The sequence below is a fragment of the Mustelus asterias genome, chromosome 2 (genome assembly GCF_964213995.1).
Source record: "Mustelus asterias chromosome 2, sMusAst1.hap1.1, whole genome shotgun sequence".
Classification (NCBI taxonomy): Eukaryota; Metazoa; Chordata; class Chondrichthyes; order Carcharhiniformes; family Triakidae; genus Mustelus; species Mustelus asterias.
The window spans coordinates 145,371,693-145,427,957 of record NC_135802.1 but is presented as its reverse complement, the minus strand read 5'-3'; the positions used below and the strand labels follow the sequence as shown (position 1 = coordinate 145,427,957).

Genomic DNA, 56,265 nt, shown 5'->3' with positions numbered 1-56,265 from the left:
GGTGGGATACAGTCAGTACAGACTCGATGGGCCGAATGGCCTCCTGTACTGTATGGATTCTATGAGTCTGGAAGTAGATTTTCCCTGTGTTTTGGAGTAAGCCTTCACAAAAGTAGGTGTGAAATTCCACAGAATCATGCTGTTTCTGCATGTCCATTAAAGGAAGATCCCTGTCTATTATAATCCAGTTTAGAACTTTCCATATAGCCTGCTAAGTGATTGAAGTTGCCGTCTTACAGTTCATCAGGGTTCATGCCTGCACTTGAATAGCAATATATATTATGTATGAATCCTTCTTATCGCCTTTTAGTACACAAATGGAAACAGCCAACGTTCCAAGTCAGGATGACCCTTCTGACTCAAAACGTTGGCTCTATTCTTGCTCCACAGATGCTGTCAGACCTGCTGAGATTTTCCAGCATTTTCTGTTTTTGTTTCAGATTCCAGCATCCAGAGTATTTTGCCTTTAACTTAAAGCTTTAATGTTATGACAGCAACATTGCAGACAAATAAACAACATATTTTACCGAGTGGTTAAATTTAAGTCACTTATGTAGTCATATCAGCCTGAGCTGATATTAGAATTTGTTAGAACTTGTTGCTAACAGCATCCCATTGACTGGATATTTTCAGTGATCAGTCCATTACCATCTCCAAACCATCTACTTTTCCCATCTCAAACACCTTTGCCTCTGTGAATGCTCCAGAAATTCTCTGGGCTGCGATCCCAGCAAGTGATGCAGGATGGTGTCTGTTTGCAACCTCACTAGGGGAGCATGTCCTGCACCAGGCTTCTGTAGGAGATCAGGAAATGTAGCCCTGGGACCCTGACTGATGAGGGGAGTTGGTGGGGGGAAAGAGGCCAACAGAAGGAAACTAAACACATGTAAACACATTAACACAAAAGTGAGTTACTTTTGTCCAGGCTGTGATTCTTGACCTGATCCGCCATCATCCTTGGCCTTAACCCACATCGGCTTCAACCTCCTCATCCATCGCAAAACTGCATGGAAGAGACCAGTACTCTAGTCTATTAATGAGCTGACCTCCAAGAGATGCTCTCAGTTTCTGAAAGATCGCTGGTTTAAAGAATTTCCACCCTCACCCTGTCAATAGTGTTAGGGTGCTGGAGCTGAACCCCAAGGTATATTATGAAGTCAGATTATACTCCAACAATCTTTTTTTCAGCATGAGTGTGAGGATAGGATGCTTCACTCCAACTGTGATTCTCCTGACACATCAAGGTTCTTTTTATCAAAACAAGTACAATTTGCATATATCAAACAAAATGTAATAGCTTAACTTTTAACAGTTGAACAATGCTTAAAACGAAAGGAAACAATTCTAATTTCTAACTTATCACTATTTCAGTTCCAATTAAGCAATATTTCTCTTCCAGACTTAATACACACTTTAAATATAGTTAAGGATCGCAGTGTGTACTATATACAAGATGCACTGCTGCAATTCACCAAAGATCCTGAGATAGAACTTCCAAACACACAACCACTTCCATCTAGAAGTTCAAGGACAGTAGATACATGGGAACACCACAGGCTGCAAGTTCCCCTCCAAGCCACTCACCATTCTAACTTGGAAATATATCACCACTCTTTCACAGTCACTGGATCAAAATCCTGGAATTCCCTCCCTAATGGCATTGTGGGTCAACCCACAGCCTGTGGACTGCAGCAATCCAAGAAGGCAGCTCACCACCACCATCTCAAGGATAACTAGGGATGGACAATAAGTGCTGGCCAACCAGCGATGCCCATGTCCCACGAATGAATAAAAACATACTTGCTCTGACTTGGGTAACAGCTCTGGAGGTTCCAGAGATACATTGCAGAGAGAGGCTTTTCAGAGAGCGAGAGCAACTTGTAGCCATCTTTCTTTTAACAGCCTCTGTGGGAACTGAACACACAAAGCTGTTTTTCTCAGTTGCAAATCAAGCTACTCCTATTTCTAGTATCACATTATCTTATGACCCTTTCAAACCTAACTCGCCTTCCATTACATTAATTTAAAAAAACAGGAATCTTTTCTCATTTATAAACAAAACACAATTAGCTTCATTCTAAGTAAAGGCTATAGGGTTAAAATGAGTAATTATCCTGCTTTCCAGCATCTGCTGCATTCCCTCCAAACATACTGACTACTTTGAGAATAAAAATTCTTAACTTTAAGCATTCTACAGAAACATAAAATACATCAACAGCACAGTATCATGACACTAGGATAGACAAAGGCTCCTCCATCAAATAAAAGCTCCAATAATCATCTAAATATTTCCTATATTACAACAGTGACCATATTTGTCTTTGGAATAGCACAGGTAATCATAGAATCATGCAATCCCTACAGTGCAGAAGGAGACCATTTGGCCCATCAAACGTACACCGACTCTTCAGCAAAACATCTTATGCAGGCCCTATTATCCCCATAACCCAAAATATCTGCGTCGCTAATTCCCCTAACCTGCATTGCTGCCTCACAGCGCCAGGGACCCAGGTTCAGTTCTGGGTATTTCAGTTCCCAACTCGGGTCACTGTCTGTGTGGAGTTTGCACATTCTCCCCGTGTCTGCATGGATTTCCTCCGGGTGCTCCGGTTTCCTCCCACTGTCCAAAAATATGCAGGTTAGGTTGATTAGAAATGCTACATTGATCCCAGTGTCAGGGAATTAGTGGGGTAAATATGTGGGGTTACGGGAATAGGGCCTGGGTGGGTGCAGACTCGATGGGCCGAACGGCCTCCTTCTGCAATGTAGGGATTCTATGAACCTATACATCTTGGGACACTAAGGGACAATTTAGCATGGTAAATCTACCTAACCTGCACATCTTTGGATTTCTTACCTGAGAGGGCAAGATGGCATCTCTGACAGTGCAACACTCCTTCGCTATAGTGCTGACTGTCAATCTAGATTGCGGTCCTTAACACAGTAAATTAACAAACAGTGCCGGAAGTGAGTCTACCCATTGAGGAAGTGTGTGAACCCATATAATGAGCTGTGAAGCATTCTTCTTAGACAGAAACATAGCTGTTTAGTGGAGGTTTGGTTTGAGGTTTCAGCACCCCTTATGGGGTCCCTTCAAAAACCAGCTCTGAAAAACCTAAAGGGTTTAAAATCTGTTTAAAATACCAGTGAAGAAGGAAAAATAACAATTTCTGCAGTTACAATGGAAGGAACAGCAGCCGATGAACAGCATGTTGCCTCTTACCTAGATCTCCTCACAGTGCATCGAGTGGAATTGGTGAATGGAATTAAAAACACTGAGTGCATCCTGGATAACCTGCTGCAGTCTGGATACTTCACCTCGGAGGATAAGGAACTTGTGCAGAGGAACAGAATTCGACACGACAAGGTACAAATGGATGGGTAAATCACGACTCTCCATCAGAACAGGGAAGTTTCCTATTAAGTGCCAGTGTAGAGCCAGCCAAAACGCAGCAACCGTCCCTTTATACACAGCTTTGTTATATACGGACATGGTCAGCCCCCCTCAGGAGTACTGAGCACCGCACCTCAGGAAGAATATATTCGCTGCAGAGTGTGTGCAATGGGCAGCACGCATTGTGGCACAGTGGTTAGCACTGCTGCCTCACAGCGCCAGGGACCCGGGTTCGATTCCCTGGCTTGGGTCACTGTCTGTGCCGAGTCTGCACGTTCTCCCTGTATCTGCGTGGGTTTCCTCCGGGTGCTCCAGTTTCCTCCCACAGTCCAAAAAGACATGCTGGTTAGATGCATTGGCCATGCTAAATTCCCCCTCAGTGTACCCGAACAGGCGCCCGAGTGTGGCAACTAGGGGATTTTACAAAAGTCTGAGGTTACGTACCAACCGACTCACAAACAGCTTCTTCCCTGCTGCCGTCAGACTTTTGAATGGACCTTCCTCGCATTAAGGTTGATCTTTCTCTACACCCTAGCTATGACTGTAACACTACATTCTGCACGCTCTCCTTCTCTATGAACGGTATGCTTTGTCTGTATAGCACGCAAGAAACAATACTTTTCACTGTATACTAATACATGTGACAAGAATAAATCAAATCAAATTTTCACAGTAACATTGCAGTGTTAATGTAAGCCTATTTGTGACACTAATAAATAAACTTAAAAAAAACTTAAGTAGCACCACAATGTTGAACTTAAATGGTTAAATTATTCATGCACTTGTTTTCCATTGAGTTTAGAAGATAGAGGGATGATCTGATTGAGATATTTAAAATGTAAAAAGGATGCGATTGATTTAATACAGCAAAACGATTTCTCCTGGTGGGACAATTAAGAATGAGGAGGAGTAATTTAACAATTAGAACTCAACCGTTCAGAAGTGAAACCAAGAATAATTGTTTTTTCACACAAATGGAAGTGGAAATCTGTCATTCGCTCGCAAAGAAAGATGTGGGCGCAGACTGTCAATTAGAACGTTTGAGGTTGAAAACGACACGGGTGAGATCCTCCCGGCCGCGCTCGTCTGGAAACCGAAGATTCCCGCTCGACTTCAATGGACCTTTACATGGTCCGGCCCCTGCCCACTAGAATTCCAGTGGCGGGCAGGATGGGAGAATTCCAGCCAACATCTTTGGTGAGGGTGTGAAGAGATGTGGTGGAAAAGTAGGAAAATGGAGTTGAATTAAACTTATTTATTAGTATCACAAGTAGGCTTATATTAATATTGCAGTGAAAACCCCCGAGTCGCCACATTCTGGCGCCTGTTTGGGTACACTGAGGGAGAATTTAGCATGGTCAATGCATCTAACCAGCACGTCTTTCAGACTGTGGGAGGAAACTGGAGCACCCGGAGGAAACCCACACATACACGGGGAGAATGTGCAAACTCCACACAGACAGACAGTCACCCAAGCCGGGAATCAAACCCGGGTCCCTGGCGCTGTGAGGCAACAGTGCTAACCACTGTGCCACCGTGCCGCCCCAGCTCAGGCAATGATCTAACTGCATGGTGGTGATGCTCAAGGGCATGAAAAACCTACTCTTTTCTCATGTGCTCCTGTCTCTCCCCACATTAATGACACTGAAACCTGGGGCTCGGCCTAATCAACCTGAATCCCTGCAATGGGCAACACTTGATACTCATCTTCTCAGGCTTGGTTTTGCATTTTCAAGAGCCCCCAAGGGGGTCATTGTATTTCATTCCCCTTTTTACTAATGGTAATCAGTAAGTCAGGGGAGACCATGGTGTAGTGGTATTGTCACTGGACTAGTAATCCAGAAACCCAGGGTAATGCTCTGGGGACCCGGGTTCAAATCCCACCATGGCAGAGGGTGAAATTTGAATTCAATAAAAATCTGGAATGAGACATCTAATGATGACCATGAAACCATTGTTGATTGTCGTAAAATTCCATCTGGTTCACTAATGCCCTTTAGGGAAGGAAATCTGCTGTCTTTATCTGGTCTGGCCTACATATGACTCCAGACACAGCAATGTGGTTGACTCTGATGAGTAGTAAATGTTGGCTCAGCCAGCGATGCCCACATCCCGCAAAAGAATTAATAAAAACTAAAATTAGTCCCATGGCCCAGGACATCCAGTCTCCTGAACAGATGATGAGTAGTGGCAGAGTAATTCTTGACAACTAGGGCACATTTTTAACACATGTATATGTAATGTAATGAGTGGAATTTCAGCCCCCAGAAAATGGGTGGGTTTGGGTGGGGTGAGAGATTAAAATGTTAAAAATCTAAATCTTGACCCCAGCCTGTCATTCGGGTTTCAATGGTGACAGTGTAGAGGTGGGCAATGAACCCACTCCCAGGAGGTAGGTTGGCAATTTAAATATCATACTAAGGCTGTGTATATCAAAGTTATCTAACATCTCAAATTTAACTCTGTCTGCCCCGAATTCCCAAGCCTCAGGAAACCTGTTGGCAAAGGAGTGGGAAGTACTGGTGGGAGAGTTCAACTGCCTTTCTTTCCTATTGGATCCACCTTCTCTACTCCACTAGTCCTATGTGATTGGACAACCAACCTTGATCTCTGGCCCTTGTGATCAGTCCCTTTGAGGTTTGGCATCCTATCCCTTCTGCAAGGTCTCTGATCCCATCGTCACTCCCACCCCACTCAACCCTGCCCCCGAAGCTTTGAATTCTCCGTTTGTTTAGAATTATAGAATCCTACAGTGCAGAAGGAGGTCATTTGGCCCATCGAGTCTGCACTGACCACAATCCCACCCAGGCCCTATCCCTATAACCCCATGCATTTGCCCTAGCTAGTCCCCCTGACACTAAGGAGCAATTTAGCATAGCCAATCCCCCTTTGAGTTCTCTGGTGTCATCAGCCTGTGCTCTTGAATCTCCCCATGCCCTCTAATTGCCCTCAAGGCTTCCAATTTCCCTGTGAGGTGTCCCATCCAAGCCCCTGAGGCCTCCAATCATTCCCACCACCAAGCTCCGTCTGCTCGAGGCTACCAATTGCCCCTTCCAACCAAACCCAATGCATGCAAACTACTTCTGATGCATTGAATCTCCCTGCTGAGGCCTCTTATCATATCCCCAGGTGTCCAGCTAACCCCCACCTCCCCCCTCCCCTCCGCACAATCCCCCAATCTCCCTGAGTCCTCTGACAACACCTGAAGCCTTTGACCTACACTAGCCATTCCCTTCCCCAAACAGTGGCCTCTGTGAAGTACTTTTCACGGAAAGCGTTTGGCACCAGGGTATCCAGTTTGTTTAACAGTACCCGAGGCACCGAGACTCAATTTGTTTATCGAAGAATTGAAGATTGTGCAATTTTTTTTTCAACCATATAGAGATTTCTTGTCTGGAAGGGGAAATTTATTTTAGTTTTTCTACTCTCGACAGAGACATGTATTTTAGATTGAAACTATTATGCTGTCAGAATTTAAAAACAAACTCACATTCATAAAGTGCCTTTCACACCTCAGAACATCCCAAAGCACTTTATAGTCGACAAAGTACTTTTGATGTATGGTTTTGAATTACAATCAGGAGCAAGCGTTCATGGACTTTGCCAGTCAGATTCAAACCATCTGACCAGCTGCCTCTGCCACTTCCCTATCCCCATTGTGCTAGACTTCCTCATTCCTTCCCTGCTCCACTTGTCCTGAACTCGTCTGGTTTTTGTCAGCTTTCTCCTCACGCTACCTCTGAGTTCATCTTTTCTATGAGACCCGTGAGCCCATTCCCGTGAAACTGCTGACACCTTAACTTCCCTTCCTACTCCCCACGTTAACTGCTTTTGTTAACATTTCACTTCCCTCAGGTACTGCCCCTCCACCACCGTTATCCTGCCCTCAAAAAAACTAACCCTTGACCCCTCTCATCTTGGCAACAAGCACCTCTCATTTCCAACCTATTCTCCTCTTCAAGGTCCTTTATCATGTTAAAGGCAAAATACTGCGGATGCTGGAATCCGAAACAAAAAACAGAAAATGCTGGAAAATCTTGGCAGGTCTGACGGCATCTGTGGAGAGAGAATAGAGCCAATGCTTCGGGTCTGGATGATCCTTCGTCAGAGCTCCTTTATCATGTTTTCACCTCCCCCAATCCACACCCATCTTTCCTGGAACCATTCAGGCCCACAAACCTGCTCCTCCATTCAGTCCAATTATGCTGATCTGATTGCAGCTTTAACTCCAATTTCCTGCCTGCATCTCAATAACTCTTAACTCCCTTGTCAATCAAAAATCAACAACTTCACGCAGTTTGAGTTGCTGCTCCAGTGTTGTCCACTTTGTGGATGAGGCCCAAAGCACAGCATCTGCATCCAGCTGAGCAGAACTTTGAGTGTCTTGTGCCCTCCGACAGGGACTCTATGCTGCTGTCCCCATCTTCAACACGTGTTCTTGCTCATTTGTGATATGCCTCGTGCCACGTGACAACCTAACAACCACCAGCAGAGATTCTCCGTCATCCACAAAGAATTGCTAAGAGTTGTGTTTGCCACGAAGAGAGATGCACAAAGAATCGACCTCATGGGGTGAGGAACCATCTTCTCTAGACAACACAGTTCCCTCAGAGGACTCTGTTCAGTGGTCTTTAAGAGACAGACCGGTTCCAACACATCTCCACCTTGTATGAAACGTCACAATTGTGCTCCCGAAACCAGACTTGCTTACCAGCAAACTCACAGAAATCAGCTGGTCTTATAATACATTTATTTTATTCGTTCGTGGAACATGGGTGTCGCTGGCTGGCCAGCATTTATTGCCCATCCCCAGTTGCCCTTGGAGGGCAGCTGAGAGTCAACCACATTGCTGTGGCTCTGGAGCCACATGTAGCCCAGACCAGGTAAGGACAGCAGATTTCCTTCCCTAAATGACATTATTGAACCAGATGGGTTTTTCCGACAATCGGCAATGGTTTCATGGTCATCAGTAGATTCTTAATACCAGACGTTTTTTATTGAATTTTAAATTCCACCATCTGCCATGGCGGGATTCAAACCCAGGTCCCCAGGGCATTAGCTGAGTTTCTGGATTAATAGTCTAGCGGTAATACCCTCAGGCCATCGCTTTCTATTAAATAAAACACAAAATCCCAAGGCAGATAAAGAAAGGGAAGATACACTGAGCCTATGTTGGAGAGCTAAGCCAGATGGCTGATAAAAATGCCACCCGCATTTGACCAGGTTAATGAGCAGTAGAGAGTATTGAAGGGTTTAGAGTGAGAAGGTTCCTCCTCTAGTCAAGATGGCTGGACTTTGTCATGTAAGAGTTGACCAAGAGAAAGGGCTGTACAGAAGGGAAAAGTAAAATCACAGGAGGGATAAGAAATTGGAGAAGATCAGAGGTGGGGCAAAGCCATGGGTATTTAAATGTGTTGGTGAAGCATTGTAGATCAGCAGGAATGTGAAGGATGGGCAAAGGGAGGCTGGTGTGGGGCAGGATGTGAATAGTTGAGATTGAGGGCAATTTTGAGATTATAAGCTCTTAATTGGCACATGATACACCATCTTCTGTTTCATATTTGTAATCCTAAAGTTTGTTGATACACCTTCTTTAGGTGCGTGAAATCCTTGATATCATACACAGCAAAGGACATGAAGTTGCAGAGTATTTTGTACATGTGGTATACAGGGCTAAGGAGGTTTATCCAGAACTGCAAGATTGGATAAAAACCATTCAGTATCAACCACCTGAGCATTTAGCGAGAAAACCAGTACTACTCACAGACGCTGGTAAGTAACTATGTTGTTCATGAAATCAATGTAGATGCTGCAAAAAAAAAGGACATAAATGTTCTCATTATTTGGGGGAGGAATTGTAACAGAAGTAAGGGACATATATTACCCAAGTGGTACATTATGTATAAATAAAGAAGATATATTCTGTTATGAATATGAACATTTTGAATTCTGCTTTAAGTTTGTCAGTATTCCGAAAAACTTAGATGTCAACTGAAGAGAGAGACAAAGTTCATTACTTCATATGTCCAGAAAGAAGACATCTTGCTGGATGATACTTACACCGAGTCTCTTATGGAACTGACCAACGCAGTCAATGAAACTAAAGGAAATATTTCCCACTTGGAGGATTTGTTCAACGATACTGGAGTCATCAACGAAGATGCAGAAACAGTCTTTATAACTGGTGATGCTGGAGTTGGTAAGACCATACTGCTCCAGAGACTTCAGAACCTGTGGTCCAAAGGGGAGCTCTGTGCTGATGCTAAATTCTTCTTCAAATTCAGATGCCGAATATTCAATAGCTTTGAGGAAGACAAGATCTCCCTCAGAGATCTGCTATTCAAATACAACTGTTACCCTGACAAAGATGCTGATGAGATATTCAGTTACATCCTACAACACCCAGCTTCTGTTCTCTTCACCCTGGATGGGTTTGATGAAATCAATGTTGACTGTGACCTCAATGACATCCCTGAAATCTCTTCGCCCTTTGACCCCACGCATCCTGTGGCCCTGTTGATGAACCTTCTCCATGGAAATTTATTGAAAAACTCCAGAAAACTATTGACAGCAAGAATTGGCACAGAGCTACCATTGAGAATGGTTAGAAAGAGAGTGACACTGAAAGGCTTTTCAAAGGACCATTTACTTCAGTATTTGAAGAAATTCTTCAAAAACAAACCCCATCAAGCCTCAGTTTTGACCCAGCTGGAGGCGAACCCTCACCTGTGCAGTTTGTGCTCTGTGCCGTTGTTTTGTTGGATTATATTCAAATGTTACGAGCACTTTCAGTCCACGTGTAGCTCCCAGCAGTTGTTGGACTATGTTACACTTTCTGACGTGTACCTGTTGATGTTAGAGGTTTTCATAAACCATTCTTCCAAAGCAGCATTGAACAAGAGAAACAAAAGTCAGAATGAGACATTCAGAACCAAGAGAGAAGCACTAATGCGATTGGGCAAATTGGCAAAAGAGGGGATTGAGAATAGCAACTTCATCTTCAATCAGGAACAAATCACAGCGGCTGACATCTCAGAGGAGGATTTACAGTTGGGTTTTGTCAAGAGTATAGGCCATTATGACGGCTGTGGGAATCAATCAACTTATGAGTTCCTTCATTTGACCCTGCAGTCATTTTTTGCTGCATTTTCCTTGGTTGTGGATGACAAAATCAGTGCGAAAGAACTCATTAAGTTTTTCACTGGACATGTTCCCCCTGGAAAGCCGCAGCGCATGCTTATCTCTTTATTCCCACACCAAAGTCTGAAGGGGCCCTCTAAAGAAAACTTGCTCCAGTGCCGAGAACATTTTCAGCTCACCATCTTCTTCCTTTGTGGTTTGCTTTCCAAAACCAAGATAGACTTACTGAATCATTTGACTTGCCAAACAAAGGTCCAAAAAAAGAGGTCAGCATTGAAGTCCTACCTGGTCGGCTGTGTGAAAACCTACATGGTCAATGACTTCTATCAGATGTGTGCTGTTCCACGCTTCAAATGGCTCTTGAGGTACATATTTGAAGTGCAGAGCAAGGAAGTAGCCAAGCTTGCTGCTAAGCGAATTTGTAAAGATTGTATCAATTTCACCTATTGCAATGTCTACTCTGCTGATTGCAGCGCAATCACATTTATGTTACGTTACCTTCAGAAAACAATCGTACTTGAACTAGATAATAACAACATCAATGACTATGGAGTGAAAGAACTGATTCCTTGTTTCAGTAAGCTTCGTACTATTCGGTAAGATTTAAAAACACATTAAACTCCTACCTCCTTTCCTTTCAGTGTATCTATCCGTGTCATGATGTGGAGATGCCGGCGTTGGACTGGGGTAAACACAGTAAGAAGTTTCACAACACCAGGTTAAAGTCCAACAGGTTTATTTGGTAGCAAAAGCCACACAAGCTTTCGGAGCTCCAAGAAGAAGGGGCTTGGAGCTCCGAAAGCTTATGGTATTTGCTACCAAATAAACCTGTTGGACTTTAACCTGGTGTTGTTAAACTTCTTACTGTGTCTATCCGTGTCCACCATGACTATACCCCATTTTACACTCGACACACAGTTCTTGATGAAAGATTTCCTTGCGTGTCCAGTTAAATAAATCCACTGAATCCCTTACCTGGTTAGCATATTAATGTCTACTGAGAATTGAAACCCAGCAATGACGTTTTCCTTCCAACTATATATGAATGCATTCACACATCAGTTAACAATTGTAGTTAACTTTGTGATGGGCCATGAATGCAGCCATGACGTTGGTACCGCATTCTAAAAATGAATCTATTAAAGATTTAAGCTTTTCCCGATGTAAGAATATGTACTATCAAAGTAGATCTGCTTCCATTTTATGTATGCAGGTCAGATATTCCGTAGATGATTAACTCCAGCTACCAATGCAACCCCAGGCCCTGCAAAAATACATGAAAAAATATTTATTGGCTAATTTGTAAATGGCCTCCATCGATTCCTTCAGGGACCCACCACCAAGACCTGAGTGTCAATGGGCGAAGTATGTATATCGCACATTCAACCCACTGCTGTTGCAAATGGGTCCTTATTGGCTGAGGATCCTGATCTGCAAAGTCAAATAGGTCCTCACCTGCTTTAGATGAGCGTGGCTACCCGTTTGAAAATCACTTGAAAATTACACTGAGCAGGTCCCAGCGGGGTGAGTTTACACCAGAAAGGGGCTGGGCAGTCAGAAATTGCCACAAAACATTCTGGAATCTGGTTGAATTCTGTGCTTGCTGTAAAGCTGCAGAGCTTTATTGAGTGAACGGCAATTTCTTCACAGTTTTGCTGTTCTATCCGCAAACCATCAGATTAGTCATTTTAGCTCTATAGACAAAAACAGTTGCATTTATATAGCACCTTTCAGAACCTTGGGATGTGCCAGATCATTTTGCAGGGAAAGAGGTTCTTTTGAAGTTCATTGCTGACGTAATGTCACAGTCAATTTGCACAAAGCAAGATCACAAGCAATGAGATAAATGAACAGAATCTGCTTTAATGTCGAGAAAGGAGTAAATATTGACCTAGACAAGGGGCAGCTTCCCTGTTCTTATTCAGAGTAGTGCCATGAGATCATTTGGGGGCGATTCTCCCACACCACGTGCTAATTTTCTAGTGCAGCGGGGTGGGAGAATCTCGTAGCCGGGCTTGCCTTCCCGCCGTGCGCACATCACCGAGCGCCGGATTTCTGGCGCTATCAAATCCGTGCTGGAAGCTGGTGGGAAGACAGGGAAGTAATTTAAATCCCTATTTACATCTAATTTTAATGTAATTAGCAGGCCCGATGCTGAATTCTCCAGGCCCATTAGCCTCTCTCACACCGCCAGAGTATTTCACTCTAGTGAAGATTACTATATTATAGCTCCCCACTTTCGGGGAGCTGGTGGCCCAACCCTTCTGGAGTGAAGGAGGGGGCAATCGGGCCCTCCCAGGGGTTTGGGCTATGTGGGGGTGGTGCCCCCTGGACATGGGCATACTGGCAGTGCCAGCCTGTGCCCCTGGCACTGCCCAAGGGGCAAGGTGCCAATACCCAGGGGGCACCTTGACACTGCCCGCCAGGCATGGTCCAGTGCCAAGGGGGCAGGCCTGAGGCTGGGGCCTGATGGGACCGGGACTGGGGTGATCGGTGGGGATGGGGGTCCTGCTGCCACTACATTGCCATCAATGGGGGCAGGAGGAAGGCCAGTGATTGGGGTGGGCTGAGTGGGGGGATCAGCTCCGGGGGTGTCTGCACTGTGGGGGGGGGGGGGTCTGGCTGGAGATTGGGGAGGCCCAGGATGGGTGGGGGGCTGCAATTGGGCCATGGGGAGGTTGGGGGGGGTGGGGGGCAACACTGTGGGTGTCCGGGACTGGCCAACAATTGAGCCAGTCAGCTTTCTGGGTGGAAATAGGCCCCACCCATTGAAATCTAATGATATTCACCCTGGTGGCCTCTGCAGTGCACAGAGTGTGGGAGATTCTAGTCTGAACTCCCACTGACAAAAACCAGCGTTAATTACTCCAGTTTTCCCGCAAATTCGACACTTAGAATTCTTTGGGGAGAAATCTGCTCTTTATGTCCAGTTTACCTTGGTCTGCTTAATATCTTCTATTGTGACTTTATTCAGGTTGAACGCAAACCAAATCACAGACGATGGAGTTCAAGTGCTAACTGAAGAACTCAGAAAGTACAAAATTGTTCAATCTCTCGGGTAAGTTAGCAAGATGAAAAGATATTTCAAACTCTAGTCTTCCCTGGATTCTTAAGAAATGCAGTAACAGGTGGATAACTTGGGAATAGTGTTCACATATTTTCAGTGGGTAATAAAATAAAAGCAATATCGCCATAGTCCTAGATGACCACAGGCAGCTCTTCCCTTTCATTTCCCCTGGTATTTTAACCTGAGGATCACCACATCTCAGGCAAGGGGCAAGGTTGAGAAGATGGGCCTTCATGAATAACCTCAGCTGGTACAGGAATTGAACCCACACCGTTAGCGTCGCTCTGCATCACCAACCAGCCGTCCACAGCCAACTAAGTTACCGACTTTACACTGTGTGATGTGTGCCAGTGAAAGATGTTTCATTATAGAGTGTTCATATTGATGCATGTGACGGAGGCAGTTAGCTGTATAATATAGAGACCTGTATTCACATGTAGTCAATGATTTAGATGGAAACCAGTAGAGGATGGTATTGAAATTAAGTCGATACCAAGGTAGGAGGAAAAACAAGGCTTCTGAAGAGTAAAGGGACATTGACTAAATGAGGGAATAATCTACAAATGCTAGATGGAATTCCATGTCAGTGATGGCTGATGATGGCATAGTGGTAAGGCCCAAGCTAATGCTCTGGGGACAAGGATTCAAATCCCACCATGGCAGCTGGCCAAATTTAAATTTGTTTAATAACCTGGAGCTACATAAAGGTAGTCTCATGCTGTAATAGTGACCACAAACCAATTTACATAAACACCCATCTTTTTCATTGTCACTTAATGCCCATGAGGGAAGGAAATCTGCTGTCCTTACCTGGTCTGGCCTACATATGACTCCAGGCCCACAGCAATGTGGTTGGCTCTGAACTCCCCTCGGAAATGGTATGGCAAGCCATTCAGCTCAAGGCACAATCAGAGACGGGCAACAAATGCTGGCCTTTGCCAGCGACGCCCATGCCCCATGAGAGAATGAACAAAAAAAGAGGGAGTGCATTTTTTATTTTTAAGAAGTGGAAATTATACTTTGAATGAAAGTAGGCTAGGTATTGTGGGAGAGCGGGAGGATTTGGGGTACAGTTGCACATTGATGAAGCTAGAATTGTGGAATTCTAGGTTTTATCAGAAGAGGGATAAAATATAAAAGCCAAAAGACAAAAGATGATAAAAGGTATACATAAAGTAGGCATGGAGCAGATGCTTCCTCTTGTGGGGCATTCGAGGACAAGAGGTCATAGTCTATTTCTCCCAAAGGGTTGTGAATTTGTGGAATTCGCTACCCCAAAGTGCAGTGGATGCAGGGACAGTGAGTAAATTCAAGGAGGAGTTAGACAGATTTTTAATTGGTAATGGATTGAAAAGTTATGGGGAGAAGGCAGGAAAATGGAGATGAGGAGCACATCAGCCATGATTGAATGGTGGAGCAGACTTGATGGGCCAAGTGGCCTAATTCTGCTCCTATATCTTATGAACTTATGAACAATGGTGACTCTACATACTTAAAACCTTACTAAGTGTTCAGTTAGAGTGGTGCGTTCAATACTGGGCTCCCCACTTACAGGACAGATACAAAGATTTTGGAGCAAGCATCAAGCACAATTAGTGTGAGGTTGCCTGGTATGAGGACATTTGAACATGAAGAAAAACTTTAAAATCGATTTTTGTTAGAGCAATGTGTATATGACAAAAGTTCTTGACCGATGTTTAACCATCCACAGGTACTGTCTTCATGAAAACATTTTCCAAAAACCTATTTCTAATTCGGCAGGGTTATAGCTGTGAACAATTCTTGTTGTGGTGATAACATGTAGACACATCTTATGTTCTTTACAGTACATTTGCAATAGATGTATTTTCACGATGGTTTGCATTTCTAGTTCGCGACGTCTTTACGTCTGCAAAATGGTGGATCATTAGTTTGCATTCCAGTTCTCTGACATCTCTGCTCTGAACACAAAGGCGTTTTTCTTTAACATACTTTAGGAAAGGATAAGTCATTCAGTAAAAGCAATTAATAATGTCTTCACCTCAAAGAGCTATTTGAATTGACCCGGGCTTTGTTTTCAAGGCCTGCTTGCCTCTGTTTTACTGTTAGTGCTCTGACATGAGGTAATACTGGCTTCTTCAGCTGAATTTCTATTAGATTAGAGCTAACAATTATTCTAACACAATAGCCCTACTGTGATGCGAAAGGCTACAGAAAGCCTGCAAATCTGCATACACTAGATCTGCTTTCAACTGCTAACTCAATGTCACATGAATACACTGTGGAATGTAGCCCAAATGAAACAGCCACCATGCAACTAAAAAAATTGCATTTATATACTGTGGCTTTAACAGCAAGTGGTAATGAGGGTGCCGGCTACCTACCAGTTCGATAGCGATTGAGATGATGAATGAGTTTAAAAGGAAATTGGGTGGGCACTTGAGGGAAATATATCTACAGGTCTATGGGAATAAAGTGGACAATGGAACTGACTGGATTCCTTTATAGAGAGTCAACAGGCGCACAATAGGCCGAGCGGCCTCCTTCGGTGCTGTAATGCAGCACAGTGGCACAGTGGTTAGCACTACTGCCTCACAGCTCCAGGGCCCTGGGTTTAATTCCAGCCTTAGGTGACTGTCTGTGTGGAGTTTGCACATTCTCTCCCATGTCTGTGTGGGTTTCCTCCGGGTGCTCCAGTTTCCTCCCACCGTACAAAGATGTGCGGGTTAGGTGGATTGACCATGATAAATTAACTGCTAGTGTCCCAAGATATGTAGGTTAAGGGGATTAACCATGGGAAATGTGTGGGATTATAGGGATAGGGCAGGGGAGAGGACCTGGGTGGGTTACTGCGTCAGAAAGTCAGTGCAGACTCAATGGGTCGAATGGCCTCTTCTGCTCTGTAGGGATTATATGATTCTATGAGTCCATAACGACCTCACAGACAATTATCAGACATAAATTAGACACTGAAGAACATAAGCAGACATTAGGACAGATGACCAAAACATTATTCTGAAAAGGAAGTTTTAAGGAGTGACTTAAAGGAAGAAAGTGAGGGGGGGAAGAGGTTTAGGGAGGTCATTCCTGAGTTTGGCAGTTGAATGGATGAAGGAAGGTGATGGTAGGATGAAGAATGTGCGAATTGCAAAGAAGGCAGAACCAGAGGGATGCAAAGTTCTTGGAGGGCTGGAAGAGTTACAGGGATAGATTGCTCTTTCTACAGTTAAGAAGGCTTGAAATGATCACTGCTTCAAGTGGTCTTGTTGCACATTATTACATTATTTTCTCAGCGTGGGAGCCCAGTGTTACCACAATGTGACTGTTTTATTCATATTTGGTCTTCCAGCTTATACAAAAATCAGATTACTGACATTGGTGCCCAGTATGTTTCAACTCTGATCGCTGAATGTTCAAGTCTCATCAAATTGGCGTAAGCAAACCTATGAATTCATGCACGGTTTCAAACATCAGTCTGGACTTACACTATTCACATCATTGGAGGTCAGGTTGTATGGTATCCTATTTTCGGAGACTAAAGTGACTTACAACGGGTCACTGTCTGTGTGAAATTTGTACTTTCTCCCCGTGTCTGCGTGGGTTTCCTCCGGGTACTCCGGTTTCCTCCCACACTCCAAAGATGTGCAGGTCAGGTTGATGGGCCGTGCTATATTGACCCTTAAGGGCCTGATTTTACCATTTTCATTCTAAGTGCTGAATCTGGGCGCAATTCAGATCCGACTTGGAAATCTGCTTTCAGACACCCCCATACGCACTCAGCCTGAAAACAAATCGCGGGTCCCATTCGCGTTGTGGGCGGGGCTTAGCACAGCCGAAATGATCGCCTGCGCAGTTAGGAAAAAATTTGAAAAAGTGTGCCCGTGTCAGATTGCTCCCGGGCCGCAGAAAGCGGAGAAAGTGGCCCAGGAGCGAAAAGCGGGAGCGATGGACCCCACAGACATCACTGTCCCCCTTATTCACCCACCAGAGATACATCTTATCCATCTCCCTCCTCCCCCCACCCAGAGAACGATCTGGCCTCACTCCCCACCCCCACCCCCAGAGAATGATCTGGCCTCACTCCCCCCTCCCCCTGGAGAACGATCTGGCCTCACTCCCTTCCCCCCCCCACCCCTCTCCCCCCAGAGAACGATCTGGCCTCACTCCCCTCCACCCCCCGCAAGATAATGATCTGGCCTCCCTCCTCCACCACCCCCCAGAGAACGATCTGGCCTCACTCGCCCCCCCCCCTCCCCCCAGAGGAACATCTGACCTACCTCCTCCTCCCCTCCCACCCCCTCACCAGAGAATGATCTGGCCCGCCTCCCCAACTCCCCAACCCCCTCCTTCCCGCCCCCCACAGAGAATGATCTGGCCTCACTCCCCTACCCCCCCCCCCCCCCCACCAGAAATGATCTGACCCATCTCCCTCCCCCCCACCAGCGATCTGAGTCAGAGAGCCATTGGAAGCGCTGAACTCGCCTCTTCAGCAGCTGGAGCGCCCGATTCAGACTTTTATTCAGCATGTTCATTTCTGCGCGATTCCGGATCGATGAACGCGGCGGTAAAGGGGGAAATGCTGATAAAGTTGGGCGGGCAGTTCATTAATTCACTTTAAATGCATGGAACTAGCAGGGTAAGTGCATGGGGTTACAGGGACAAGGGTTGGGTGGGATTGTGGTCAGTGCAGACTCGATGGGCCAAACAGCCTCCTTCTGTACTGTAGGGATTCTATGATTCTATGAAGTAGACACTGGTTGTTGAGCACACAGAAAGTCCTGAGGTGTAAATGGGTGACCAAAATAGACTTGTGCTCCCTCCTTGTAAGCATAAATTGCTAAGCATCAAGTTTCTGATAGACTTATGAAGACTCTACCCCAGCTTTTCAAACAGATGCTTCAAGTTGCACAAGATAAACTTGCCCTTTAGGAAGTATTTGCTTTCTGCAGTGCAGCTCCATCTAGTGATGATCTGGTCAGATTGGAATCTCACACATGAATGTGTGGAAAGAATCCCATTGCTTCCGGGTAAATTTGCATGTGTTTGAGAAAGAGCTATTTCCCACAGAGGAAATGTATTTCAGGATATGGAGCACCATTGGCAGCTAACACATTTGAAATGACATGATACACAAACTGTTAAAAGATATTCGAGCTGAACCTCTGAATGAAAGGAGCTGCTTTTAAATGATTAATCATCATCATCCTTAGCCACAAGGCAAATTTGACAGTGGGGTTGTTGTTTGTTCAATCAGATGGCATTTGTGACATCCCCATCAAATCATTTTGTTGTGGCTGATTTGTCCTTCGTTAACTGTTAAACTCCAGGTCAGGTTGACAGGGTGGTGCGGGGAGAACTTAGAAACATCCTTATCATGCATCTTTGCCCAAAGCCTGGCCTACAGCAGACCCCGAACTGACACCCAAGCCAGGCCCATGAAAGCCTGGACCTTAGTCAGAGGGTAGAATGATTGGCAAATTCGCACGTGCTTTCTTCTTTTCTTCAGTGGCAACACAGCTGGATAAGGTGGTCAAGAAGGCGTACAGCATGTCTGCCTCCATTGGCCGGGGCATCGAGTATAAAAGTTGGCAAGTCATGTTGCAGCTGTATAAAACTTTAGTTGGGCCACATTTGGAATATTGTGTGCAGTTCTGGTCGGCACACTACCAGAGGATGTGAGTGCTTTGGAGAGGGAGCAAAGAAGGTTTACCAGGATGTTGCCTGGTCTGTTATCGGCCTCGAGTGACTGCCTGTGTGGAGTTTGCATGTTCTCCCCGTGTCTGTGTGAGTTTCCTCCAGGTGCTCCGGTTTCCTCCCAAATTCCAAAGATGTGCGGGTTAGGTTGATTGACCATGTTCAATTGCCCCTTAGTGTCAGTGGGATTAGCAGGGTAAATACGTGGGCCTGGGCGGGATTGTGTTGGTGCAGGCTTGATGGGCTGAGTGGCCTTTTTCTGCACTGTAGAAATTCTATGATTCTATGGTCCTTAAACATCCCTTGCTAACTTTAGTTCCTCTGCTCTGAGCAGAGGTTTTCACTGGAAAGACAGAGGCTGAGGGGCAATCTGATGGAGGTCAACAAAATTATAAGAGGCATAAATAGGGTGGATAGTCAGAGGCTTTTTCCCCAGGTGGAAAGGTCAACTACAAGAGGGTGCAGGTTCAAGGCGAGAGGGGGAAAGTTTAGAGGAGACGCGCAGGGAAAGTTTTTCACACAGAGGGTGGTGGGTGCCTGGAACGCACTGCCAGTGGAGATGGTGGAAGCAGGCACGTTAGCAACATTCAAGGCATACACTGATAGACATATGAATGGGAGGCTATCAGAGGGATAGAAACCCATATCAGCGCAGGCTTGGTGGGCCGAAGAGCCTGTTACTGTGCTGTATTGTTTTCTGTTCTTTGTTCTGTTTGTTCTTTGTTCAGGAGAGCCTTCTATAAAGACAGAAGAAAAAACCTTCCCTGGTCTAATCTTTTAATCCAAATTCTTAGCTCAAATATCCTATCACTGCAGCTACCATAGCAATGGGAGGAATTCCTGAGGGTCACCGTGACATCAATTTCTGTTTAAACACTGACTCCATTAATCATTGTGATCTGAACTCCACTGGGGAAATCTTGTGGATTTTGCTACTAGTTTTTGTATTGAAGACTAATAAATCAACCCAGAAGTGTGCGTCTTCCCAGAAACTTAACCTTTGAAAGGGTTAATTCAAACGTTTACCCAGCAGTGGGCCTGAAGTATTTCATTTCCTATGATGATAATTTTAAGCCACGACTGTAGGAAAATGTCTGCCTGAGAACACTTGGAATAGTAAAGCCAAAGATCTTGAGGGGTAAAGTTACACAATTCACAATGCCCTGAAGGAGCCTATTACAATGCAATGACATGTGTACAAGCTGAACATTCCTAACAAATTCCATAACATTTCAATCAGAGATTCAGTGAGACCTTTTGATAGTGAAAGGCACATCGATTTGATTTGATTTATTATTGTCACATGTATTGGGATACAGTGAAAAGCAGTGTTTCTTGCGCGCTATACCGGCAAACCATCCATAGAGGTGAAATTTCCTGTTCCCGCCCGCCATGGGAATCGGAGTGGGCGCAGGGGGGACCATGGAAAGGTCCATTGACCTCGGTTTCGGGGCGAGCGCGGCCGGAAAATCCCACCCATCGATTACATAGGGGCAAAGGAGAGGGTACTGAATATAGTGTTGAAAGAGAACATTATTAGACGTCATTAGGAGCTAGAGTTAAGTCGATAAAGAGGAGAAAAATGGTAAACTAATTGCTTTCTTGTTTGTTGATTTAAAGCATTGGATACAACAAGATTACAACTGAAGGAGGGAAAATGCTAGCGCAAGCAGTTAGGAAAAGTAAGACAATCAAACACCTCTGGTGAGTAAGGGAAAAGGTGGAGAATGATGTGTCTCATGTTACCCTGGTCTGTTATATTGAGTTGTTAAACATGAACAAATATTATTTTCATATTGATTTGAAGAAATGTATGTCCAATATATTTACATCTTGTGGTCATGTTCACAGAGTCCAAATTATCCCAATTGCATTGTCTGTTGTTGAGTCATGTTTTTCTGGAACTTCATGTTTACCTATAGATTATGTCCAACATACAAAGTGGGTGATTTTACTTGAATAGTTTACTCACCGAAGAGACACTGAGGTGGTCAAGATTTGGTCTTCAGCTCCACTGCCTTGTCAGCTGACCTTTAGCACAAGATGCCACCTTGGCAAAGAGGCTGAAGAGCATGCTAAGGACAGTCACCCGAGGATGATGAAGGCTTTGATGACCAATTAAATTTGCTTCCAACATTCATTAAAGAGGCTGCACTCCATTTTTGCCAGCTAGTGTGGCAATTAATTCTTCTAAAAGTGACTAGCTGAACAGGAGTAATTATTGGTGAGGATCGCAACTACACTTACAACCACACGCTCATTATTCACAGTTCAGTTGCTGCTGGAAATTGGCCGACTATGCAGAATTTGAAGAAGACTTTTGATATAAAACAGGAGACTTCCTGCAACCAACATTCTATCCATGCGTATTTGACAAACTTTCTGAGTACTTCACCAAAAGAGAGTGAGCGTTATGCTTCTGTCCCTTACTGGAGACTTCACAGGAATCGCCAGGAGAAAGGGCAGAAAGAGAAAGGAGAAAAAAGTTGGTCATGGGAATCTTGCAGGGCTCCCGGGGTCTGGAGGAGAAATAGGAGGAGGCGATAAGGTCAGGCAGAATGGCAACAATGGCTAGAGGAGAAGGGACAGGGAGACTGCTGCCATTGTGGCTGTGAACGCCATTGAGAGGGCTACCACTGAGGCATGGTTAACATTTTATTCGTCATGGAGTAACAGAAAGAATGTCTCGTTAAGTGAAGTTATCAGAAAAGATCCTTTCTGTCGAGTTTTTTCCATGTAATTCACCAGAGGATCTCAGGGGCAGCATAGTGGTTAGCATTGCTGCTTCACAGCAGCAGGGACCCCCTTGGCTTGGGTGACTGTGTGGAGTTTGCACATTCTCCCCGTGTCTGCATGGGTTTCCTCCGGGTGCTCCGGTTTCCTCCCAGAGTCTGAAAGGTGTGCTGGTCAGGTGCATTGGCCATGCTAAATTCTCCCTCAGTGTACCCGAACAAGCCCTGGATTAGGGGACATGGGGATTTTCACAGTAACTTCATTGCAGTGTTAATGTAAGCCTACTTGTGACTAAATAAATAAACGTTGAATCATATGTTGCAGCCTCTCTTTAAAAATGGTGATGGTTTATCAAGAGGGGCTTGATGCTACCATCTCAAGTTAATTGTAGCACTGGTTTTGGCATTCTCCAGCTTTGGCCTGGTGGTAATACTTTTACTTCTGAATCATGAAGATCATAAATTTTAAGCCCGATTTCAGGGGCTCGAACACAAAACAGTGCAAAACACTCCTGGTGCAGTACTGAGAGAAAGAGAGAAAGAAAATATCTGTTGTATCTCAGTGAGGTACCTAGTCAGGTAGTGAATTGCCTGTTTTATATTACCTCAGCAAAGTTTTCCAGACGAGCCTTCAGTGACGCTCAGCCTTGAATTGAATTGCAGGATGTGGGGGAATCGGATCGGGGATGAAGGAGCTGTCGCCTTTGCTGAAGCTTTAAGAAACCATCCTTCTTTAAGAGAGCTCAGGTAATCACATTCCTCGCGGCATTAGGATGACATAAATGGGACAGAGTCTGAAAATTAGTCAATGCTAATATACCCACGGAGATCAACTCTCAAAAGGCGAGAGGACCATCTTTGTTTGTACTTAATTAATATTCTTTTCTCCTCACTATCATCCTGAATTAACTCTGTTGATAAATTCCATAAAATTCTGACCCATTTAAAACTCTGCCTTCCTCCAATTCTGGTCACTTGCACTTCCCCGATCTCCTTCATCCCAACATTAGTGGTCACGCCCTCAGCTGTCTAGACCTCAAATTATGTGGAAGTCCTGACCTCCCTTCTTGAGATGCTCCTTAAAACCTACTTTTCTGACCAAACATGTCTCCTCTACATCAGAGAGACCAAAAGCAGATTGGGTGACCGCTTCGCTGAACGCCTTCAGCCTGATCGCAAGTAGGACCCAGGCCTTCTTGTTGCTTGCCACTTCAACACACCACCCTGCTCTACTGTCAACATGTCCGTCCTTGACCTTTGAGCGAACCCGAACGCAAACTGGAGGAATAGCACCTCATCTTCCGATTGGGTACTTTACAACCTTCTGGACTGAACATTGAGTTCAATAACTTCAGAGCGTGAACTCTCCCCTCCACCTTCACCCAATTTCCATTCATTTTATTCCATTTCGTTTCACCTCATTCATCCATTTTATCATCCATCTTTCTCACTTCCATTTTTCCACTTCTTCATTCCAGCTCTCCTCCTTCACCCCCCCTCCGCGCCCCCCCCCCGCCCCCCCACCCATTCGCTCTATTCTCTCCCCATAGATGCTGTCAGACCTGCTGAGATTTTCCAGCATTTTCTGTTTTTGATTCAGATTCCAGCATCTGCGGTATTTTGCTTTTATATTATTTGGTCATCTGTCCTGGGCTTGGTGTCAAATGTTTCTTGATCAAACTCCAGTGAAGCACCTTGGGGTGTTTGGCTATGCTTAAAGACTTAACATAGAAAGAAAACATAGAAACCCTACAGTGCAGAAGGAGGCCATTTGGCCCATCGAGTCTGCACCGACCACAATCCCACCCAGGCCCCATCCCCACACACTTTACCCGCTAATCCCTCTAACCTACGCATCTCAGGACTCTAAGGGGCAATTTTTAACCTGGCCAATCAACCTAACCTGCACATCTTTGGACTGTGGGAGGAAACCGGAGCACCCGGAGGAAACCCATATAGCTGTTTCTCACATTCTAAGCATAGGAATTGAACTGTATAGCTTGGGCTTTCCCCCCAATATTCCTGTCTTGTCTTCACAGTGAGAAGGCATTTACATCATAGGATCCCTACAGTGAAGAAAGAGGCCATTCGACCCATCAAGTCTGCACCAACTCTTCGACAGAGCATCTTATCAAGGCCCACCCCCGGCCCTATCCCCACAAATTTACCACAAGCCTCCTAAAGACATTGAACCTGCATTGTTACCATTTTTCCTCTTCTGAGTGAGATATGTGTCCAGCACTAACAATCACCCTTTAGCTGTGGTGTCCACTTAACGAGATGCTTGTACATCTGCCTGACCCTTTCCAAGATCTGGAAATATCAAACCAATACATGCAGGCTAAAACTAATACTCTGATTTATTTAGAGATTGATTAGAACATAGAGAGGCTTTGGCACTGAGTAAGAAAAGAACAATGCATAAAAACAATGAAATTAAATGAATCTACAAATACCTTTTATAGATCATATTTCTTGTTCAGTTTGGCAGGACTTTAAGAGCAGGAGTCCTGTATATTCACAGTGTGGCATTCTATATAAGTAACACAAATCTCAGTTCATCTACAGTTCTGGTCACAACTAAAGAAATGGAAAAAATCAACAATACGTAGATAGTCTGAAGGTCTTTTAACTCCAAGTTATTTTGACAAGCATAATTGTGAACATATATAGGTGTCATTACGTAAGGATGATCTCCTGTCTGTCTGAGCTTTTGATTTGATTTATTATTGTCACATGTATTGGGATACAGTGAAAAGTGTTGTTTCTAGTGTGCTGTACAGACAGAGCATGGAGTACATAGGGGACAAGGAAAGGAGAGGGTGCAGAATATAGTGTTACAGTTATAGCTAGGGTGTAGAGAAAGATCAGCTTAATATATGGTAAGTCCATTCAAAAGCCTGATGGCAGCAGGGAAGAAGCTGTTCTTGAGTTGGTTAGTACGTGATCTCAGACTTTTGTATCTTTTTCCCGACGGAAGAAGTTGGAAAGAACATGCCCGGGGTGCTTGGGATCCTTGATTATGCTGGCTGCTTTTCCGAGGCAGCGGGAAGTGTAGATGGAGTCAATGGACGGGAGGCTGGTTTGCGTGATGGACTGAGCTACATTAGCAACCCTTTTAATTGCTAAAGAATTCCCTGAAAACCTTTTTCAAGGACAAAAACTGCAAACATTGAACTGCAGTGATTCCTATCGAGTGATGGGCTAGGTAAGTGCGTAGAAAAGGTTTCTGCAAAAGAAGGTAACTGCTTTAAAAACATAATGTGAACAGACAGTATATTTTTAATCACTTTTTTAAAAATCCAAAAAGATCTCCATTCTGATAACGCTACCTTTTTTAAAATCAAAAGTTCTTGCGGTCTTAGTCAGAGCAGGAGCCATACCAAGCTGTGATACAACTGGATAGGATGCTTTCTATGGTGCATCTGTAAAAATTGGTGAGAATTGTAGCGGAGATGCCGAGTTCAATGCCTGCTGACTTCACTCCCCTCAGCTCTTCCTACTGGTGTCCTAAGCCACTTCCTTCTCTCAGATACTACCTACTGTTTCCAATTTGCTCTTAAATCTCCTTTAGCCTCAACTACCTGGTGTTTAGATTAAAGTGCTGGAACAGTCATCAGCACATTATACTGTCACCTGAACAGAGCTATTGTCTTTTCCCATACCCCTGGCCACTAGTATTCTGAGGGAATAAAAAGACAATTCTATTTTGTGTAATACTAAAGTAGAAAAGTAATGTTGTGATTTATCTAAAATATATCATTTAATTAGATACATATTTTTCCAGTCTTGCAGCAAATCACATTTCCACAGAAGGAGGTAAACATTTAGCTTCAGCACTGGAAGATAACAGTTCCCTGAAGACACTCTGGTATTAGTTTTAATTACATACTTTTTTGTAGGATTAAGCCTCCAGTTTAGCTGGAATGTAATTCTCTTCTGGTATATACACTGATTTGGGGTAACGGTGTGCCTCAGAGATCGGTGTTGGGTCCACTGTTATTTATCATTTCTGGAATTCTCTGGAATTCTCTGCCCACTGAGGTGGTGGAGGCTACCTCGCTGAATATGTTTAAAGCGCGGATGGATGGATTCCTGAGCGGTAAGGGAATTAAGGGTTATGGGGATCAGGCGGGTAAGTGGTACTGATCCACGTCAGATCAGCCATGATCTTATTGAATGGCAGGGCAGGCTCGAGGGGCTAGATGGCCTACTCCTGCTCCTATTTCTTATGTTCTTATGTTCTTATTTATATTAATTTGGATGAGAATATAGGAGGCATGGTTAGTAAGTTTGTAGATGACACCAAGATTGGTGGCATAGTGGACAATGAAAAAGGTTATCTCGGATTGCAACGGGATCTTGATCAATTGGGCCAGTGGGCTGACGAATGGCAGGTGGAGTTTAATTTAGATAAATGCGAGGTGATGTATTTTGGTAGATTGAACCAGGGCAGGACTTACTCAGTTAATGGTGGGGCGTTGGGGAGAGTTACAGAACAAAGAGATCCAGGGGTACAGGTTCATAGTTCCTTGAAAGTGGAGTCACAGGTGGACAGAGTAATGAAGAAGACATTCAGCATGCTTGGTTTCATTGGTCAGAACATTGAATACATGAGTTGGGATGTCTTGCTGAAGTTGTACAAGACATTGGTAAGGCCACACTTGGAATACTGTGTGCAATTCTGGTCGCTCTATTATAGAAAGGATATTATTAAACTAGAAAGAGTGCAGAAGAGATTTACTAAGATGCTACCGGAACTTAGCATCTATCCAGATAGACTGGATAGACTGGAACTTTTTTCTCTGGAGCGTAGAAGGCTGAGGGGTGATCTTATAGAGGTCTATAAAATAATGAGGGCATAGATCAGCTAGATAGTCAATATCTTTTCCCAAAGGTAGGGGAGTCTAAAACTAGAGGGCATAGGTTTAAGGTGAAAGGGGAGAGGTACAAAAGTGTCCAGAGGGGCAATTATTTTCCCACAGAGGATGGTGAGTGTCTGGAAAAAGCTGCCAGAGGTAGTAGTAGAGTCGGGTACAATTTTGTCTTTTAAAAAGCGTTTAGACAGTTACATGGGTGAGATGGGCATAGAGGAATATGTGCCAAATGCGGGCAATTGGGACTAGCTTAGGGGTTTTAAAAAAAAGGGTGGCATGGACAAGTTGGGCCGAAGGGCCTGTTTCAATGCTGTAAACCTCTATGACTCTAAGTGTCAGTTTAGACCAGTGGTTCCCAAAGGGTGCGGCGCGCCACACCAGTGCGGCGAGAGAGGATGGCAAGTGTGGCGGGAAGATTCAAGGACAATCAAAGAAACATTTAAACATGGATAGATATTTTTCCAAAGTGAGAGCAAGAGCATCAAGTGATGCATTGTTTTATACTTTCTGGATGTCCCATGATCATATTATAAAGTAGTTGTGTTCTATGTTATGATTCAAGCACTGCTAGGAGTTGTTTTTGTTTTGTTTTTGAATGTATTTCTTATCAATAAAAAATTCGGTGTGGCGCGAGCAAATTTTTATTCCGAAAGTGCGGCCCAGTAAAAAAAGCTTGGGAACCACTGGTTTAGACCTTAATAGACATGGGTGGATTAATTGATCCCAAGGTTGGCAGCCTCATTCAATGAGCAATGGAAAATATCCTTGCTGGTACAATAGCAGCTAATGGATTGAAGTTGCATCAGATACTTACTACTAGATTAAAGCAGAAGGGGATTTCTTCATTCAAAGGGGAGTGTAAATCAGAAACTCACCCCACCCCCTCCCTCCGCAAAAAAACTGAAGGCTGTGTCAATTGAAAATATCAAAACTCAGACTGATAGATTTTTGTTTGGCCGAGGTATTAAGAATATGGAGTCAAGTGGGGTAAATGAGATTCTGATGAGTCATGATCTATTTGGATAGAAAAACACGCTTGAGTGCCTGATTAGCCTACTCCTACGTTCTAATTGTAAATCTAGCTGACCTTTAGAATCCCTACAGTGCAGAAGGAGGCCATTCGGCCCATCCAGTCTGACCGACCAAAATCCCACCCAGGCCCTATTCCCATAACCTCACATATTTACCCTGCTAAACCCTTGACACTAGGGTCAATTTAGCATGGCCAATCAACCTAACCCGCACATCTTTGGAGTGTGGGAGGAAACCAGAGCACCTAGAGGAAGCACATGCAGACATGAGGAAAATGTGCAAACTCCACATAGACAGTGACCTGAGGCTGGAATTGAACCTAGGTCCCTGGCACTGTGAGGCAGCAGCGCTAACCACTGTGCCACCGTGCCACCCTTTATCTGGCTTGCAGTATTTTTAGGTGCATTGAAGTCATTTGTGAAAAATTGTTCACCAAAAATTCCTGGATTATTCTTTTTGGTGTTGGAGTGGGTTAAAAACAATTTCCTCATGATTTTAGTTTAAAAAGAAAGCTTTTCCCAATTTATTGCCTGGAAATGGAGAATGTCCATGCTGGAATAGCACATGCATGACATTATCATATAACACACATGATAACATTGTAGATGAAATGCATGCATCTCTTTCCTTGGAAGATGCAGAAAACTCAGGGTGGAATTTTCCCGTCCTGCCCACCATGGGAATTGTAGTGGGCGGGACAGAAAATTCAGCAGACCATGCAAAGGTCCGTTGACCTCGGGTGGGAATTTCCAGTCTTGGGGCAAGCATGGCTGGAGAATCCTGCCCTCAGTCTCTATCATTAGGATAATGGAAAATCAGGGGCGGGATTTTCCGGCTGCGCTCGTCTCAAAACCGGAGAATCCCGCCTGAGGTCGATGGACTTTTGCATGGTCCGCCCCCTGCCTGCTACAATTCCCGTGGCAGGTGGGACGGGAGAATTCCGGCCCAGATATCTACACCATCAAATCCCAAATTCTTGGCCTCCAAAATTGAAACATTATGTTCTGTACTTCTCCATGTAGCAGTACGGTACTGAAATCGAGAGTCCCTTCTTTGCACAAAGAGTGATAGGAATTTGCTCTTATTCCTCTCAAGGCTGTTGGTGCTGGGGACCAACTGAAATTTTCAAGGCTAAGGTCAAAAGATTTTAGGTATAAGGTAACCTAAGAGATCCAGGGCAATGGCAGGTAAATTGAGTTAAAGTACAGACCAGCATGATCTAATAGAATAGAAGAACAGACTCAAAGGGCTGAATGGTCTATTCTAGTTCCGAATGCTCGCTTCTCCAAATGTCTTTGGTATGCCAAAAAAAGGGAAAGTATTATTGAAGGAAAACACATTAGAACAATGAAAGTTGGTCTTTCAGGGATGGCACTTTCTGAATACTTCCTAACTTTACCTAACACTTGTGCTTAAATCCCCTGAAGTACCCTCAGTGGGGGAGGTGATGGCCTAGTGGCATTATCGCTAGACTATTAATCCAGAAACTCAACTAATGTTCTGGGGACCTGGGTTCAAATCCTGCCATGGCAGATGGTGGAATTTGAATTCAATAAAAAATATCTGGAATTAGATATTCCCAATTCCTGAAATTAAGAATCTACTGATGATTGTGAAACCATTGTCGGTTGCCTACATGTGACTCCAGATCCACAGCAATGTGGTTGACGCTCAACTGCCCACTGAACAAGGGCAACTCAGGACGGGCAATAAATTCTGACCAGCCAACGATGCCCATGTCCCAGAAATGAATAAAAAATAAGTGTCAAAGCTAGCATGGTAGAATTTAATAATATTCTAGAAATGTGATTTTTCTAAATTAGGCTTACAGCAAATGAAATGGATGATGAAGCAACAAGGTGCTTTGCTGATGTGCTCAAAGTAAACAGAAGTCTACAAACATTGTGGTACGTGTTTCAGATATGTTCAATTTATTTGTGTCATTATGTCATTCTGTAACAGCCATTGATTGAGAGAGAAAGAGATTCTGTTGAGAAAGCAAGAATGGACCCAAAGTCGTGTGGCACCTTTCATGACCTCAGGACATCCCAAGATGTTTTGAGGTCAATGTATCTCATTATTAAATTGTTGAAAGTGGAGTTTTTAGGGGTGGCACAGTGGTTGGCACTGCCTCACAGCGCCAGGGATCTGGGTCCAATTCATGCCTTGGGTGACTGTGTGAAGTTTGCACGTTCTCCTTGTGTCTGCGTGAGTTTCCTCTGGATGCCCTGGTTTCCTCCCACAGTCTAAAGATGTGCAGGTTAGGGGGATTGGTGGGTAAATACGTGGGGCGACGGGGTTAGGGCCTGGGTGGGATGCTCTGTTTGAGAGTTGGTGCATACTCAATGGGCCAAATGGCCTCCTTCTATGATTCTATGAAACTGTTACCCCACATCATTTAATGGGATGAGAGAGAATTAGTTACACTAAATACAATAAGTGATTGAATCTTAACGTAAAGCTATTCACTTAGGCTTATTCTTGCCCTCAGTGTGCCTTAGCAAGGGAAATAGTGAGTTAGCACACCTGCTCTGGCCTGGAATACACAGATCACTTAACGTTATAACTGGCACCTTGAAATTGACTTCAATACAAACTGATATTGGTTCGCACTTTTTGGCTGATTTAAGCAATTGTTCATTAGAATATGGGTATTTTATCTGTACTTTTGAATTCTAATCACTGTTAAAGGGAGTCACTGCCTATGGAGGCAAATTATAGCTTTTTATGGTTCTGGATTGCTAGTCCAGCTTTATAACTACTATAGTACCGTACCCAATAAAGCAAGCCTAAATAAAGTGTCAAATATCAACAGTGTGTACAGTAGCTATGTAGCTGGACTAGTGATTCAGAGGCCTGGATTGATGGTCCAGAAACATTAGTTTAGATCCCAACATGGCAGCTGGGAAATTTATATCCAGTTAATTAAATGAAATCTGGAAATAAAATCGGGTATAAGTAATAAAAGGTAAAGTTGCCATAGTCCCAGCTGACCGGAGGCTGCTCTGCCCTTTGAGGGGGAGAGCTGACTGGTGGTGATTTAACCTGAGGATCACCACACCTCTGGCAAAGTAGAGAGGGCAGCGCCTTCGTGAATAACCTCAGCCAGTGCGGGAATTGAACCTGTGCTCTTGACATCCCTCACCAGCCATCCAGCCAACTGAGCTAAGTAATGGTGACCTGGGAACTACCAGATTACCATTAAAAACTAATCTCATTCACTAATGTCTTTCAGGGAAGGAGATTTGTCATCCTCACCCAGTCTTAATCTTACTCCAGACCCACAATAATGTGATGGACTCTTAACTGTCCTCTGAAATGCCCTAGCCCGTCACTTAGTTAGAAGAAGACAGCTTTCCGCCATTTTCTGAAGTGCAGCAAGCAATAGCCAATAAACACCATCCTTGTCAGCATTGCGCATATTACATGAAAGAATAAAAAAGGGATTCGATTTTTGGCCACAATTCTATTGTAAATCCAGTTTCATGTCTTTGAGCATCAACACAGGAGATAAACAGATTGGTCAAAATGAAATCTAATCTTTGCAATAGTTGATTCATCACGAACAGTACTGAAGATTGATGGGCTCTTTTCTCTAAAACCGACCTTTCCTTTTTGATCATAGAATCCCTACAGTGCAGAAGGAGGCCATTTGGCCCATCAAGTCTGCACCAACCTCAATCCCATCCAGGCCCTATTCCAGTAACCCATCATATTTACCTTGTTAATCCCCCTGACACTAGGATTAATTTAGCATGGTCAATCAACCTAACCCGCACGTCTTTGGACTGTGGGAGGAAACCAGAGCACCCGGAGGAAACCCACGCACAGACACAGGGAGAACGTGAAAACTCCACAGAGACAGTGACCCGAGGCCGGAATTGAACCCATGTCCCTGGCACTGTGAGGAAGCAGTGCTAACCATGTGCCACCGTGCCACCCCAAATCCTATTGAAATATGTGGTATAATGTATTAACGGTATCGAATGGATATGTAAGTATATGGAATACATAACAAAGACGTAGAAAGTAGCAAAGCTTGTTCAGAGGAAAGTAAAAATTGCTTGAAATACTCACAGGTTAGGCATCAGTGTGAAGAGAGAAACAGAGAAAAGCTTTGGAGAATATTATTTCAGGTGACAGGAATATAAAGTAGGTGCAGAGCCAAAGACGGTGGGATGTAAAAGAAAGACATTGGGAAGCAGACTACAAGAGATAGAAACAGTGGGAGATAGCAGATAAAGAATAGTTTTCATGCAGGAAATTAAAACGACACAATGGAAGGCTGCAGTGTGCAGAGGGACAGAAGGGCACAGAGTGAGGGACAATGGGATAGAGAGAACACGCGTTGGGGGCAAAAGATATAGTGGGGGTACAGTGGAGGAAATGAGATATAGAGAATGCAAAATGAAGGACAGTGAGATAATCATAGAATGCCTACAGTGCAGGAGAAGGCCATTCAGCCCATCTTTCTGCACTAACAATAATCCCACCCAGACCTTATCCCTGTACCCTCACATAATTACCCTACTACTCCCCTGATACTAAGGGACAATTTACCATTGCCAATCAACCTAATCAAACCATCTTTGGAGTGTGGAGGAAACCGGAGCACCCAGGGGAAACCCACATGGAGAGAATGTGCAAACTCTGCACAGACAGTGACCCAAGGCTGGAATTGAACCTGGGTCCCTGGTGCTGTGAGGCAGCAATGCTAACCACTGTGCCACCATGCCGCCCATAATGAAGAGGTGCAATGAGGACAATCACACAGTGGGGGTTATTATGGGCCATAATTGATACACAATGAAGCTGTGGGCAAATAGATGTCAGTGATGGAAAATAGTGCAGTTAATATATTTCAAGTAGAAGGCCTCAGTTAAGGAGACAACCAGTATTATCGAGTATATTTACTACATGTCCATCACAGCGCGAGCATCTGCATGGTCTACAGTTTGCTGCTCGAGTGGGTGGGTAAAGCTCATCGAAAGGGAGACAGACAATCAAATGGGAGAAAACAGAATGAAATTGATAGACTTTTTTTTCCCAGGTTGGTTGAGAATAACATTACACTGCTTGGAGCAAACGATCTCATTGCAGCACTGAGGGAAATCAGCTCCATGCAAGAGATTTGGTAAGAGCAGCCCATTAAATACAGTCATCTAATAATCACTGCTGAATTAGCCTGTTCTCTGAACTAAGATCAGTCACATCTGAAATTATTCTAAGGAGCTGACAGCTGCCTAAAACATGTTTTGGTTTTCAGCTGGAAACAGAAAGTATTTTCTTGTCAAAATTTAAAAACCTACAACAGAGCAGAAAAAGGTAAAGGGAAAGATCCTAAAAAGGAAACTATGGTTTACTGAGTAGCCCACAATTCCAAACAGTTTAAATTGACATCCCTCTATATTCTTAGATGCTAGGAATACTGCGGTGAGTAACTCATCTCCTGACTCCCCAAAGCCTGTCCACCATCTACAAGGCACAAATCAGGAGTGTGATGGAATACTCCCCACTTGCCTGGATGGGTGCAGCTCCAACAACACTCAAGAATCTTGACACCATCCAGGACAAAGCAGCCCTGCTTGGTTGGCAGCACATCCACAAACACCCATTCCCTCCACCACCAATGCTCAGTAGCAGCAGTGTGTACTATCTACAAGATGCACTGCAGCAATTCACCAAAGATCCTTAGACAGCACCTTCCAAACCCACGACCACTTCCATCTAGAAGGACAAGGGCAGCAGATACATGGGAACACCACCAGCTGCAAGTTCCCCTTCGAGCCACTCACCATCCAGACTTGGAAATAGATTGCCTTTCCTTCGCAGTTGCTGGGTCAAAATCCTGGAAGTCCCTCCCTAACAGCACTGTGGGTCAACCCACAACACATATACTGCAGCGTTTCAAGATGGCAGCTCACCACCACTTTTTCAAGGGCAACTAGGGATGGGCAATAAATGCTGGCCAGCCTGCGATGCCCAGGTCCTATGAATGAATAAAACAAAAATCTGTTCCCTTACCAGTGTCTCTCCATTAGCTTTGGTAGTCCAATTGTTATATTTGGACCAATTGGTCAGAGGGAACCTGGTGGCAGACATTTTGTGGAGAATTTTCTCTTGCCGTGATACCAGAAAGTTCTTCTCCACTTGTATCAAAACTGGACTCTGTATAGAATTCACCCTCCTCTTAGATTCCTGATGTTGCTGGAACTAAAAAGCAGGAAACTTGATTGAAACATACAAGAACATGAGGAATCTTGACAGGGTGGTTGCAGAAAAGATGTTGTTCCTCTTGTGGGAGAAGCTAGAACTTGGGGGGTCACCCATTTAAGACAGAGATAAGGAGAATTTTTTTTCTCTCAGAGGGTCATCAATCTGGAGCTTTCTTCCTCGAAAGTCAGCAGAGTCTTCAAATAGTTATAAGACAGAGACAGATAGATGTTTGATAAGCAAGGAAGTGAACGGTTACTGGGGACAGGTGGGAATGGGGCGTTGAGGTTACAACCAGATACGTCCACGATGAGGTGGGAAAGTTTCATTTATACTTTGGTGGGGGCAGGCTCGAGGGGGCGAGTGGCCTACTCCTGCTCCTAATTAGTGTGCTCATATGACACATTTCCACCTTGAACTGCAATAATAGACAGAATGATGTGCCTATAAGCATAACTTGGGGTTTCATGTTACAACCAGAAGGCCTCTGGTACAACAGAACCAATTATAAATGCATTGATGCCAACCATAATTTGACATATTGTAGATCCTAATTGGATAGTTTTATAATCTGGGTACTGCCCTTGCAGGTTACAGGATTCATCACTGAATTGTTAGGTTGGGAAACCATCCCTACTTTGACAAGATAGTACTTGAAAAATATGCAGGACAGTCAATAATAATCTTAGTGATCTCCTGTCTATAGAAACGTATACTCCCTTCTTACAATTTTGTCATATTTTTGTGTCAATGAAATATGAAGTTTTCTCAACAACTCTTCATTTTCTAAAATGTATTTCCAACTGTTACACTGCGTGTTTCTGAGTTGATGAGAATTTCAACTTTCTGTGATGTTTAGCAGTAGGCAAGTACATTCCTTTTGATTTGTGTAACAAAGTGATTTTATGCAACCACTTTACATCGGTAACTCACTCTCTCCAGCTTTGTTCATTTTATCCTTTCACATATTCTCTGGGACGGCACAGTGGTTAGCACTGCTGCTTCACAGCGCCAGGGACCTGGGTTCAATTCCCGGCTTGGGTCACTCTCTGTGTGGAGTTTGCACATTCTCCCCGTGTCTGTATAGGTTTCCTCCGGATGTTCTGGTCTCCCTCCACATTCCAAAGATATGCAGGCTAAGTGGATTGGTCATGGTAAATTTCCCCTTCCTGTTAAGGGGACTAGCAGGGTACATATGTAGGGCTATGGAGATAGAGCCTGGGTGCGGACTCAATGGACTAAATGGCCTCCTTCTGCACCGTATGGCGTATGGATTCAATGCTCACACTCGCTCCTTCTTTCCAACTCACCGTTCCATATAATCACGTGCTTCTGTAAGCATCTCCAGCTGCACTCGTTTAACTATTACTTTCAAACATCTAGAATCAGATCAGCAGCATAGGTACTCGATCAGCATATGGTTTTCACTCAATGGGTAGAATTTTATGGATGGCAAGCGATCGGCAGTCACCACCCTGAGAGTCTTGCCCAACACACAGCCGTCAATTTCTGAACTCCCATTGACATGACTTTCTTCCGAGGGCAGACCACAGTCAGATTGGCTGACAGCTCTTCAACCCGGCAAGGTACAGTGCTACCTACAGTGGCCAGAAGCTGTACCACAACACTCTGCCTGGGATGAATTCCTGGAATCTTTGAAAAGTTAAGAGAGGGTAGGAGATGCCCTGGGGTTTGGGAGGGGTCAGGGGAAGGGGTTATTGAGATGGGGGCAATCGTGGTATTGGAAGGTAGGCCAGGTGGAGAGGATGTCCTGTAGCTTCAATGTCCCAGGAGAGGGTGCCACAGCCCTGAGGGGGCCTTCAGAGTGAGGTGTCCCCGAGATGAGGACTTTTCCACCCAAGATGGGGAAACATGCAAATGCCGCTTTCCCACCATACTTACACACACCAATGTTGTACCTGTTAATTCTCAGATACTTTCGACCAGTTTGCTTACTCCAAGGTTTTACCCTGGTGGCCTTATTTGCAAGATGGACAAAAGACAAAGACAAGTAAAGGTTCAACAAGTTTATTAATAGTAATACTATTAACCCTTAAATTACCCACATAAAACAAGAGGATACCCCAGATTTGAGTATACTACCCGCAAAGATGGTTTGGTTAAACTGCAGGCTCGATTCTCTGAGTCCCTCTGGTCCGTCGTCACGATGGTGAATCTCGATGGCAGTTTCTTCCTTCCTTCCTTCTCGGGTCAGTCTTCCGGATGGTCAAGGTCATCTCCCTCATCGAGTCTTTGCTGTTGGTGTGTCTGAAATGTGTCCCTTTATCCCCCTGCCTGCTTGCCTTTCCAGAAACTTCTCTGGCTTCCGGCCAATGAGGTCCCAGGAGGAGGTTCCAATACCCAGTGGGTTTCTTAATGTCTGCCTGACAAGACACCAGGATCCGCCCCCAGGTGTCCATCTCCATGCTGTTGCTTACATGTAATATGTTATCAGATAAGGTAACTGCAGGAACTCTGGGTGATAGAAAGTCTGGTCCGACCTGGGCTTCTAACAATAGGCCGGTGCATTTCAATGAGGTGCAATGATCTCCTGCTGGGTCTCAGTAGAGTGCAACGACTTTTGATGGATGATTGATGGGTCAGGCCCAGACATGTTTGTGTATTTGTACAATTGGCCTGCCCGAGGTTTGACTGTGTTTGATTTTTATATGCCCAATTCTTTAATTTAGGATATCCAATTTAATCAGCCTTAAAACTAGGCCCTGATTATATTGCCACATTCCCTCCTCTTGATCCAGTGAGCGCCAGCGAACCGGATCACATAATTCTTACCAAACCATCTCAACAAGCAAGTACCCTGAATCTGGGGTTGATAGTATCATCCCTAACCCACAATAGTACCAACAAATTTAAATGAAGTAAAATAATTACAAAAACAATAAGAAACAATGCATCAATAGGGTATATACAAAACAAAGTAATAACAGTACAAAATGACAAGTGACTACACATATTAAATATAGGTGGGAGAGTATCAAGGCTCTTGATTGTAGAGCCTTTCCCAATGTCGGATGGCCCTTGCCGAGTCCAAGTTTTGCAGAAATTCCTTCTTCCATCTGGTGAATTTAAACGTGAGGATGGTTAGGTACACTGCCATAAGTAGGATTCCTATTACGGCCAGGTGTGACAGAATGCAGACCCATGGGTGGATTTGGACATTTGAACCCCAATCCCAGAGGTCCTCCCACCATGTAGTGACTCTAATTTCACTAATGCTCTTTTCTATTTCTCCTGTTTGCTGCACCACTTTGACAAAGGTCTTGTGTGCTGTGATCAATTGTGTCCGAATTTGTTGAAGTTTCTTGGGTAGAAGTGTTATCCCGGTATCAAATTTTTCAAAATAGCCTCCCAAGTTTTGTCTCAATTTCTCGCTAGCATTTATTAGTATTTTCTCTCTTCTGTGTATGTCTACCATCTCAATTAATCCTATCCTAGCGGGAATCTGTGGTTTAATGCAAAAGGTAGTGTTGTGGATGTTACAAATGGCTGCCCCATACTGGTAATTTTCCAGCGAGGTTGTAATACAATATTGTCCCTCCCCCCTGTAAGCCACCCAGGTGACATCCCTTTCCAAGTTTCGAATTTCCAGTGTACAATTTAGGTCAGTGGTTGTTCTGAATCCACACAGGGCATGTTCATTTTCATACACCGGATATGGACACACAACCATTTTGTCTGTGTGTTCACATTTCTCCAAACTGGTACCTATGAGCTTCCCTCCTTTCTCAACCACATACGGGAGAGGCCCCTGGCATCCCATCCACATCCCTCCTTTAATGATCCCTATATTTTCGGCTTCAAAATGTCTCAACCCGACCTTATCTTTTAATATTACTGGGATCCCCAACACCATTCCTAGTGCAGTCCCCGGGGTTCCTCTACAACTATCGTTAGACCAGACCTTGGTCAGTTGCCGTAATTGGCAGTTAGTGACATTGGGGTGTCTTTTTCCCCGGTACAGCTGTTCAATCTGTTCATCACTGATCCAGGACAGAACTTTCCCCCTGCTAACCTGGTCGAGATTCTCTCTTAACTGCTCGACCATCCATTGCCCATAGATGCTACATAGGGTTCGGTTCTGTTGCCTGGCATCATCTTCCACCCTCCCTCGGGCGATCTGATTAATAGTTTGGGCATGTCCTTCTAGTACAGTAACCATAAGGCCTTGTTCTCAGCCAAATCTCCCTCGGCATCTTGCCGAGCATTTTCATTTAAGCTGTCCAAGGTCTGTTTAACTTGTCGGGTTAGGACTCTGAGCTTATTATCCAAATCAGCCAGATCCAGTGCATTAATGGTGGATACCCCTGCTCCGTACGCAGTCGCCAGATCATTCAGGATTTCCCTCCTCTTGCACCCCTTTGACCTGGGCGTCTCTTCCCCACTTGTGTCCCAGTCTTTCGGCTTAACAGCCTCTGGGTCAAGTGGAGGTACAACTTTCTAAGTGGGGAGGGACACCAGTCTGGTAATTGTGTTCCGGCTAAATCTACCACTACTGGTACCAATTCATAGTGTGTGTTGTCGAATAATATTTTCCCTGTATGTTTTAGTATCAACCTATTTTGGGGCCCTGGTGTGGTTTTGGGACAAGCGGGGATGGGTGTGCCAACAGTTGGTCTTAACCCATTCTTAATTTCATTGTATATATACTCGTCCTGAATAACCTTACCGGGGCACTTCTTTCCTAATTCCAGCCTTTTTCTGGACCATGGGCTAGACAGGCTAGCTCCATGCACCCATGGTTAGTGTACGCCCACCAATCACTAGTGCGGGTCGTCCTTAGGGAGCAGTAATCAGAGCTCCCATTATCTGGTTGTTACCACTCTTTGGTTGTTACACCCATAGGTGATACTCTTATTGGGGTGTACCCATTGATGCCATCCTCACATTTGCCTGCATCTGGTGGGGTGAACCACATATATCCGGGGTATCGTAGGCTGATCTTCCGGTCTTTGGTTGGTGTGGTGCCTGTGGTTCGGTCTGAGACGAGGAGTCCCAGATAGCAGAGAAGTATGTAGTTCATTCTGGGGGAGATCAAGGTAGCACCTGGTAATTCTTATTAATACCTGATTCTCTTTTCCTTTTCTTTATAAGAATGTCATATGACTCCCCTCTTTTTTTAAAAAGAAACAAAGAAATAAGTAAATGAATAATAAAGGCCCAATAGTGTCATACGAAGAGTTGGTCGGCAATCTGTGTTTAATGGGGTTGAGTGGGGTAAGGAGTTTGCAGAGCGTGAAAATAAAATGTTGGGTATGTGGCATGTGTCCTTGTTGTTGGAGGACTATGGCACAGTATAACAATAGATTCTTCATCCCACAACCAAACTGTGGTATGTCGGAAGATTATGACGATAATGTGGCCAGATAAGAAGCCCCTTTCAATTGGGTGATGCGTGGACTGGACAGATAAAGCTATTTACAATCTGGACTGTGATGTCCTGATTCTTTCTTAGTGGAAGTAACCTATGTGGGCGGGCTTTGGCTGCCAGATACCCACTGCGTTACCACCTCTGGTAGTGAGCGCCAGGTCAAACGGTTCTGGGAGTCCCCGGTACCAGGGGTGCCATAGGGGGTAAGGTTTGCGGGTGCCCCATCCCTTTCGTCGGGGTCCCCTGGGCCGGGGTTTTATTCCTGAAGCCCTATAAATTGGGGCGGGAACCGAGGGTGCGTATGCTGGTCCTGGGGATACAGAGTGGAGGTTATAGTTGCTTGTCAGGCCGGTCCTTCGAGGGACATGGGTTGGGGTCCATCGTCGGGGAATCGCTCGTGTGGGGTAGTTGGATGGTGCCCTACAGTTCCGGGCGAAATGGTTGGGTTGCCTGCAGGTATAACACTGTGCTTGTGGGCGTGGGCCTCTGGGCTCAGCTCTATATCGTTCTCAGTGTCGGGGGTTGGGCCTATGTCCTGTGCGGCCTTGTGATTCCCTGTGTCGGCGATCAGCAATAGTGTATGGGTGTGCGGGGTTCGCTGATCCCCTGAAATTTGGTGGTGCCCTACAGTCCCGGGCAAAATGGTTGGGTTGCCTGCAGTTATAACACTGTTCCTGTGGGGGTGCATATCTGGGGTTGGTTTTATCTTGTTCCCTGTACCTGGGGTTGGGAATATATCGGGGTTCTGCGCCGGGCTGCGGTTTTCTGTATCGATGATTGGCAGGGGTATATGAGGGTGAGTTCCCCTGTCCCTTGTTTCCACCTCCCCCTTTGTTACGCCAAACCGGGGCCAGGTCTGTGTGGATCGGGTTCATCAATCCGTGTTTTGTGGGCTTGGGGGTGTCTGTTTGTCTGACTTCCCGTTCCCACACGCGAGTCATTTTGCAGATGGCCCAGGCTTCTGTGTGTGTATTATCATCAGGGTCAAAATTGTCACAGGCTTTCCGACTCCCCTCGGTGGCGTGTGCTATCAGGGTCCGGATCCATGTGGACCGGTGGTGTGCGTTTAATTGAACTCAATTTAATTGGACGAAAACTGCAACAAATTGGTTCCGTAGTCGGCCAGCATAGGTCGTCGGGTGTTCCCCTCGCTTTTGTTGGCAGTTGTTTAAGCCTTGTACCGGGTCATCCCTATTGTAGCCTATGGCGGCCAGAACGGCTGCCTTCATTTCTGGTAGGGTTCCCCCGGCCACGTTCTGGGGTTCGGGTAGGGCAGAACGGATGGCAGGACTTAAACATAGCAAAATAAGTTTAACCTCTTCTGCCTCATCTAGGTCGTTTAAAACACGATATTGGGTGATCCGGTCAAAGAGAGCATGTGGATCCCCGGAGGGTTCAGATACTCCAATCACTTTAGCGATGTCAGTGAGCAGTGTCATGGTGTATGGAGCTACATAAGTCACATTGTGGTTCTGTCCATTCCATCGTTGGGTGGTGACCGGATTCATCGGTACAGGAACCGGATTAGTGACTGGATTTATCGGGATGGGAATAGGACTAGGGGCTGAGACTGAGTGTTCCGGGATGGGGGCCGGATTAGGTGGTGCCGTTGGTTCCATCACCGGGAACAGAGGTGGGGGTCCCCAGTCGGCAGTGACGCTAGCTGTTGCATAATGGCAGGCATCCTCTTCTAAATCCCCCCACTCTACCCCTGGGTCACTGTCCCCGGTTTCAGTCGTGTATGCACACATTACACCCCTTTTTATGGCTAGTTGTGATTTTAAATCTTCAATCTCGCGCAGGCATTTGCAGTGGTCTGTTGCATTTGGAGTGGTATTTGCTTTTCCTGCTTGGTGTAAAACTTTTACTGCAACCTGCAGGTCACTGCATTTACGTTTAACTTCCTCTACCTGTTGCAGCACAGCCTCTCTCTCACTGACAGCACACTGTGCCTTTTGGTAGGCTTTATCACATTGAGCCTGGAATTGGCTCATGTGTATCATATTAATCTGGTTCCTTTCCTCTTGTGCGACTACCTCTGCTTCCAATTGTTGTATGCGCGTGGTAGCACTCATTAAATCCTGCTTTAGTTGGGTTACCTGGGCTTCTCTGTCCTGTTTTACCCAGATAATCTCTGCTTCTCTACCTAGAAGCTGTTTGAGACAACTAGCAGTCGCAATCGCCTTCCTAAGCTTGGGAGCCCTTTTACTCACTTCCAACAATTCTCTCCCCCGGATCCCAGATCTGGTTTCGGGGCGTCACCCCACTGTACCCATTTGGGCCACTTATGGTTCAAATATATACGGAGGACTTCCTCCCATTCGGCATAACTGGCCATAATTATTTCCTTTCAGGATTCATCACGTGAGTATAGGTAAGGGATTGGGTAGGGGTCCAGTTTTCATTAAATTCCCTCCTGTAGATTTTACCCAAATTCCCTTGACTCTTTTAACTGCAGTTTGTCCATCTCGTGTTACAGACACTGGGTTTAGGGCCCAATTTACTGGTCAAATCTGTATTAGTCCTTCACTCACTTAAGACTGGCCGTCATGTGGGGCAACCTGCCCTCTTAATTCAGGCCCAGACGGAGTGTTGGAGAATACTGGGTTGAAGGTTCGACTTCGGAGCAACGTATCACTTCTTATCGAAGTCCCATCTGGGGTGCCAAATGTTGTACCTGTTAATTCTCAGATACCTTCGACCAGTTTGCTTACTCCAAGGTTTTACCCCGGTGCCCTTATTTGCAAGATGGACAAAGGACAAACACAAGTAAAGGTTCAACAAGTTTATTAATAATAACACTATTAACCCTTAAATAACCCACATAAAACAAGAGGATACCCCAGATTCAAGTATACTACTTGCAAAGATGGTTTGGCTAAACTGCAGGCCCGATTCTCTGAGTCCCTCTGGTCCGTCGTCACGAAGGTGAATCTCGATGGCAGTTTCTTCCTTCCTTCCTTCTCTGGTCAGTCTTCCAGATGGTCAAGGTCGCCTCCCTCATCGAGTCTTCGCTGCTGGTGTGTCTGAAATGTGTCCCTTTATCCCTCTGCCTGCTTGCCTTTCCAGAAACTTCTCTGGCTTCCGGCTAATGAGGTCCCAGGAGGGGGTTCCAATACCCAGTGGGTTTCTTGATGTCTGTTTGGCAAGACACCGGGGCCCGCCCCCAGGTGTCCATCTCCATGCTGTTGCTTACATGTAACCTGTTATCAGATAATGTAACTGCAGGAACTCTAGGTGACAGAAAGTCTGGCCCGATCTGGGCTTCTAACAATAGGCCGGTGCATTTCAATGGGGTGCAATGATCTCCTGCTAAGTATCAGTAGTGTGCAACGACCTTTGATGGGTGGTTGATGGGTCAGGCCCAGACATGTTTGTGTATTTGTACAATTGGCCTGCCCGAGGTTTGACTGTGTTTGATTTTAATATGCCCAATTCTTTAATTTAGGATATCCAATTTAATCAGCCTTAAAACTAGGCCCTGATTATATTACTACACCAGGGTATAAGTTGAGGCTGGATGAGATGAGGCCCTTAATGGCCAGGTAAGGGCTTTAATAGGTGAATGGACAGGTTTCCCACCCGAGGCTATGCCTGCCCAAGTTGAAATTGCATCTGGGTTTAGGCAGGCAGGACCCCAAGGGATATCCCATCCATTCACAATTTACACCCCCCACCCACCCCTCCCCCGCCTCAGAACCAGCCTTGGGGAAGTGACGTCCGATGCTTTCGTTAGCAATGAGGGAGGGAAGCACAGAGAAAAGGGCTGCCATCTGGTGATCGGTCAGAGTGGCAGTGGGTCCGGGGGTTGAGAAAACAAGGCATTTACTCCATTGGCTGTCAAACATGGTTGGTTGTGAAAGAGAATACAAATAATATTGATTGACTAGATTTAACTGGCAGCCATTTCATGATGTTTTTATTTCTTGTGTCTGTCCCAAAACAGCCTGAAGAACAATAAAATATCCATTGAAGAAGCCACAGCTCTTAAAGCAGAGCAACGGATTGTGTTCTGAACAGCATTTGCTGGACTGTGATCTAGGACTAATAATCTGTGCTGAGGAGCTTCAATATCTTCCACGCTACCTGAAGGGAATTTAGCAAATACTGTGCAGTGTGGTACGATGTACACTGTCGTGAGTTATTTGTGCTTTATTTTTGAAAATATGTATTTCCAACTTTCAACTGATTGGAAATTTTAGTAATTTGAAATGAGACAGTACAAACTATTTAAAAATGTAAGGCCACCTTCTGAGATGAAGATGAGAAACAAAGAAACCACCTTCGGGGAATTGTGAAGAGAGAGACATTTCCTATAATTTAGAAACCCATCAAAACTCTTAACTGTCTAAGGAGATTACATTAAAAATGGATATTGGCTGCCACCAGCAGACCCACCCAAAACCCCTTGGAAATACACAATGGGTGAAGTATTTTGAGTTCAGGTTGGAGTCACTGCACAGAGGTTGCAAGGACATTTTCAGCAGAGGAAACAGGCTGAAAGCTGGTTTCCGCCTCTTGGAACAAGCATATTACTGGGTTCAGAAGCCAACTTCAAGAGAAATCTACCGGTGAACTAAGATCTCATAATAACGGCTACATCTTCTACATCTGACAGCATCCACAAGACTAACTGATCCAAATCAGCCCAAAGTTTAAAATTCTGCACCTCATGGACAATGAAAGGGCACTTAACCGTACATTTGAACTTTTTTTTATTGAACACCAAATTCCCTTATTTCTAATCCTGTGTGCATGCGCATACGCGTGTGATGGCACTTTTTTGTCAGATTTAATGGTTAATAAATTTGCACTTTCTTCAACTCAAGAAAACTATGTTTGATTGGGTCCTTACTGCTCACAGCATAAGGAGTTAAATACGCTTGGATTTGGAAAAGGCATATCCTCATGAAAAAGAATCTTAAACATTTGTTGTGATCAAGTGAGGAGGTTGAATAGAGGGGAGCTGGTCCATTCCTTCTCAACTGGTCAGAACAACACCATGTAACCTCTGAGCTCCAGGATATTGTATCTGGAGGCTACCACAAAGATACAGTGGGGAATCCCTCCCACCCCCGGAGGTTCCCAAGTAAGCATTGCAGTTGCCTGCACCGAGAACCATCCAAAATTATGATACAAATTGCAAATTTCAGATGGCTCTGACTGTCTTCAAGTAATAGTTACCCAGAAGAAGTTGGAAGAATTAAAACCACTTCTAACTGCTGGGTGACCGTAGCACTCACCCACCCCCATGGGACTCCCCCACATCCCCAACGTCCCCAACCACCCCCCCCCCCCTTGTAGGACTCTCCAACAAACCCTCAGGACTCCCCCCCCCCCGTACCTCTAACGCCACAGAACTTCCCCAACTCCCTACGGGATCCCCAGATTAATTCCTGTGCCCCTATGGGACTTCCCCACACTCCCAAATGTCCTTCACAACCACCCACCCACTATCACCCCACCACTCAATTACACTCCCAACTGACTACCCTTCCCATCCTCCCTGACGACCTCCCCGCTTTCTACTCCCCCAACCCCTCACGGGGCCCCTCGAATACACCGCCAGCCATTGACTACACCCCACACCGACTATCCCTCCCCTTTCCCATCCCCCACAGGACCTCCCCGACTGCCGTTCCACACCCCGCCACTGACCACCCCCATCTCCTTGGCCTCTCAAATTGGACAAACCCACAAACCTACATGTTTTACGACAGCTAGTGCCATGAAAAAAGGAAATGGCTTCCTGACCTCCGACTCCCCTGCCCTTGACACAAGGCCTTGGGAACCCATTACACTACAGTGGTTTCACCCAGCCTGAGTCAGGAGGTCAGGTGAGAAAGGAATGGCTCCATCTCCAGGGAAGTGAGTAGAACGGAGTGGCAATCGATTCTGACTGCCACTCCACAGGAGTTAGGGGTGCCTCAGAAGCTAAAACCTATCATTAGCCTTGTGGAATGTATGTGATGTAAGTAGTTGCTACCACTATGCCAAGATATTACTTCAGAAATTGAAAGTTATGCTGCACGGTTTATAAAAATCTTACAGAACTCTGTTGTTATAATTTTGTCGCATTTTTGTGTCATTCCCTTTACCATTGTTCCAATCTGCAATGAAAATGCTTGTCTGAACATGTCACTAGGTATTGCAATCTGACCACCAGCACACATTAGCCAGGATTTACCATGCTGGGCCTAAGACCGGTTTGCGTTTCGAGTTGTACATTCCCACCGACCACTGATAACCTTTGATTCTCTTCCCTAACAAGAACCTATCTCCGCTTTAAAAATATTCAATGCCTCCACTGCCTTCGGAGGCAGATAGTTCCAAAGTCGCACAACCCACTGAGAGAAAAAGATTATCCTCATCTCTGTCCTAAAAGGGGAATCCTTGGTACCAAAGGTTAAAAGCGGTATCTCGGCCTTTTGGCTAAGATGCAAATGAGATCAAGCCTTGGAGGAGGAATTCTCTGCCTCCTCCAATCAGCTTGGCTCATGTAGATCAGGCCCAAGACAGGGTAGAGGATTGCATGCCCTGTCTTGTCAGCCTGGATCGGAAATGTCTCAACTTGTTGAGACTCTGAATTGGATTTGATTTGATTGAATTGGAAAAGTATAAAAACAAAAAAAAAGGTTTATCACCATTGATTAGCACGTCAAGAATCTTGACACCAAATTTAATATGAACCATGGGTAAATTATATGTCATTCCTCCAAGTTTCTGATTATTGGTTTTCCAATATAAGACTCCTTCCATAAAAAGACTCCCTTTGCTTGGAAGAAAACATTTTGCAATGGTATCGTTAGATCAACTCTGCTAGTTGGTGCAGTTAATCTTCAGATTATATTTCCTCAGGTGTCTGAAACAAGGCATAAGTATCTATTCAAGTTGGATGAGGAAAAGAGCCAAATTTTTTGCTGCAATTGTGCAGGACGTTGGTGAGGCCACACCTGGAGTAGTGTGTGCCATTTTGGTGTCCTTATATGAGGAAGGATGTCCTTGCTATAGAGGGAGTACAGCGAAGGTTGGGATGGCAAGTCTGTCATATGAGGAGAGACTAAGTCGGTTAGGATTATAGCATTGGAGTTTAGAAGAGTGAGAGGGGATCTCATAGAAACTTATAAAATTCTAACAGGGTTAGACAAAGCAGATTCAGAAAGAATGTTCCCAATGGTGGGGGAGTCCAGAACTAGAGGTCATAGTTTGAGGATAAGGGGTAAACCTTTTAGAACTGAGGTGAGGAGAAATTTCTTCACCCAGAGAGTGGTGAATGTGTGGAATTCACTACCAAGGAATGTAGTTGCGGCCAAAGCGTTGTCTGATTTCAAGAAGAAATTAAATATAGCTCTTGAAGCTAAAGGGATCAAGGGATATGAGGGGAAGGGAGGAACCAGGATATTGAAATCGATGGTCAGCCATGATCAAAACGAATGGTGCAGTAGGCTCAAAGGGCCGAATGGCCTACTCCTGTTTCTGATTTCTATGTTTCTAAATATCTAGAAACAAACCAGCTGACCTCTATTTAACCCTTGCACTGTTTCCACTGGGGATTCCTCTTCAGGATATATCCACATTCTCCCTTTGCAAAGGAGGATTTGAACTGAAGAACTCTGACCCTTCCCTGGGCACTATGACATAGAAGCACAGAGCACTTGACTTAACAAAAGGCAATGCAGCATCTGTGGAAAGAGCAACAAAGTTAATGTTTTGAGTCCCCATGACTCTTCAGTGTTGAAAATTTGCCTCCCTGAACAAAATGGTGATATGACAGGCTCCACAGGCCAATGTGGATTCAGAAATTTACTCCAGAAGCTTCTATTTCTGGAGGACTGAGAGCAGAGCTCTGATCTGAGAAATGAGGAAGGATGCTGATGAGCGTTGCATCAGCAAATTGTTACGCTGTGCCCTATCCACTGAAGCAAGAGCCACTCAAAACTTTGGTTCCCAACCGCAGAATGGAACCTTCCTCTAGATCTTGAGCAAATTATTGCTACATTCTTACGAACCATTGTCACCAAAATCTCGCCTTAAATCATCACTTATCCATATCTAACCCTAAGAATTAAAGGTACACTTGGAAACTTTTCAACAGTACAGATGTTAACTTATTGCTTGTGTTTCAGAATCTCGTCCGGCCTAGGAAATTCACGACTTACAAACTCTAAGGCACTTAGAGGATTGATAAAAGCAAAGTTCTGATAAAGAGTCATCCAGATTGCAATGCGGGCATCAATTCTACGACCTTGCCCGTGGCTGGGATTCTCCAGTCCCGCTGCAGTGAATGGAGTTTTGGCTGAGCGCCAAATTCTGCGTTCTTGCTGGCTGTGGTAGCAGGGCATAGAGATCGGAGAATCCCAGCCATTGGCTCTGTTCTCGCTCCACAGACGTTGTCAGACTTGCTGAGATTTTCCAGCATTTCCTGTTTTTGTGGTTGAAGAGGGTTGACATACTTGCCTGAGAAATTTATCAATGTTAGGATGGTGTGCACCATTCTCATTATTTCTTTTTCCTTTCCCAACAGCCACTGCTTTGTTTCTTTCTGCTCAAGGGCAAAGTCTGCAACAACCAGCAGACAAGATAAGCTTTTCTTGAAAAGAAAGGTTTGATTCACCAAGTCGTTCAAAAGATTTATTGGTTCAATGGCTGTGTAAATTGCCTAATGTCCAAGAACAATGGGAGGAGTGCTGACACTCAGGAATGTACATAAAGGTTGGGAGTGGATGGGGTTAGAACAATTTCAATTCTTGAAGTACTGTAGAAACTAGCACTATCACACTAATATAGAAGCCAGCAGGAAGCTTACTTACCAAAATCATGTGGCCTGAGTGTTCTGAACTACACGTGGGTGAGCACTTTTTTTTATTCATTCGTGGTACATGGGCATCGCTGGCTGGCCAACATTTACTGCCCACCCCTAGTTGCCCTTGAGAAGGTGGTGGTGAGCTGCCCTCTTGAATCGCTGCAGTCCATAAGTTTTAAAAGTTCGTTTAAATGTTCTGTACTTATGCAAATAAAATTAGGACATTTTTCAAGTGTCAATAACATAGTTCCGAGTTTGATTTGAAAAGCATGGATTTCTCAGGATTGAGAAACTGATCAGGGAAATGGAAATGAGTTTAAACGGCAGTTCCGGTGGATCCCTGAACTCGCCATTGTTCCATCTAAATAAAAGCTCACATTGTATTTGTTCTCCCTGTTTCCTTGTTGGCAGTGGACTCCGTACCGTGCCTTGTGTACTCAAATTCCAGAATCCCAACCTAAACCCATCCGTGTGGGGTAAAAATGGTCAAGGCTCAAAAGTTAGGCCAATCCGGTATTCCCTTAACAGTTTCTTGTACTGCTGATTAACATCAAGGCACTGTTCTCTCAACTTCAAACAATACTCACATACAGTGTTCCCTTTAACTCTCCCGAATTTCAAACAGTGCCACCCACCCACACCCCTCACCACCCCCCCTCCCTCACCACAGTGATTAATCAGGGAAGAATTTGACTTGATTTGATTTGATTTATTATTGTCACATGTATTAGTATACAGTGAAAAATACTGGTTCTAGAATTAAAAGCTAGTCTCAGTAATGGTGACCATGAAGTATCGTTGATTATCATAAAATTTAATCTGGTTCATTAATGCCCTTTAGGGAAATAATTATGCCATCTTTATCCTGGTCTGGCCTAGATGTGTCTCCAAGCTCACAGCAATGTGGTTGATTCTTAAGTGCTTTCTACGACGACCTAGCAAGCCACTCAATTGTACCATAGGGCTTTTAAATCAAAAAGGAATGACACCAGATGGACCATCCAGCATCAACCTCGGCACCGGAGATGACCGTGCAAAGTCCTCCTTGCTAATATCTGACAGCTTATTCCAAAATTGAGAGAACTTTCCCCTTAACTGGTCAAACAACAGCCTGACATTGCATGGAATCATATTGTACAGATACTGTCCCAGACAATACCATCTGCCCCACTGGAAGGACAGACCCACCAGAGGTGGCAGTACAGTGGCATACAGTTGGGACGGAGTTGCCCTGGGAGTCCTCAATGTTGGCTAAAGAGCATGGAGTCTCATGTCATCAGGTCAAACATGGGCAAGGGAACATCCTGCTGATTACCACTTATATTCCCCCAGACCCCCAACAGCTATTGAATCAGTACTCCTCCATGTTGAATGTCAATTGAAAGGAACATTGAGGGTGGCAAAGGTGCTGAATGTACTCTGGGTGGGGGACTTCATCACCAAGACTGGCTTAGTAGTGCCACTACTGACTGAGCTGGACATAGCTGCTACACTGAGCCTGTAACAGGTGGTGAGGGAACCAACAGGAGGGAAAAACCTACTTGACCTCATCCTCATCAATCTACTTGTTGCAGATGCATCTGTCCATGACAGCATTGGTAGGAGTGGCCACCCCACAAAGTCGTATCTTCACATTGAAGAAAACCTCTATCATGGCACTACCACTGTGCTAAATTCGATAGCCTTAAAACAGATCTGGCAGCTCAAGATCTGCATCCATGAGGTGTTGTGGGCCTTCAGCAACAGAACTTTTACAGTCCTAATCCCCCTGACACAAAGCGGCAATTTATCATGGCCAATCAACCTAACCCGCACATCTTTGGACTGTGGAAGGAAACCGGAGCACCCGGAGGAAACCCACGCAGACACGAGGAGAATGTGAAAAATCCACACAGTGCTAACCACTGTCCCGCCCCTAAATTGTATTCAGTGTCTGCATGGGATTCCTCTGAATGCGCCACAGTCCCACAGTCTTTGGACTCCCACAGTCCAAAGATATGGAGATGAGTTGGATTGGCCGTGCTAAATTGCCCCTTAGTGTAGAAAGATGTGCAGGTTAGGTGGATTAGCCATGCGCGAGGATCAGGTGATGGGGTGGGCCAGGGTTCAATGTTCTTTCGGAAAGCAGACAGAGTCAATGAGCCGAATGGCCTCTTTCTGCGCTATTGGGATTCTGTGGTTCTAAGGTTCTAATCGGTAACCTCATTGCCCTGCATATCCCCCATTCAACCTTGATCCAATGAAGAGTGCAGCAGGGCATGCCAGGAGCAGGACTAGACCAACCAAAAGGGGTGTCAACCTGGTGAAGCTACGCCACAGGACCACTTGCAAACCAAACAGCGGAAGCAGCATGTGATAGAAAGGACTAAATGACCCCACAATCACTGGATCAGATCTAAGTCTGCAGCTCTGTAACATCCTGTCATGAATGTTGGTGGACAATTCAACAAATGTTTGCAGGAGGAGGCTCTACAAATATCCCCATCCTCAGTATATCAGTGCAATAGACAAGGCTGAACCATTTGTGGCCATCTTCAGCCAGAAGTGGATAATCCATCTCTGCCTCTTCTGAGGTGCCCAGCATCACAGGGAGTCACATGGCTTCATTGGGCAGTACAGTAGCACAGTGGTTAGCACTGAGGTTCACAGCACCAGTGACCCTGGTTCAATTTCGGCCATGAGTGTCTGTCTGTGTGAAATTTGCATGTTCTCCCCATGTCTGTGTGGCTTTCCTTCAGTTTCCTCCCACAGTCCAAAGATGTGGAGGTTAGGTTGATTGGCCGTGCTAAATTGCCCCTCAGTGCCCCAAGGTGTGTAGGTTAGGGGGATTAGTGAGGTAAATACGTGGGGTTACAGGGATAGAGCCTTGGGTGGGTTGCTCTGTTGGAGAGTCAGTGCAGATTCGATGGGCTGAATGGCCTCCTTCTGCATTGTAGGGATTCTATGATTCTATGATTACAGATCCCGATTTTCAGCCAATTTGATTCGCTCCATGTGATCTGAAAAAAAACACAGCTGAAGGCACTGGATACTGAAAAGGTTCTGGACCCTGACTACATTCCAACTTTTTAGCCATTGTTGTAATATTGGATGATGTTATCAAAGATGCAGAGAGAAGGCCATAATGCCTTTGTTGAAGACGATCTATGCAACAAATGGGATTTCACCACAATGTGGCCGAACCCTCCTTGGGAGTTAAGTACATGTGCTCCAAAACAAGCTGTGCCCTTAGCCAAGCTGGTCCAGTACAGCTATTACATTGGGCATCTACACAACAATGTGGAAAATTGCCCAGGTATGTCCTGTCCTGAAAATGCAGGACAAATCCAACCCGGCCAATTATTGCCCCATCATGCTCAATCATCAGCAAAGTAATGGAAGGTGTCATCGACAGTGCTAATAAACAATAATTTGCTCACTGACACTCACTTTGTATTCTGCCATGGCCACTCAGCTCCTGACCTTGTTACAGCCTTGGTGCAAACATGGGCAAAAGAGTCAAACCCAAGAGATGAAGTGAGAGTGACTGCCCCTGACATCAAGACAGCATTTGACCGAGTGTGGCATCAAGGAGCCCTTGCGTAACTGGAGTCAATGGTAATCAAGGGGAAATCTCTTTGCTGGTTGGGGTTATACGTAGCACAAAGAAAGATGATTGTGTTTGTTGAAGGTCAATCATCTCAGCCTCAGGACATCGCTGCAGGAGTTCCTCAAGGCAGTATCCTAGGCCCAACCATCTTCAGCTGCTTCATCAATGACCTTCCTTCCATCATAAGCTCAGAAGTGGGGACGTTCACTGATGACTGCACAATGTTCAGCAACATTAGTGTTTCCTCAGATACTGAAGCAGTCTGTGCCCATGTGTAGCAAGGCCTAGGCAAAATTCAGGTTGGGTTGTTAAGTGGCAAGTAACATTTACTCCACACAAGTGTCAGGAAATGATCACCTCTGGCAAGAAAGAATCCAACCAGCTTCCCTTGACATTCAATGGTATTACCATCACTGAATCCCCCACTATCAACATCCTGGGGGTTACCATTAACCAGGAGTCGAACTGGATCTAGCCATATAAATACTGTAGCTACAAGAGCAGGTCAGAGGCTGGAAGCTCTGCGGTGAGTAACTCACCTCCAAAGTCTATCAACCATCTACAAGGCACAAGTCTGCAGTGTGATGAAATACTCTCCACTTTCCTGGATGGTTGCAACTCCAACAACACATAGGAAGCATGATGACATGAAATCACATCTCGCTTGATTGACACCCCATTCAGCATCTTCAATATTCACCCCCCCCAACAATGGCAGTTGTGGCAACAGTGTGTGCCAACTATAAGATGCACTGCAGCAACTCACCAGGGCTTTCTTGACAGCACCTTCTAAACCTGCTTGGAAGGACAAGGACAACAGATGTATGGGAACACCATCACCTGCAAGTTCCCCTCCAAGTCATACTGCATCCTGACTCGGAACTTTATCGGCGTTCTTTCACTGTTGCTCGGTCAAAATCCTGGAACTTGCTCCCTAACAGCACTGTTGGTGTACCTACACCACATGGACTGCAGTGGTTCAAGACGGCGGCTCATCGCCACCTCCTCAAGGGCAATTGGGAAAAGGCGACAAATTAGTCAGCGATGCCCACATCCCGAGCAAGAATATTTAAAAAAAATCCTTTGGAAAAGCTCAAATTAAATTAGCCATTTTTGGTAACCGACTATATTTCGAAGAAATAAATGATCCCCAGCTCATATTACTGTGAAGTTGCTGCTACAATTATGTCAGCTACAGTTATCTCCTGCGATCATGGAATCTCACATAGTGTGCCACATGATCTGAAAGCAGATTCTCACATCCTGTCTGACTGCGGTTGGTGACGTCGATTTAGGGAACAGTTTCCCCTTTGGAGAAAAAGAACAAAACGAAAAAGGAACAGCCCAACAAACAATCTCTAATGGAAAAAGAACGCTAGAGTTTTCTGTTTAAAACATTGAAGAAAGTCAATAATTGTGTATGCTACGTAAGGATAAAAGCTGGATACCCAGAGCTTTACAGTGAAAACTACTAATTTAAAGGAAGGAAGACCTTGAAGATGTGGTACACAAGTACACTCCCGAACAAGTGTTAAGTTTGCAACAATACTGCTGGGGGGAATCAGGCAAGTGTGAGATTAAGACATTTATAGTTCAAAGTACGAATGACTCCTGTACAGGCACTAAGCTAACAAGCTTTGTTTTTTGGTTACAATAATCAACAGCAGTAATGCTTGAAGTTCAAGACAGTCAAGATTTTTTGCTTAACAAGAAGTGTGCAGAATTATTTTTTTCAGTGGTATGAGGGTGTGTAATTTTCAACAGATATTTGACTTATAATCAATGGTGATATCATGGAAGGGTATGGAGTGGGTGATTAGTTATTCAGTATTGTTGTCTTTTGGCTGAGACAAAAGCTCTGGCTCTGTTCCCTTCACTCCGTTGGCTTAGTTGGATATTAAGGATCTTATGCATTAACTTCCCATCACTGTGGCTGCTATTTATCCTTCAATTAATACAGACAAAATTAAAAGAAAGCCTGCTCATTCATCTCATTACTCTGTCTGCATGTGGATGATTGCGGCTCCATTGCTCTACCCAAATCTCAGTATTATTCAAAAGCAATTGTTTTATCACTTTAAGAATTTGGGGGGGGGGGGGGGATCAGACACAAGTTACAATCGGCACAACAAAGAATGGGGAGAGAGTTTAAAGGAGATTTCATTTTTTTTCCTCGGCATTTTTGTCTAGTTTGCCTCTCATGGCTAATTGCATAACTTGCAGTGGAAGAAGTGTTTAGTCATGTCACTGGGTCATCAGGGTGTACAGTTGGCTTGATGGACTAGCTCATTAACAACCCATTAATTTTGTATGTTCATATGCAAAGGGTTGGCAAAACTTGAAATGCCTTGTTAGATGGAATGGTTGAGACAGATAAAAGTGGATAAATATTTGAAGCAGAGGAAGATACTGAGTTAGGCAAAAGAGAGCAGGAAAATGGGAAGTCTTTTTTTCATGTTGCTTTGGTATGGAGGCTGCACATCTGCAATGAGATAAATGACTTATTTTTGTGCTATGAATATGTGTGTGTGGTGAACCATAGTTGGTTACCACTATGAGTGCTGAGTCATGGATGGTCAGCACTATGGGTATTTGTAGATATGTTACTGTTGTCACTGTTGGGGTTAGGGTTGGGCTGTTCTACCTGTTGGTATTGTTCTGTGGTACAGTCCAGTTGGCTCCGCCTACCTGGGGAAGTATAAAGGTCACTGCACTGCCTGGTGACCCTTTAGTCTGGGATTGTATTGTGTATAGTGTGCTCCATTCTTGTTAGTAATAAAAGCCTTTATTTCCCGGGTACAATCTAGCCTCCCGAGTGATTTAATCGCGCATCAATTTTATTACTAACAAAATTTTGGTAAAAAAAAACCATGGAGCAAATGTTGAAACCCGATCGGCTTACTTTAGATCCACGTGCGGCAGGAGCGTCGAACACTTTCGACCATTGGTTGAAGTGTTTTCAAGACTACATCGATGCCTCAACAGCCATTCAAAACGACGCCGATAGACTGCGGGTCCTCCAGGCGAGGGTAAGCGACACCGTATACTCATCAATCCACGATGCCCAAGACTACAAAGGGGCCATCGAACTACTTAAGAAACGGTACAACAAACCGTCAAACGAGATCCATGCTCGACACCTTCTAGCCACTTGACGGCGGCAGCCCGGCGAAACAACAGGACAGTACCTGTGTGAACTTCAGCAGCTAGCCAGAGCCTGCAACTGCAAGCCAGTGTCGGCGGCCCAATATACGAACGACTTGATCCGAGATGCGTTCGTGGCGGGAATCGGCTCGTCGTATATTCGCCTTCGGCTGCTAGAGCAAGGTAATCTAGACCTCGCTAAGACAGTAGAATTGGCTGACACTATGGAAACGGCCTCCAGAAGTCTAGAAACGTACCCCACTGACCACGTGGGAACATCATGGCAAGTACAGCCACCGACTCAACTTTACGCAGCGGCTCCAAAAAACTGTGCGATTGTGTTTCCAACCTCGGACCTGATGACGGCAGCAGCTCCAGGAGGCCCGCGGTGCTATTTCTGTGGATTGGCGAAACACCCTCGGCAGCGATGTCCAGCTAGAACGGTATTGTGCTCCGCGTGTGGAAAGAAAGGGCATTATGCCAAAGTCTGCAGGACCAAACCACCCTCCAAGCATAGCAGCGCGGCGTGTGATTCTCCAGAGCCTGTCTCCTTGTCTCCAGCTTCTTCGAGGTCTTCCACCACGTGCGATTCCAGAGCGCCGCCATTCCTGACGACGGAGACGCAAGACACGTGCGACCTGCAGGGGCCGCCACTTTTAGCACCACCGACCACGTGCGATCCATGGGTGCAGCCATTTTGGTCGGCACCGGCCGCAGACGACCAGCAGGGGTCATCATCATCAACCATCTCAGCTGCCTGCAGTTGCACCCAAGGCCCAATGGTGGCGTCAATCATCCTGGACCAGGCCAAGCCTCACAGACTCGACAAGTCCATGATGGGCATAGAGGTAAATGGACGCCAAATTCATTGTTTGTTTGACAGCGGGAGCACGGAGAGCTTCATTCACCCTGACACTGTGAAACGGTGCGGTCTCCGAGTACGGACTGTCAGACAGACAATTTCGATGGCGTCGAGGTCCCGGTCTGTTACCATGCTAGGGAGCTGCGTGGTCAACCTAACGGTGCGGGGCACAGTTTACGAGAACTTCAGGCTCCTCGTGTTACCGCACCTTTGCGCTCCGATACTGCTGGGACTAGACTTTATGGTCCACCTGAGGAGTGTAACCCTGCAGTACGATGGGCCACTCCCTCCACTTTCAGTGGGAGCACAGCAGCCTCCAAATTGCCCAGCGCGCTCCACATGTAGCCTCT

General features: G+C 45.0%; 1 protein-coding gene across 1 annotated transcript; it reads left to right on the top strand.

The window, feature by feature from the left end:
- Positions 1 to 9,451: 9,451 nt before the first annotated feature.
- Positions 9,452 to 43,533, top strand: LOC144481181 (nucleotide-binding oligomerization domain-containing protein 1-like). The gene is made up of 9 exons (XM_078200729.1): positions 9,452 to 11,130; positions 13,509 to 13,592; positions 16,930 to 17,013; positions 20,895 to 20,978; positions 22,670 to 22,753; positions 25,794 to 25,877; positions 29,739 to 29,822; positions 32,966 to 33,049; positions 43,464 to 43,533. Exons 1-9 carry the CDS (start codon positions 9,467 to 9,469, stop codon positions 43,531 to 43,533), a joined length of 2,322 nt encoding a protein of 773 aa, XP_078056855.1. The 5' UTR covers positions 9,452 to 9,466.
- The last annotated feature ends 12,732 nt before the right edge of the window (positions 43,534 to 56,265 follow it).

Bases quoted from the DNA above. Each gene is read 5' to 3' on its own strand.
- LOC144481181 (XM_078200729.1), top strand. From the start codon at position 9,467: ATGGAACTGACCAACGCAGTCAATGAAACTAAAGGAAATATTTCCCAC. The intron at 13,593-16,929 runs GTAAGTTAGCAA...TTGGTCTTCCAG, and splicing joins AAAATTGTTCAATCTCTCGG to CTTATACAAAAATCAGATTA. The intron at 25,878-29,738 runs GTATTAGTTTTA...TTTCTAAATTAG, and splicing joins AGTTCCCTGAAGACACTCTG to GCTTACAGCAAATGAAATGG.